General features: G+C 44.4%; 3 protein-coding genes across 3 annotated transcripts; 2 read left to right on the top strand and 1 right to left on the bottom strand.

Annotated features, from left to right (window-relative positions):
• Positions 1-14,371: 14,371 nt before the first annotated feature.
• On the top strand, positions 14,372-17,525 carry LOC138793595 (thiol S-methyltransferase TMT1A-like). The gene is made up of 2 exons (XM_069972232.1): positions 14,372-14,944; positions 17,192-17,525. The coding sequence occupies exons 1-2, from the start codon at positions 14,447-14,449 to the stop codon at positions 17,426-17,428; spliced, it is 735 nt and encodes a 244-aa protein (XP_069828333.1). The 5' UTR covers positions 14,372-14,446; the 3' UTR covers positions 17,429-17,525.
• A 2,191-nt stretch (positions 17,526-19,716) lies between these two features.
• On the top strand, positions 19,717-31,182 carry TMPRSS12 (transmembrane serine protease 12). Its single transcript, XM_069970279.1, has 6 exons — positions 19,717-19,782; positions 21,028-21,122; positions 21,504-21,699; positions 25,750-26,015; positions 28,318-28,460; positions 29,858-31,182. Exons 2-6 carry the CDS (start codon positions 21,053-21,055, stop codon positions 30,131-30,133), a joined length of 951 nt encoding a protein of 316 aa, XP_069826380.1. The 5' UTR covers positions 19,717-19,782; positions 21,028-21,052; the 3' UTR covers positions 30,134-31,182.
• A 1,979-nt stretch (positions 31,183-33,161) lies between these two features.
• Positions 33,162-52,432, bottom strand: ATF1 (activating transcription factor 1). The gene is made up of 8 exons (XM_069970280.1): positions 52,052-52,432; positions 38,739-38,840; positions 37,692-37,820; positions 35,931-36,031; positions 34,874-34,989; positions 34,547-34,726; positions 34,298-34,457; positions 33,162-34,186 (listed from the first exon to the last, which is right to left on the bottom strand). The coding sequence occupies exons 2-8, from the start codon at positions 38,832-38,834 to the stop codon at positions 34,042-34,044; spliced, it is 927 nt and encodes a 308-aa protein (XP_069826381.1). The 5' UTR covers positions 38,835-38,840; positions 52,052-52,432; the 3' UTR covers positions 33,162-34,041.
• Positions 52,433-57,039: the final 4,607 nt, after the last annotated feature.

Raw genomic sequence — 57,039 nt, 5'->3', positions numbered from 1 at the left:
CCATTACACTGACATACAGGATGCTGGGAGAGCTGTGTGACCTCCATTACACTGACATACAGGATGCTGGGAGAGCTGGGTGACCTCCATTACACTGACATACAGGATGCTGGGAGAGCTGGATGACCTCCATTACACTGACATACAGGATTAGGGGAGAGCTGGGTGACCTCTATTACACTGACATACAGGATACTGGGAGAGCTGGGTGACCTCCAGTACACTGACATACAGGATGCTGGGATAGCTGTATGACCTCCATTATACTGACATACAGGAATAGGGGAGAGCTGGGTGACCTCCATTATACTGACATACAGGATGCTGGGAAAGCTGGATGACCTCCATTATACTGACATACAGGATGCTGGGAAAGCTGGGTGACCTCCATTATACACTGACATACAGGATGCTGGGAGAGCTGTATGACCTCCATTACACTGACATACAGGATTAGGGGAGAGCTGGGTGACCTCTATTACACTGACATACAGGATACTGGGAGAGCTGGGTGACCTCCATTACACTGACATACAGGATGCTGGGAAAGCTGTATGACCTCCATTATACACTGACATACAGGAATAGGGGAGAGCTGGGTGACCTCCATTACACTGACATACAGGATACTGGAAGAGCTGGATGACCTCCATCACACTGACATACAGGATACTGGAAGAGCTGGATGACCTCCATCACACTGACATACAGGATACTGGGAGAGCTCGGTGACCTCCATTATACTGACATACAGGATGCTGGGAAAGCTGGATGACCTCCATTATACACTGACATACAGGATGCTGGGATAGCTGTATGACCTCCATTATACACTGACATACAGGAATAGGGGAGAGCTGGGTGACCTCCATTACACTGACATACAGGATGCTGGGAGAGCTGGATGACCTCCATTACACTGACATACAGGATACTGGGAGAGCTGTGTGACCTCCATTATACACTGACATACGGGATACTGGGAAAGCTGTGTGACCTCAATTACACTGGCATACAGGATACTGGGAGAGCTGTGTGACCTCCATTATACTGACATACAGGATGCTGGGAAAGCTGTGTGACCTCCATTACACTAACATACAGGATGCTGGGAAAGCTATGTGACATCCATTATACACTAACATACAGGATGCTGGGAAAGCTGGGTGACCTCCATTATACACTGACATACAGGATGCTGGGAGAGCTGTATGACCTCCATTACACTGACATACAGGATTAGGGGAGAGCTGGGTGACCTCTATTACACTGACATACAGGATACTGGGAGAGCTGGGTAACCTCCATTACACTGACATACAGGATGCTGGGAAAGCTGTATGACCTCCATTATACACTGACATACAGGAATAGGGGAGAGCTTGGTGACCTCCATTACACTGACATACAGGATACTGGAAGAGCTGGATGACCTCCATCACACTGACATACAGGATACTGGAAGAGCTGGATGACCTCCATCACACTGACATACAGGATACTGGGAGAGCTGGATGACCTCCATTATACTGACATACAGGATTCTGGGAAAGCTGGATGACCTCCATTATACACTGACATACAGGATGCTGGGATAGCTGTATGACCTCCATTATACACTGACATACAGGAATAGGGAAGAGCTGGGTGACCTCCATTACACTGACATACAGGATGCTGGGAGAGCTGGATGACCTCCATTACACTGACATACAGGATACTGGGAGAGCTGTGTGACCTCCATTATACACTGACATACGGGATACTGGGAAAGCTGTGTGACCTCAATTACACTGGCATACAGGATACTGGGAGAGCTGTGTGACCTCCATTATACTGACATACAGGATGCTGGGAAAGCTGTGTGACCTCCATTACACTAACATACAGGATGCTGGGAAAGCTATGTGACATCCATTATACACTAACATACAGGATGCTGGGAAAGCTGTATACTCTTATATAGCTGTAAAGTCTTATATACTGACATACAGGAATAGGGGAGAGCTGGGTGACCTCCATTATACTGACATACAGGAATAGGGGAGAGCTGGTGACCTCCATTATACACTGATATAGTGACATACAGGATTAGGGGAGAGCTGGGTGACCTGTCAGCTCTGGCGCGGGGGCGGGGCTTATCGCCGGGGGGGGAGGCTTTTCACGGAGGGGGGGCAGGCTTATCGGGACATATTGGCTCCCTCTGTGCAGGATCCCCCACCAGCTACTCACCTCTGTCCCTGCGGCCTCCAGCTCCTCTTCAGGTCCCTCCGTCCTCTTCTGGCTTCCGGTGCAGGCAGCCACCTGTCATACAGAGGCCTCCTGCAAAGGAAGCCGCTGTCTCTGCCCCAGCACTGTTTCCTTATGTACGCACAGCTAAAGGTCTCTCTGGCCAGGGGATCTGGAACTTAGATTCCAGATCGCCCGGCCAGCCCTGATAATGCGGGCGCTGCGGGCCGGGTACTGTCGGGCGCCGCTTGGCGCCCCCTAGCTGTGGGCCCCCCGTGCGGTGGCCCGGCTCGCCCGGCCCTAGAAACGGCCCTGTACACCACACAGGAGAACTGATACATTCTCTATACTACACCACACAGGAGAGCTGACAGATAATCTATACTACACCACACAGGAGAACTGATACATTCTCTATACTACACCACACAGGAGAACTGACACATCCTCTATACTACACCACCAGGCCCGGACTGATAATCTGGCAGGCCGGGCAAATGCCCGCTGGGCTGCTCAGATTATCAGTCGGAGGGCCGCCGACCAGCCCCCCTGCTAAGTAAACCACGAGCCACCACGCGCTCACGCCCCCCGCCCGCCGCGGCCGTAAGAACTTTGTGTGGCCGCCCTGCATTTGCTGCCGTCCTCTGCTGTTAGCTGCTTACATATTCCGTTACCAGCAGCCCGATGCAGCCCGGCCCCGGAGGCTCACAGCTCCAGCCCCGCGGCGCCTGCATCTCTCTCCTCTCCTGCTCGTCGGCAGACGTGTGACATCATCAGTTGCTGCCCGCCCAAGCAGGAGAGGAGAGAGGTGCAGGCGCCGCGGGGCTGGAGCTGTGAGCCTCCGGGGCCGGGCTGCATCGGGCTGCTGGTAACAGAATATGTAAGCAGCTAACAGCACCAGACCAGAGAGGAACAGAGAGGACCTGCTGGATCCACCAGAGGTGAGTATACTTTTGTTTTTTTGTTTTTTACATGAATGCTCCTACACAGAGGGAGCTTTACTTGGGGCCTATAACATGGAGTTATAGACCCCTCTATACTATACTATGTGGGGGCTGTACAGGGGGAAAATGCCATGTGGGGGGCTACAGAGGGATGCTTTTACTGTGTGGGGGGCTTCAGGGGGGGGGTAATATGTTGTGATTATTCTATGTGGGGGCTGGCTGCACAGGGACCTATACTATGTGGGGGGGGGGGATAATATGTGGGGGCTGGCTACACAGTGAGTGACATCCCCGTATACTGTGCATATAGTGAGTGACATCCCCGTATACTGTGCATATACTGAGTGACATCCCCGTATACTGTGCATATACTGAGTGACATCCCCGTATACTGTGCATATAGTGACATCCCTGTATACTGTGCATATACTGAGTGACATCCCTGTATACTGTGCATATGCTGAGTGACATCCCCGTATACTGTGCATATACTGAGTGACATCCCTGTATACTGTGCATATAGTGAGTGACATCCCCGTATACTGTGCATATACTGAGTGACATTCCCGTATACTGTGCATATAGTGAGTGACATCCCCGTATACTGTGCATATACTGAGTGACATCCCCGTATACTGTGCATATAGTGAGTGACATCCCTGTATACTGTGCATATACTGAGTGACATCCCCGTATACTGTGCATATACTGAGTGACATCCCTTTATACTGTGCATAAAGTGAGTGACATCCCCGTATACTGTGCATATACTGAGTGACATCCCCGTATACTGTGCATATAGTGAGTGACATCCCCGTATACTGTGCATATACTGAGTGACATCCCCGTATACTGTGCATATACTGAGTGACATCCCCGTATACTGTGCATATACTGAGTGACATCCCCGTATACTGTGCATATAGTGAGTGACATCCCTGTATACTGTGTATATAGTGAGTGACATCCCTGTATACTGTGCATATAGTGAGTGACATCCCTGTATACTGTGCATATAGTGAGTGACATCCCCGTATACTGTGCATATAGTGAGTGACATCCCTGTATACTGTGCATATACTGAGTAACATCCCTGTATACTGTGTATATAGTGGGTGACATCCCTGTATACTGTGCATATACTGACTGACATCCCTGTATACTGTGTATATAGTGGGTGACATCCCTGTATACTGTGCATATACTGACTGACATCCCTGTATACTGTGTATATAGTGAGTGACATCCCTGTATACTGTGCATATACTGAGTGACATCCCTGTATACTGTGCATATACTGAGTGACATCCCTGTATACTGTGCATATACTGAGTGACATCCCTGTATACTGTGCATATACTGAGTGACATCCCTGTATACTGTGTATATAGTGAGTGACATCCCTGTATACTGTGCATATAGTGAGTGACATCCCTGTATACTGTGCATATAGTGACATCCCTGTATACTGTGCATATAGTGAGTGACATCCCTGTATACTGTGCATATAGTGAGTGACATCCCTGTATATTGTGCATATAGTGAGTGACATCCCTGTATACTGTGCATATACTGAGTGACATCCCTGTATACTATGCATATAGTGAGTGACATCCCTGTATACTGTGCATATAGTGAGTGACATCCCTGTATACTGTGCATATACTAAGTGACATCCCTGTATACTGTGCACATACTGAGTGACATCCCTGTATACTGTGCATATACTGAGTGACATCCCTGTATACTGTGCATATAGTGACATCCCTGTATACTGTGCATATAGTGACATCCCTGTATACTGTGCAAATAGTGACATCCCTGTATACTGTGCATATAGTGACATCCCTGTATACTGTGCATATACTGAGTGACATCCCTGTATACTGTGCATATACTGAGTGACATCCCTGTATACTGTGCATATACTGAGTGACATCCCTGTATTTTGTGACTTTACTATGTGGGGGCTGGCTACACAGAGACCTATACTATTTGGGGGATACAAGAAGGGGGGAATAATATGTTGTGGCTATACTATGTGGGGGCTACAAAGGGGGATATACTATGTGGGTGCTACACAGTGGGAAGGGCTATACTATGTGGGGGGCCTATATTATGTGGGACTGCACAGGGCATCTATATTATGTGTGGGGGGCTATATGCCTGACTACTATTTGGAGGCACATATTGGGCCTGACTGCTTATGTAGGAGCACAGAGCGGGCACTGTTACTGTGTAAAGCAATGGGGAATATAAGGTTATGATGAGGTATAAGGTTAGGATGGTGCTGGAGCGTAGAGCCTAAAGTGTTTGTCTCGCAGATTCTGGGGAGAAGAGTCATGGCTGGAGAAATCTTCATGATGGGCTGAGCCAGATGGAAAGAAAAGGAAAAAACAGACAGCTTTGACTATCAAAAAGTCACTTATGATTCATGTAGAGAAGACGCCTCCTGTAAGTCACTGGATGTAACTGCACAATCATGCTTAATCACTTCACACGTAGAGGATCTGCAACAGATTTGATGCTGGGTTCTGTCATTGAGTAACAAAGCTATCTGCAGCATCAAATCCTGTGTGTGTGAACACACTCTTAAGGTCTGTAGATCCTTTGTATAGCTGCATCTCTACCTCTATTTGGTCACTGCTAGAGATGAGAGACCTTACAGTAAGTTTAGGTTCACATGAACCCAAATGCTCTGAACTTCATCTCTGGTCAATGCTGAGGTAGAATATTGCATTTTATATACTGGTGGTATAAAGGGGGTATTATTAATAGACAGTACAGCAGTATTATCCAGTCACTGTATGATGGCAGTGGTCATGGTATTATTTGTCCTGTGTATACTCATTTTATTGGTAATACTTGTGTTCACGTAGTGGATTTATTCAGTGACAGCATAGTGGTATTAGTCATGTTGTAGTGATGATGGTAGTTGATGTATTATCTGTTACTTGTATACTGTAATAATGGTAGTATCAGTCTCTTTATAATAGATTGGCCAGTAACAGTAATGATGATATTCGCTTCCTGTATACTGGTGTTTTTTGGTAACTATAATAGCTATTTAGAGATATACAGTATTATCATGCATAGAAAATTGTCTTACCAGTGCTAACATTATACAGGAAATGTGTAATAATATTTTACATATCCTAACAATTTCCCTAGGACCCTACTTATATATATTATCACTGCTGTAACCTGTTGTTGCATAATAGGTAGATAGATAGATAGTTCGATAGATAGATAGATAGATGATAGATAGATAGGAGATAGATAGATAGATAGATAGATAGATAGGAGATAGATAGATAGATAGATAGATAGATAGATAGATAGATATATGCAGAAATTCCCACAGCACTCCAATGTGGCAAATCAAACGTGATTTATTGCATGGTGGAAAACAGCACACAAAGTCAAGGCAACGTTTCAACGACCACTGACGCTTGAAAAAGACGACAGTGGTCGTTGAAACGTTGCCTTGACTTTGTGTGCTGTTTTCCACCATGCAATAAATCACGTTTGATTTGCCACATTGGAGTGCTGTGGGAATTTCTGCATATAGCTTATTGGAAGCCGTGGTCGCGGCCACCCGCTGGCACCCACCTCGAGACTGCAAGTAGTGCTGCTCCAAAATACAAGCTTTTCTAGATAGATAGATAGATAGATAGATAGATAGATAGATAGGAGATAAATAGATAGATAGATAGATAGATAGATAGATAGGAGATAGATAGTTCGATAGATAGATAGATAGGAGATAGATAGATAGATAGATAGATAGACTTGGCACCATTTCTGTCAATAAAAATGAGTTGCAATACAACACAACATGACCTAAGTGTGATATGGTATGTGGGCTGGAGGGGTGTGAGTGCCAGGGCTGATTTTCAGTCCCAGTCCGGCCCTGTACACCACACAGGAGAACTGACACATCCTCTATACTACACCACACAGGAGAGCTGACACATCCTCTATACTACACCACACAGGAGAACTGACAGAACCTCTATACTACACCACACAGGAGAACTGACACATCCTCTATACTACACCACACATGAGAACTGACAGATAATCTATACTACATCACACAGGAGAACTGACACATCCTCTATACTACACCACACAGGAGAACTGACACATCCTCTATACTACACCACACAGGAGAGCTGACACATCCTCTATACTACACCACACAGGAGAACTGACAGAACCTCTATACTACACCACACAGGAGAACTGACACATCCTCTATACTACACCACACAGGAGAACTGACAGATAATCTATACTACATCACACAGGAGAACTGACACATCCTCTATACTACACCACACAGGAGAACTGACAGATAATCTATACTACATCACACAGGAGAACTGACACATCCTCTATACTACACCACACAGGAGAACTGACACATCCTCTATACTACACCACACAGGAGAACTGACAGAACCTCTATACTACACCACACAGGAGAACTGACACATCCTCTATACTACACCACACAGGAGAACTGACAGATAATCTATACTACATCACACAGGAGAACTGACACATCCTCTATACTACACCACACAGGAGAACTGACAGATAATCTATACTACATCACACAGGAGAACTGACACATCCTCTATACTACACCACACAGGAGAACTGACACATCCTCTATACTACACCACACAGGGGAACTGACACATCCTCTATACTACACCACACAGGAGAACTGACAGATCCTCTATACTACACAACACAGTAGAACTGACACATCCTCTATAGTACACCACACAGGAGAACTGACACATCCTCTATACTACATCACACAGGAGAACTGACACATCCTCTATACTACACCACACAGGAGAGCTGACAGATCTTCTATACTAAATTACACAGGAGAGCTGACACATCCTCTATACTACACCACACAGGAGAACTGACACCTCCTCTATACTACATCACACAGGGGAACTGACACATCCTCTATACTACATCACACAGGAGAACTGACACATCCTCTATACTACACCACACAGGAGAGCTGACAGATCTTCTATACTACACAACACAGTAGAACTGACACCTCCTCTATACTACATCACACAGGGGAACTGACACATCCTCTATACTACACCACACAGGGGAACTGACACATCCTCTATACTACATCACACAAGAGAACTGACACATCCTCTATACTACACCACACAGGAGAGCTGACACATCCTCTATACTACACCACACAAGGGAACTGACACATCCTCTATACTACATCACACAAGAGAACTGACACATCCTCTATACTACACCACATAGGGGAACTGACACATCCTCTGTACTACACCACACAGGAGAGCTGACACATCCTCTATACTACACGACTCAGGAGAACTGACACATCCTCTATATTACACCACACAGGAGAACTGACACCTCCTCTATACTACATCACACAAGAGAACTGACACATCCTCTATACTACACCACACAGGAGAACTGACAGATCCTCTATACTACATTACACAGGAGAGCTGACACATCCTCTATACCAGCGTTTCCCAACCAGGGTGCGGCGGCACACTGGTGTGTCGGGAGAACCCGCCAGGGGTGCCGCGGGATCCCGGTGGGAAATGTGCGCTGTCTCTTTAAGCATTCCGAGAAGCTGCGGCCGCGCAGCTTCTCGGAATGCACGGATCACTTTCATGTTCCGCCCGCACTATGAGCGGGCGGAACATTAAAGTAAGCAGAATATATTCACTCCCATAGGCCGCCGGCACTTCATGCCAGCAGCCTATGGGCCCTATTCCACCGGACGATTATCGTTCAGATTATCGTTAAATCGTTCGAATCTAAATGATAATCGTTCGGTTGAAATGCAGTTAACGATTAACGACCAAACGAGAAATCGTTGATCGCTTTATAAGACCTGGACCTATTTTTATCGTTGCTCGTTCGCAAAACGTTCGCATTGAATAAGACATCGTTCGGTCGTTTGCAATAGATACGAACGCATTAGCGAATAAATAGCGAAGAAAAAACGATCGCAATTACGATCATAAGTAACGATTATCGTTCCATGGAAATGAGTGAACGTTTTCAGGTCTTTCGCAATAGTGGTCGTTTGAGATCGTTAATCGTTAACGATTATGCAAACGATAATCGTCCAGTGGAATAGGGCCCTATGGGAGGCCGGGACATGACCTCTCCGGCAGGCGTGATCATGTGACGTCATCACGCCTGCCGGAAGTCCCGTCCCTTCGGCTCGCAAGATGAAGCCCGAAGAAGAGGAGAGCTGCTGCCTGCAGCCACAGCGCGGATTAGGTGAGTAGGATGTTTGTTTTTTTAGGGGCAGAGCAGGGGGCATTATTAGTTCATGGGGGGCACCTCTGGGGGCATTATTAGTTCATGGAGGCACCTCTGGGGGCATAATTAGTATATGGGGGCACCTCTGGGGGAATTATTAGTATATGGGGGCACCTCTGGGGGCATTATTAGTTCATGGGGGCATTATTAGTTCATGGGGGCATCTCTGGGGGCATTATTAGTTCATGGGGGCATTATTAGCTCATGGGGGCACCTCTGGGGGCATTATTACTATATGGAGGCCACCCCTGGGGCATTATTAGTATATGGGGGCACCTCTGGGGGCATTATTAGTTCATGGGGGCACCTCTGGGGGCATTATTAGTTCATGGGGGCACCTCTGGGGGCATTATTAGTTCATGGGGCATCTCTGGGGGCATTATTAGCTCATGGGGGCACCTCTGGGGGCATTATTAGCTCATGGGGCACCTCTGGGGGCATTATTACTATATGAAGGCCACAAATAATATATCAATAAGTGTGGTATATAACACTCAGCGTTGTCTGATGCCAATTATCCTAGCACTGCTTAATACAACTCATAAAGATAGGATATGCTTAAATAAGGAGTATTTATTGTGGTAACACCTTCACCAATATTTACAAATATTTACAAATTAGTTTATAACAGTTTATGCACAATGTCGTGCCAATGTATCACAGTTCATACACAGTTGTGCCGTTCTTTCCCTGTGTCGCTGTAGTATCGTCCACGACCTATGTCGGTCTATTGGCTGTATGTCAAGGTTACAAGTAGTACCAATCAAAACAGATCTACACCGTGATGGTTACAACAGACAAACTACTGCGTCTCTGTTCGGGTTATACGTCTAGTAGTCAGTCAGAAAGATCACGTTTCGTGTAGCATAACGCCTCGCCCAACGCGTTTCAGTCACTAATAGTCGTGACCTCATCAGGGGCGCTGAGGCTAATTGCGGAATGTGACAGTATGTATATAGTTAGATACAATACATGGTACACAGATTATAAAAGGACTATGCGAAATATTTAGTATGTTTGTAAAAGGCCTTTTTAGGGCGGCCACCCCACCTAGGTATAGGGACTACATGATAGGGGCTCTAGGGCATTTTAGAATACCGTCCTTACGTGCCCCATTCCCTCCTTACCCCTCCCCTCGCGATCATATAGACCTATTATCACCTAAACACATCTATATCCCACTTGTGGAGGGGACAGTATCACGCATAGAATTTTCCTCCTTGCATCACTGCAGATAGCCTTATGACCATACTTAATATTGGCCACACGCACTATCCTTTGCCCAATCCTACCAGTATTATTGTCCAATAAGCCGATTTTCAAGCAGTACGGGATATCATTATTCCCGTTACTGGCTATGGTCTCGGACGTATGTGAGCGCTGTCAGCCGGGCACAGCACTACTCTGTTGACATACGGAGAGTGACCACTCCCCAGGGGGCGTGCACGGGGGAGTGTCAGATGCTTGGCGCGCTCCCAACGGCCCGATGACGTCAGACGCGCCGTGACCGCGCGGCCTATAAGTGGAATACACGGCTGCGAGCGCTCCCGTCTGTCTGCCACTGCAGGACCACGGGAGGACTACTCCACATGCATAGGACAGCAATGTAAGTTCCACTACGAATGTAGCGCCCATCTGAGACCTACATTACAAACATTCTCACTGCTATATATCTTTCTATTTTAGAGATATACCCAGGAACATTGTGCACTCACACTAAACGTATACAAGAGGGGACATTGTGAGTACAATTATTTTTTCTCATCCTAGAGTGGTATCGATAGATCGGTATTGATAGCCACATATTTATTTATTACAGGGTCTACTATAGCCACTGCTACCTAGGACCATCCCTCTTATTAGCTCCCGACATCGGTATAGTGAGTAGCGACATTGCTGTGCCTTGCAAACATACTAAATATTTCGCATAGTCCTTTTATAATCTGTGTACCATGTATTGTATCTAACTATATACATACTGTCACATTCCGCAATTAGCCTCAGCGCCCCTGATGAGGTCACGACTATTAGTGACTGAAACGCGTTGGGCGAGGCGTTATGCTACACGAAACGTGATCTTTCTGACTGACTACTAGACGTATAACCCGAACAGAGACGCAGTAGTTTGTCTGTTGTAACCATCACGGTGTAGATCTGTTTTGATTGGTACTACTTGTAACCTTGACATACAGCCAATAGACCGACATAGGTCGTGGACGATACTACAGCGACACAGGGAAAGAACGGCACAACTGTGTATGAACTGTGATACATTGGCACGACATTGTGCATAAACTGTTATAAACTAATTTGTAAATATTTGTAAATATTGGTGAAGGTGTTACCACAATAAATACTCCTTATTTAAGCATATCCTATCTTTATGAGTTGTATATGAAGGCCACCCCTGGGGCATTATTAGTATATGGGGGCACCTCTGGGGGCATTATTAGTTCATGGGGCACCTCTGGGGGCATTATTAGTTCATGGGGCACCTCTGGGGGCATTATTAGTTCATGGGGGCACCTCTGGGGGCATTATTACTATATGGAGGCCACCCCTGGGGCATTATAAGTATATGGGGGCACCTCTGGGGCATTATTAGTTCATGGGGGCACCTCTGGGGGCATTATTAGTTCATGGGGGCATCTCTGGGGGCATTATTAGCTCATGGGGGCACCTCTGGGGGCATTATTACTATATGGAGGCCATTCCTGGGGCATTATTAGTATATGGGGGCACCTCTGGGGGCATTATTAGTTCATGGAGGCACCTCTGGGGGCATTATTATTTCATGGGGGCACCTCTGGGGGCATTATTAGTTCATGGGGGCATCTCTGGGGGCACTATTAGCTCATGGGGGCACCTCTGGGGGCATTATTAGCTCATGGGGGCACCTCTGGGGGCATTATTACTATATGAAGGCCACCCCTGGGGCATTATTAGTATATGGGGGCACCTCTGGGGGCATTATTAGTTCATGGGGGCACCTCTGGGGGCATTATTAGTTCATGGGGCACCTCTGGGGGCATTGTTAGTTGATGGGGGCACCTCTGGGGGCATTATTACTATATGGAGGCCACCCCTGGGGCATTATTAGTATATGGGGGCACCTCTGGGGGCATTATTAGTTCATGGGGGCACCTCTGGGGGCATTATTAGTTCATGGGGCACCTCTGGGGGCATTATTAGTTCATGGGGGCACCTCTGGGGGCATTATTAGCTAATGGGGGCACCTCTGGGGGCATTATTAGCTAATGGGGCACCTCTGGGGGCATTATTACTATATGGAGGCCACCCCTGGGGCATTATTAGTTCATGGGGGCACATCTGGGGGCATTATTACTATATGGAGGCCACCCCTGGGGCATTATTAGTATATGGGGGCACCTCTGGGGGCATTATTAGTTCATGGGGGCACCTCTGGGGGCATTATTAGTTCATGGGGCACCTCTGGGGGCATTATTACTTCATGGGGGCACCTCTGGGGGCATTATTACTATATGGAGGCCACCCTTGGGGCATTATAAGTATATGGGGGCACCTCTGGGGGCATTATTAGTTCATGGGGGCACCTCTGGGGGCATTATTAGTTCATGGGGCACCTCTGGGGGCATTATTAGTTCATGGGGGCACCTCTGGGGTCATTATTAGTTAATGGGGGCACCTCTGGGGGCATTATTACTATATGGAGGCCACCCCTGGGGCATTATTAGTATATGGGGGCACCTCTGGGGGCATTATTAGTTCATGGGGGCACCTCTGGGGGCATTATTAGTTTATCACAGCAGGGGATCCTACATACAGGGGGCACAGCAGGGGATCCTACACACAGGGGGCACAGCAGGGGATCCTACATACAGGGGGCATCCCACATTCCTACTCGCTTTACTGCACATAACACCAAACAGCACAGTTACTATGGGAGCCTACAGGAGGGAGAAAGGAAAGGAAGTTGCTAGAAATGTGCGGAGCCTAAATTGTTTGTCTCGCAGGTTCTGAAGAGATGAAACGTATCTGGAAGGAATCATCATGGCGGATGGAGAGGAAAAGGGAAAGTGACTCCTCAGATCAAAGAAGACGTCACCTGTGAGTCACTGTATGACGGTTTTCTTATTTTGTAGAACATTATTTAGTAGGGGTGCCCCGAGGTAATTTTTTTTTCCAAGGTGTGCCCCAAGGTGGAAAAGGTTGGGAAGCACTGCTCTATACTACACTACACAGGAGAACTGACAGATCTTATCTTACCAAACCACACAGGAGAGCTGACAGATACTCTATACTACACCACACAGGAGAACGGACAAATCCTCTATACTACTCCACACAGGAGAACTGACAGATACTCTATACTACACCACACAGGAGAACGGACAGATAATCTATACTACACCACACAGGAGAACTGACACATCCTCTATACTACACCACACAGGAGAACTGACACATCCTCTATACTACACCACACAGGAGAACTGACACATCATCTATACTACTCCACACAGGAGAACTGACACATCTTCTGTACTACTCCACACAGGAGAGCAGGTGAAAAGTTACATCTCCCATTAGAATATCATAGGAGTTGTAGTTTTGCTGGTGATACTACAGATTGGGAAACACTGACAATCAAGCTATGCAAATTGCTTAAAATCAACATTGAAATCCCCCTTATAAATGTTGGCGTTGCCCTTTGAACTCTTTGAATCATCGGCTCTAATCTATTTTCTAGTTATGAATGATATCATACTAGTGGCTGTATCTATAGACGTCTCTGCGCTGTTGCTCTTTACCCTAGCAGCAGGAAGAGGAGGAGGCAGACAGCCTGTTCACCAGTCACACCCTCTGTTCCCTCTTCAGCAGTCACATAGAAGCTGGAGAAGCTACAGGGACAGAACATGGCTTTATACATATTATTCTTCCAGCTATGTGTTGCTATTATTACACTACCAATCCACATTCTTGCTGGGTTGGGTCTGTGGGATCCTATAGCTAAGAGGTTTATGCCTTATCTCATGGAGAGAATAACTAAGAACATCAACAAACACATGGGAGAGCACAAGAAAGAACTGTTCAGGACCTTGAGTGATTTTAAAGGCCCCTCTGGAGAGCTAAAAGTCCTGGAGCTTGGCTGTGGTACAGGCGCAAACTTCCCATTCTATCCTTCAGGATGCAAAGTGACCTGTGTGGACCCTAACCCCAACTTCAAGACTTTTCTAAGCAAGAGCCTGGCTGAGAATGATCATGTACATTTCCAGGAGTTCCTGGTTGCCCCAGGAGAGAATATGCCACAAGTAGCCACTGGTTCCATGGACGTGGTGATCTGTACCTTGGTACTTTGCTCTGTGGAAAATATTGATGACATCCTGACAGAAATACACAGGGTCCTGAGGCCTGTGAGTCTATGCTTTATCTCATACATAGCAAATAGTTTCATGATATCAGGTATATTACATTTGAGTAGCACATGAGGGTAGGTTGCTCAGAGTTTGGATTAATATGATTGTAGACACATACAAATTATATTTTGTAGAGTTTTTGCGTCTAAAAAATCTAAGTAATAACCATTATAGCTGCCAAACATGGGAGTAGGAAATGTATCACTGCTTATCTTTGCCATTCTGAAGCCTGGGAAAGCTGAGTGACAACTCCATGAAATGGGAAAGGAGATGTTGTGGCTGTATTGTTACCCAGCTTTCCAGTAAAAATCACTCAACAGTGTTTCCGCATTTTGTTATTAAATAAAAAAAATATATTACAGGATTCATGACATATATAACAGATCCATTATATTCAGTTTCTTTCCCACTCTTTAATTTGTAGGATGTCTGTTGGGTATCTTTATAGAAAATAGTTGCTATATTCTATATGGTTTAACATTCTATGCTATTTTGAACAACAAGAAACCTGGTAAAAAAGAAATAATGCATATGTGAATACAGCCTGAGATATATATATATATATATAAATATATATAGCCATTTGGGTACTAATATAAGCCCACATAAGTGGGTCATCTGAGAAACTGTACATAAATAATTAGAATAAATATAGGGACTGCTTACAACTGTTATTGGTTCTTACTAATACATAGTACACAGGCAGCAATAAATAATCATTCCCATTGACAGTAAAATAATATAAGAATGCTGGACATATAATGGGAGAATCTTCCTGTCTTTGGCCAGCTTAAGTTAAAAATTAACATAGTTCCAATGCTGCCCTCTCCTCCCTTAGTCAGTGTCTTTTAACCCAGATCTATATTAACATAAGTAATTAACATTGTTCTTGGCCTGTGACCTAGATTATATTCTGTGTATGAATCTACATAAAAGCTCCACCCCAGCAGTGCAATTGGTAGTGATTGTGTTATCTATCTATAGCAGCTAAATCCAGTAGCTCTGTGCACGCTAGAAAATTACAAATTCAATAAAAAATTTCACATAGTGTGAACATAACCTAAAGGTAAAATGTCATTGTGGTGCTTCATGCTGCTCGAACCATGGGTAGCATGAAACAGGCACTGGCACTACAACTAGCTCTGAAAATCATAGTTATGAAGACTAGCTGGGAACAGGGCATAAAGTCAAGGAGGCTACTGCAGGTTACCGCCTGTCTGTCCCAATGGGCTTGACTGGCTGGACTCTCTCTGTATACACAAATAGTGAGAGACCTGTTACTCTGCCCAGCAAGGCAGGCAGCGGCCCACATAGTGACAATCTCCTTGGGGGACATGTATGAAAAGGCGTAAATGCTTTTTTTAGGCCCAGATGGGGCAGATCGGCATAAAAATATTTGCAAATGGTATTTTTGCAAATAAAATTTTTTTGCATCTGCCCCATCTTGCCACCATTACCAGTGGGGCGGAGCGGGGGTGTTACAGGGGGTGCGGCAGCCCCATCTGCCCCATCTGTGCCACCATTACCAGTGTGGAGGAGAGGGGGCGTTACAGGGGGTGCGGCAGCCCCATCTGCCCCATCTGTGCCACCATTACCAGTGTGGAGGAGAGGGGGTGTTACAGGGGGTGCGGCAGCCCCATCTGTGCCACCATTACCAGTGTGGAGGAGAGGGGGCGTTACAGGGGGTGCGGCAGCCCCATCTGCCCCATCTGTGCCACCATTACCAGTGTGGAGGAGAGGGGGCGTTACAGGGGGGTGCGGCAGCACGCAGAGGGGGCAAGGCCTCTGAGCGCCGCATTTATCGTTTTTACAGAGGAAAAATTATACTGAAACCTATGCCAGCTCTGAGCTGGTGTAGGTTTCAAAATTTTCGCATGGACAGGCTCCGTGCGATCGGGATTTATGTAGAGGTAATGCGCCTCTACATAAATCCTCTGAGCTCCGGAGCTGCGGGGATATTTGTAAGCCCGGCGTAAAAAACGCCGGACATCATAAATGTCCCCCCTTGACTTTATGCCCCGTTCCCAGCTAGTCTATATAATTATGATTACTTTGCTGTAGCCTTTTTTATGGTTACAGTGACTCAGTGGTGTGAAGCACCTAACAGTTGTTTCCTGCAGTCAGCATATAGTTTACAAAGCAATTTGCGACAGCCAATAAGGCCTCTAAACCAAAGACTTTAGATGGTAGATGACTTTTTGTTGCAAATGTTTTGTTTCACACTTGTTTTTCTGACTTTTACAGGGAGGAGCTTATTATTTCTTTGAACATGTAGCTGCAGATCCTTCCTCTTGGAATTACTTTTTCCAAATAATTTTGGATCCAACATGGAAACATATAGGAGATGGATGCAAACTTACAAAGGAAACATGGAAATACCTGGAAAGAGCAAAGTTTTCTGATGTTAAATATAAACATGTTTTAGCACCATTTAAATGGAGTCCAGTTCGACCTCATATTTATGGTTATGCATTAAAATAAGTCAGATTAAATATCACCAGGAAAGAAGCTCTTGGGTTGTTCTAAGTATCAACATTTTAACTCCTTTTGACTCCTTTTGTCTGATAATGTATTGATACTTTGCATGTTTCTTTATTGCTGCATTGGCAGATTCAGCTAGGTTTACACCACAAATTTTATTGGACATTTGGTGAATATGCAAGGATTAAAGGGGGAGATTTATCAAACATGGTGTAAAGTGAAACTGGCCAATCAAATTCCACCTTTCATTTTCCAAAGAGTCTGTGAGTAAAGAAAGGTGGAATCTGATTGGTTGCTAGGGGCAACTGAGCCAGTTTCCCTTTACACCATGTTTGATAAATCTCCCCCAAAGTGTCCTTTTAGGATATGTGTGGCCCAAGTAAATTACTTAAAATGGTCATCCAGGATTATAGAAAAAAAAACGCTTCTTTCTTGCAAAAACAGTGTCACTCCTGTGCCCAGGTTGTGTTTGTGTTATTATAGTTCAACTCCATTCACTTCATTGAAAATGATCTGCAAAACCCCGACCCAAACTGAGGACAAGAGTGGTGGTGTTGCTGGAAGAAAGTGGAAATGTTTTTTTAAGCCTAGATAATCCCTTTAAAAAGAGAGCAGCCTGATGGGGCCATAACATAACAAAATAAGGGATCCTCACCAAGTCAAACACCGGGACTTGTCCACCTTGATGCCTGTATTTAATTACCTTCAAGATGTATTCCACTCAGGTAAAATACGTGTTGAATCTCCTCTCCTGGAAACTAATAATTTGTTGTTATTTTTTCAGTCTCCTTCCCCCCACTTCTGAGCCTTCTGCTGAAAACACAGAAAACTGTGTGAGAGTTCATTTAAACACTTGTAGGGTAGAAACCCACTTGCCGGATCCGCAGCGAGTCCCCTCGCTGCGTATTTGCAGCGAGTCTCGCTACAGATCCTGTCCCTATACTTTCAATGGCAGACAAACACGCAGCAGGGATGTACATCCCTGCTGCGAGTTTGTCCGTAGCCCGCCCCGTTAACCCCCCGGCCCCCCGGGAGCTGATACTTTACCTGATCCCGGCTCCGGCTTGCTTCGGCGGTTCCTGGTGTCTTCAGCAAGCCAGAGCGAGGACCAGGTGAAGTATATGCTCCAGCCAGCCGCCCGCAGCCCCGGCCGCCCGATCACCCTCATCCCCCCCGATCACCCCCCCTGCAGCCCCGGCCGCACCGCCCCCCTTCTATTAGATTTATTCAATATCATGTTAATAAGTATCTATGATTTTAAATGGCTTTCTACAAAATGTATTTTTTCAATAAAGATGTTTATCTTGCATTTAATTGTTGGGAATTTACTTAAATAAGAGACATATATTTTAGACATACAATTTTGTTAGAAAAATGCAAAACATGATTTTTCAACAGTTTTTTTTAGGGTCCATTTACACAGACAGATTATCTGACAGATTTTTCACGCCAAAGCCAGAAACAGACTATAAACAGAGATCAGGTCATAAAGGAAAGACTGAGATTTCTCCTCTTTTCAAATCCATTCCTGGCTTTGGCTTCAGATCTTTGGCAGATAATCTGTCAGATATTCTCTCTGTATAAATGGACCCCTATTCATAACAATCTGATTAAGCATGGTAATGCTAATTACTGTGTAACTAATGTAAAAAAAAAGTGCATAAAAACACCCTTTGTTTTTTGCAGAGGGTGAGGGGTATGGGTCCTAAAAGAATGGGGATCACATCATGAACTGCAGTGGCTTGTTGCACCAATCAAATTTGATATGTGGAAACTTTAAGCAAATTCCATACATTTGCCATACAACTATAGACTAGTATTTACATTTACCATTTAAAGTGACAGTAACGTGTAAATATATGTCATTATGCTTTGCTCAACAAGTGCTATAATAGCTACATTTCCACATTGCTAAGGGAGGAAATGACCAAACAAACACAGAAGCATAGTACTAGTGTTACCCTTGTCAACAACAAATAGAATAAACCTTGAAGCAAATGAAGTAGCATAGTTTGGGGCTCAGGCCACACACAGACCTCAGCACAAAGATAACTGACATGTAACCAATGCATGTAAGAAGGGGTCCCCTAAGGCTGGGTATACACCCCACATATGCTGTATGTCACAGGTATCCATCAGCATCCCACCGAAAACAGGATGCCCACATATACTGTGGTGTACAGCAGCAGGTGACATACATTTCTGTGGTCGCCTAGTAACATGACTTTCATTTTCAAACCAATCTGGCAAAATAAAAGCTAGCATTTGATTGGTTGCTATAGGCAACACCCATCTAGTGAGATATAATACTGGAAACAGGGATACAGAAGATGGGAATACACCAATTGGCATAGGTAGCACTGGTCACCGCGTCTGACATCGACTAGGAAGTCATAATATTTATAATGGTGATATTAACATAGGGGGTCTGAATATATTTAGCTTTTTTTATAAACAGCAACATTAAAAAAAAGGCCATCCCATTTTGGACACATCTAACTGCTCTAATATCACCTTGTGAAGGGCTCTTCCAGGTTGACATCAGTGCAGTAGGACAATGGGAAGGTGGACAGCAGCTCTGTCCTGCACTTTCATATGTGTTAAAGTGATACTCTCACCCCCTTTCTGGATAAGGACTTCTCTACACACAAGCCTAAATTCTGCCGTTTTTATACCTTAGTTTATTATAGATTTCTTGGTGCTTGGTCCTGTGAAAAATTATTTTTTATTGTTTGTGGTTTGTGCCACCTGGGCGGGGTTCACGTCTGCAGCGCCACTTAGCCCACATTGGCACCATAGGCGTGCCCCTTCTTAACGTCATTGGCCTCTAGGCCCCGTCCCCTCAACAGCCATTGAAAAGGGCCAGTCTAACAGTTTAGGCTCTACCCTCTCTAGATCGGCACACTCTAATGGCTGCAGAGGATGTGAGGCCTAGACGCTGATGACATCACAGAGGGGCGGGGCCTACTACGCCTAGGTGGCACAAACCACCAACGAAAAAAAAGCATTTTTAATTGGACCAAGCACCAAGAAATCTATAATAAAGTAAGGTATGAAAACTGCAGAATTAAGGCTTTACAGCTGTGTAGAGAAGTCCTTATACAGAAAGGGGGTGAGAGTATCACTTTAATGGAGACATTGAGGAGGTCACCCAAGCTTTACGTGCAGCCCCAAGCAAATGAATTGGCCGATATATCTCTGGGCTCATTCATTAGTAGAGATGATCAAACAGGGTCGAGGTTCAGGTTTGTAAGAACCTGAACCATCGTACGAACCTGAACCTCGGCCCTGTTCGACCATCTCTATTCATTAATTCATCACTTCAGTTTCACCTGTCAAAATTGACCAATGACTATACAAGTGTAATAGGGAAAGTGCAGCTGATGAATGGGAGCAGCAAAGGGATTGTCTCCCCCCCACGAAATTAAACTCTTGTTGGTACATTCAATAAACAAGTGCTGATATATGAGATTGGTGCTAATTTAGAGAGAACATTGGCCCACATAATAGGCCCCTTATGCCCTACATTACAATGTCAGGTCCAATCTGCTGTTGTTTTTAAAGGGTATTTCCATGATGATCATCACTTTGTGTTCTAGGACCACCTACTGCTCTGTATAGAAAATGCATGCCATCCTAAGGGGAGCATATCTGTTGTGGTTAGCAAAAGTAATACTGGGGACGGAGACAGAAGGTAAGGGTGGAAATATTCACCAGCACCTGCAAGAATTCATTAACATGATCGGCTTTGTAACTTGCACATATTGTATCATAGTTGCCATGTATCAGTGAGATGTTAGGTTTTAAATATATAGTTTTTATTCACTGCACAGTGATCTGCTTTGGCCCTTATTGTGGGGCATGGAATGACTAACGATTTTATAAGAGTTACTTTGTGGTTTGGTGAATGTTATATTTTATGCTGACTAACACCCATTTTGTATATACTGTCTCTCACTGGTGTCAGCGCAGGGAAAGTTCACATCAAGTGAAATGGAATCTCATGAGAACTGCAAAGTAAAGTAAAGCCAATGTATTAATTTGTTCATACTTTGATCATTTCCTATTCTTTTAGTTTGCGGGCAACGTCCACTTGTAGATACACTTGGATCCCGCATTATAGGTGGCCATGATGCACTGCCAGGAGCCTGGCCATGGCAGGCTAGCCTTCAGTATTTCCGTTTTGGATATGGCTACAAACACTCATGTGGTGGAACCCTTATACACAAGAGATGGGTGATGACTGCTGCTCATTGCTTCAAGGAAAAACGGTGTGTTTTATTACACTGATTAGAGGTACAAAGCTGATTGTAACACTTTATGGGCTTGAATTTGTTAGAGATGAAAAGCGCTCTCCCATTAAAACTTACTTGTCCCCTAAACACAGAATAGAGGACGAGTAAGAAATTGCAGGGGGTCTGACCTTTGTACTCCCGCCGATCTTCAGATCGGCCCAAGCTCCTTTGTTCCTTCTCCATTCACTCTCTATGGAGACACCGGAGAGTACAGCACTCAGCTCTTTCCGGTGGCTCCATAGAGAGACAAGTACAGCATCCTTTTATAAGAAAAGTCCCATGAAATTAAAAACAGCGTGCCCGGGGACCGCCAGGAATTCCAGGATTCAGCCTAGGTAGAAAGAGTTTTATTAAATTTTGAATTTTCTTAGAACAACTGATAAATACACGATAAACACTGGGCGTACAAATTTAGCCCATTACAGCATAATGAAACAATATTTCAAATAAAATACATAAAACTCCAAACAATTTGTGTCTCTCATAATGTCAACAAACACAATAACTTTTATCACCCATTTGCTATCAATAGCCCAACACCAAAACTGAAGGGCAGCCATCTACAAAACCACCGCCCTTCACCTTACAAACTAAAGCTTCTAGTTCCAACTACAGAGTGGAACCGAAGCAAAAGGGAAGAAGAGAGAAGAAGAAAAGAAAGAAAGAGAGAGAGAGAAAAAAAGTTGAATGCTGTACTTTTTCAGATGGAAGTCGAGTGCCTCCATGGCTAAGGCATGGGGTATGCTAGTATATAGCGATACCACGTCCACGCCCAGCCAATGCAAGCCATCGTTCCACCTGAAATTGGCAAAAGATTTCAAAACAGCTCCTGTTTCCTTGAGGTACCCCGAAACCCACTGCACAAGCGGCTAAAGAACATCATCCAGCCACGAGCACAGACGTCCCCTAGGGAACCCTTACCAGAGACAATGGGTCTCATGGGGGGCGGGTGTACTCCCTTGTGTGTCTTGGGAAGTCCGTACATGACAGGGGTGACCGGATTCGTGGGGCAAAGATATTCTACTTCCCTGTTATTAAGGATTCCCAAAGCTTAACCTTCTCGGCAAGACTCTGTTCAGTTCCTCGCTGAACTTCTTTACTGGATTGCCAGCAAGGGGTTAATATGTAGAAGTGTCAGTAAGCATATCCTTCATTTGTTGGCGGTACATCTCAACGTCCATAACAACAACAAGGCCACCATTATCAGAGTTTTTAATAACAGTTTTTTAATTTTCAAAACAATGTTTCGATATCTTTTGCCAACTTCAGGTGGAGCGATAGCTTTCATTGGCTGAAAAAGTACAGCCCCTATGATGAAAACTTCTGTATCTTTGTGAAATGTGCTGCATGGTAGCTCATGAGACAGAATTATTTCATTTGCTGTGACACCTTCTACTTACAACTGGCGGGCGTTTCCATGGGGGCAAAATATTTACCCTCCATGGCCAACCTGGCCATGGCTTATTGGGAAGAGTCCTTTCTATACACACACAAAACAATCCTTATGTGGAGTGTATACAGAGGTATGGCAGATACATTGATGACTTGCTGATAGTCTGGAGTGGTCCTGTATCTGTCACACCACTATTTCTGGAATATGCCAATTCCAACTCATGGGGTCTAAAATTCATGTGTACCAGTCATGAGAATGAAATCATCTTCCTAGACCTAAAGTTGAAAGGTATCCCCAATGAAATTGCATCACCAAGACCCACAGAAAGCCCATTTCTGGCAATGTCACCCTCCATGCCAGTAGCTGCCATCCGTCTCATACGGTCAAGTTCATCCCTGTGGGGGAAAAGGTCCGTATGAGAAGAAATTGCATTACGCAAGAATTGTTCAATAGGGAGTGTGACATTAGCCAAGAAAGGTTCCAGGCTACCCAAAATGGATGATTGATAGGGCCAGGGCAAAGGCAGATGCCAGAAACAGGGGAGACCTAATCTGGGAAAAAGGATTTAAAAAACAAAATCATGAAATGAACAAACCTACTCTGGTAACTAAATATAGCCCGCAATTACGTAAGATCAAACTGATTGTTTTGGATAATTTGTATATACTGCAGGGTGACCCGATACTGAGTAATATCCTTAAAGACGGCTGCAACATTGTGCCTAAACGTGCACAAACTCTAGGGGACAATCTTTCCCCTCGATCCCGAACAAGAGTAAGTCTCCAGTGACCTTGCTGACGCAGAAGGGATTCTACTAATGTGGCAAATCTAGTGTTTGTCACTACACGACACAGAGCAAGTACTACACTGACAGAAAACACAGAAAAAGGTATGAGAATAGGAGCTTCCTTAACTGCAATAGTACAAACGTGGTTTTTGTCATATACTACAGCGCTTGTGATGTCATGTATGTGGGCTGCACTACCGGACAGTTCAGGGTGCGCATATTGGAGCATATATATGACATCAACCACAGCAGTACTAGAAATCTATCAGGAGCCTCACACTACTTTGTAGAAAAACATTAGGGCAAAGTTGACTTCTTTAGAATTTTCGCTATAGAAAAAGTATTGCCATCAGTCAGAGGTGGGGATAGAATGTGCAGACTCCAGGAAAGAGAAGCATTTTGGATTTTCCAACTGGAGAGCTATTTCCCCAATGGGTTAAACCAACGCCGTGAATTATTGTTATATTATTAAGGGTACAAACCCACTTGACGTATTTGCTGCGTGAATCAGTCTTAAAAATAAGCAGGCAAAACGCAGGTTGGCTTTATACGATTGTTCTGCGTTAAAATACGCAATTGCGTATTTTTGAAGCTTGAAGCTTGTTGTTAGCAAAGCATCAGTTGTTAACAACCTGTGTGAAAAATGCATGTAGCTTCATGCTTCAAAAATACGCAATTGCGTATTTTAACGCAGAACAATCGTATAAAGCCAACCTGCGTTTTGCCTGCTTATTTTTAAGACTGATTCACGCAGCAAATACGTCAAGTGGGTTTGTACCCTAAAAGTGTAAGTGCATTTGATACATTGTATTTCCATTTCCCCATTTTGAATATTATATGTCTCTATGTATTATTTTTAACACAACTGGGTGCCATTTATCTGTTTGTAGCTGTATATAATCAGGACTAGATAACGTTATAATGACAAGGAGGGAGGGGCTTCCTGTTTAAATGTTAGTAGCTTTATTTGTTATAATTAAGGGCGCGCATGCACCAGAAACGCGTAGACATCTATGTGAAGATTGATGATGTTTGTGATTTTATGGGCCACCTAATAAAATAAGAAGTTTTGTTTCACCTGCACTTACTGGTCAGGTGTAATCTATTGGACGTTTGCAAGACTGGTTAGAGTGGTGGACTGTGCGCAGAAGTGCCTGGATCTGGTGAGCTCGCTACAACTATATTCTACTACACTACATACCCTGCTCCCCCAGCTGCAACGTCACTGCACAGCTGATTGATTGCCCGCTCAGCCAGTCAGTAACTAATTGGCTGAGCGGGCAATCGATCAGTCAGGTATGTGACGTTGCAGCTGGAGAAGCTGCAGGAGGCTGGCGGCTAGTAGCAAAACCCAGGAGCGTTGCTACAGGGCACAAGGATAGGTATTTAAACTTTATTCTGTCACCCCAATCTGCCCCCTGCACCTTTTTGTCATTTTTTAGTTTCATAGGACTTCTCCTTTAACATATACTTTGTTTTAAGGGTGGCAGATTTTGTTGCTGAAACTTTTGCTACTGAAAATCAGTCTCATTTATCTGATTTATATATGGGTTTCTGCAACCTGTATTTATCTGAATGGTACATTTACATTATGCCTTTTTGTAGTTTTTATTTTTTTACATTGATTTTTGTTATAACAGTGATCAAAATCCTGACATATTTGGTGACATCACATGAACACTCACAGAAGATAGTATATGTGTATGTGTTCCCTAAATATTTATTGGGGAGCGCAAATGAAAAGATTTCCAATGTAATGTTTTTTAGATGTTTCCTATACAGTGGTGACTTCATGCTTGAGCTTTTTGCCCTGCGCTACTAATACCTGAATCCTTATTTCTCACAGAAATCCCAGATACTGGCGAGCTGTTTTTGGAGTTATTGATATTCTAAATCCAGAAAACACAAAGCAAATATGTGAAATCAAAAAAATTATCATTCACAGAAACTTTGACCAACAAACTATGAATAATGATCTTGCTTTGTTGGAATTAGTGAACCCAGTTACATATACAGATTATATCCTACCAGTCTGCTTGGCAACACAGGAACTTCAGGTAGACCCATTGTCACAATGCTTTATAAGCGGATGGGGGACAACTTCTGCTGGAGGTAATTGCTGGATTAGTTTATGTAATTAGATGGATATTAGGTTTCTAGGTCAACATCACAGACATCATTTTGCCTTTTTAATGCTTTTTTGCATAATTTTAAAAATATCTTATTATGCAATATATAATCTGTGCTGTGTCCCTAAATTCTACATGGGATTCTACAAGGGCGCATGGCCCTTGGTATATTTACCTATTGATGTTACTGTAAAACATAACAGTTGTTCTACGGACTAAAAGTGGCTTAACCACTGCCTGCACTATGACTCAATTGTACAATAGGGGTAGCAGGTATTTCCATTTATAGGGGAGACACCAGCCCTCCTGATCCATCTGCTTAGTAAGTATATGTAGTAATACATAAAAAAGAGCAATAGCAAACTTTGGGGTTAGTAAACCTTTTTATATAAAAAGTAATCATTTCGCTATGAGGGCTCATAATAAACGTTTACAGGTAAATTCAGACTTCTGATTGTCAGAGCAAAGAGCCACTGGCTCCCCGCCCTGCCTTTGGTAACAAGAAGCCACTCTCTTGCCCAGCACATCAGCCCTTAAGTTGGGGGGGTTTGTATTTTTCGTGCTGATGGTGTGGTCTACATATGTAAGGGAGTGGTGAGGAGTGTGGGCAAAACCGGCAAAATTAATTGAAATAAATGATGATGGATGCTACTTTTCACTTTATGATCTGCCCATAAATGTGGATAAACTGTAGCAAATTGTAGATAGGTTGTAGCAAAATATACTCGAGTTGTTAGCTTGTGTAGATTGTGGCACACAGACATTAAAAATGCCCTAAATTTATTAAAAAACCTACTATATATGGTAGAATGTGATGAATTTCTTTGCTCTTGGTTATTTTGTAAGGCTGCCACTAGAGGGCAGCATGATACTTCATTGTTTTAGTTTCTAAAAAATTGCTGACATCCCAGGACGGAATGTGATCCTATCCTTGGCTCTAAAGGCACAGATCACATATGAAGATGTATAAGATTTGTGTGAAACTGGCCTAATACATGGAGTGATAATCTGCCAAATCGTCTTATCGCTCTGTGTAATAAAGACAGCGATCAGCAGAAGAAACGATCATCTACATATCGTTGTCATTTAACGTTTAGAAATGATCGGCTGCACAACGCTATGTGTAATAGTGATGCACGGCCAACGGCCGATGCTAGGTAACATGGCCCTTACCCGCTTGTTATATATATATTTCTTCTTTAGGTCTCCCCAACCAGAAGTGATGACGTCCGTATGAACTAACCCAGTGACTGGCCTCTGTGGTCTCTCAAAGTAACTACTGCATGTAATCTACAATGTGGAGGAGAACACCTAGAGAGCTCAGTCATGCAATGCTAAAACAGATCTGTAGTACAGAGTGCAAAAAGAAAGGGGATGGCAGGCAGTTTAGTGAAAATAGTTGGTGTCACATGGGTACTAGGAGCCAAAAGTAATGTGGACATGTAAAACAATACAAATCCTTGAAATCACAGAACGTAAGCAGCACACAAAAGATATGTCCAAGGGAAGGATTCTGTGAACAGAGCCTTGTCTGCAGAGGTGGATGTGACGGGATTTCATTTCATTCACAGTTCTGTCCAAAAGGGAACGTGCCCTATTAGGGAACATCGCCCCCAATAGAAATGTATACCTTCTCAATCACATGAAGGCTGGGATGACACTGTGTTTGTGATTACATTTAATGTATACATATTAAAGTCTTCAAAGGCATAAAACATATGTTAAAAGACGCTAAAAGCTAACTATGCCATATATGCACATTATAGAAAAAAAATGTTTTATGGTGCGTTCACACCTACAGGATCTGCAGCTGATTTTCTGCAGCAGATTTCATTTAAATAACTGAACACAGCATCAAATCTGCTGCAGATCTGCTGCAGATCCTGTAGGTGTGAACGCATCCTAACAGTGTATCCTCTTATTTCTGTAATCGACTACAGCAGTGCTAAAGAGAATGAAATGGAAACATAAAACACAATGTGAACTCAGCCTAACATCTGTTGTTGCCTTAGCAATAACATACAGTAAGGGAAGCAATACACTTGAAGAAAGCCGCTCTACTACTACACAACGTTAGTAAGCCTGGCAGTTTTTAAAAGGCTTGTTCAGAATTTACAAAAACGGCACCCTGTTTCTCATTGGTTATGCTTGGTATTGCAGCCCATTGGCTTTCAAGTAAATAGGACTAAACTGCAATACCCCAATGGACAGATGTGGTTCTCTTTTTAGTAAAAATGTATATTATTGATTGTAACCTAAGCGCTAAACAGACTCTTATTTTGCAGGTGAAACAGCTAATATTTTGCAGGAGGCAGAAATAGATCGGATTCCTACATCGCTCTGTAACAGTAGCGGATGGTATAATGGGCTTCTTACTGGCAATATGATTTGTGCTGGCTTCGAGGATGGAGGAATTGACACTTGTCAGGTAAGAAGAATGTTGTAGGTCAGATACCAGACAGACAAGTGTGTATAGTCTAAAACAATAAGACATTTGCATTTGATGATGTGGGGCAGCTTAAGAAAAAAAGAAAATGTGAGTTATAAATGTAATTTTTTCAGGAACAGCAGCAACGCTTTAGATACACAGGAGGTTCTAGAAATTTCCTGCCCATATAATGTTTAAATCTATTCTAAACTTAAACTAATGGGCCTCTTGACCCCTGCAGAGCACACAGACGGAGTAAGCTGTGGCTAGCTATGGCCCAGACAGCGCCCAGATGACTAATTCTGGCCTTACCTCCTGCAGCATGCTGGAACACAACAGTGCTACCAGCATTATAAGGCTATGTTCACACAATGTAAGTTCAGTGGGAATCACAGCCGTTGTTACACTGGCCGTGATTCCCACGGAACTTACATAGTGCTGCCTTTTGAGGGAATCCTGGCCGAACTGTATACACATAGTATACACTCCGTCCGTGATCCCTAGCGGCGCCGTAAAAAACTGACAATGCACACAGTGGAGCGAGCATCTCTGGCTGCAAGCTCCATTGTGTACAGTGGGGAGTTCTGATGCGGGCATGCACGGATGTGCAGTCATCAGAACTTTGCAGAGCACATTGTTGGCTTGTGTGGCTCCGGCCGCCATCCACACAAGCCAACAATGTGCTTCCGGCACCTTACACTTTTGGGCACTAGTTATATCGGCTTCTTTAGTATACCCAGTTGACAAAGGTCATCCGACCGAAACGTCCTTGATTGGGTATATTAAATGTTTGAAATATCACTGTGATGAATTTTGAGAATAACTTGAAGCATAAAACATATGGAAAAATAAATAAAAGATGGCACTGTTAAGCAATTAACTTCTGGAGTCGAGTGCGGTTGATATATTTTCTACTTATGGTCTATTACACAACCAGCACCAAAGAGAACTGAGCGGACGGGCATATTATATAAGGTACTACAGTACTGGCTGGGATGTTCTTTTCAGAGTTTAGCCAGTCTCATACGTAGTGTGAACATAGCCTAATAGTGATTGGTTTTCTTTAAGTAACTCCAAAACTAGCTGATACTGTATTATAGGTAAGATACTTTATTTTGGAACAGTTCTAATAACATTGCAAAGAAAGTGTGTTCTATGTTAAAGTTAATAAAACTTACTCCATGTAGAAATAAAAGTTATGTTTCTGTATTTTCAAAACCTGGCTTTCGGTCTGTAAATGAGAACACTTGATATATATATATATATATATCTAGGGACTGCTACCTCAGTGGATCTGGTCTAGATTATGCTTTGTGACTGGTCACTTGCACATGTGAAAAGTCTCCTGGACGTTTAGTAGCTAGTCATCTAACCATCTTTATGCTGTGATTCCCTAGGGAGATAGTGGAGGACCTTTTGTCTGTTATATAGCAGAACACACAAGCTTCTACCAGATTGGCATCACAAGCTTTGGCTATGGCTGTGCCGAAGCCCAGCATCCTGGAGTCTATACACGAGTAGAAAATTATAACAACTGGATGGTAATGCAAATGGAAAATGTCGCAAACCATATAGGTGGTGGGATCCACAATACAACAGGTTTCGCCAGTGCCGTGATGATTTGCATTGTAAATGTAATTGGAACATTAGCAGTTTTATTAACATTTATGTAAAATAAACAACCACAGGGGTAAAAAAATCGACATGGCACCAAGCTGTAAGGGTCATAGACCTTATACTCCCAACAGGACAAGGTTTTATTTTATCTCTAGCTACACACAGCAGGAACAAAAATTCCCCTAGTGTCTTGTAAAGCAACTAGGCTGCAGTGATGGCTGCTTTATAGTAGTGTTGTATCATACAGCATAATTCACTACAGTTGCTGCTTTACAGTAGTGTTGTATCATACAGCATAATTCACTACAGTGCTTGCTTTGGGACATTACGGCTTATTTGCAAAATCTATAACAAAGCCTGCCAGAAGATAGCTGCTGAACTGGGGTGCTGATAACCAGCAAGGTATTTGGTTGTACTTATGTTGCAGACTTTTTAACTGTTTCATAATATAATGAAAATCAGTCCGCTCTATATCATGCTTAGAAGTGTCAGGTGGCTGTGCTGAGCCACAGGATGCACACATAACACCCCCCCCACACACACACACACACACACCCTTCCCTACTTTATTAACATACAGGGCTCAGCTTCCCGCACTGAGCCCTGTAATTCAATAAGTCATGGTAGGGAAGGGTGGGGAGGTGGGGAGCATAAGACTATGGTGTGCATGCTTAGGCTCAGCAACTCCTTGTCACTTGAGCTCTAGAGCATGATATAGAGCAGAGAGATTAACTTTAAAGGGAGAAGTCCGGTGAATTTTTGTTGCCCCTCCGGACTTCTCCTTTAATCCAATGGCTGTGCCCAAAGTAAAATGGTTTCTCCTCCAAAAGATAAGAGGAAAATGAAGATTCATACCTATTACAAGAGGAAGGCTATAACAGTTCTAGTTGCTGGAGAAATATGCCTGAACAGAACACATTATACCTGCATTAGATTTTATTATTAAAGTGCTGAGATACATAGACACCGCAGAAATATTTAAGTTCTTATTTCACAATTTTTTTGTTTTTATCAAGTTTTACACATGAAAGAATAACAAAAATGTATCATAAGTTTAAACTATAATTTTATGAATTCACTTGTTTTTAGGATGTTTGTACATGACTGCACAGCAGACTATTATTTTTTGCCTAGTTGTCGTCTGCTTTAATGTCAATAAAGTTTATTAAAACCAACACTTGCAAATAATTACACCCTGTACTGACTCCATCATCGAGAAAGATAATGGGGACTGTAACTATTCCGTGTTTTTACAACAAATCCAGAAGAAGTTTGCACAGACTCTTCTATGTATGTGAACATACAGTTTGTCCCATGCCGCTGCAAACCCCAAAGTCTTCTCAGCAGACTGTATACTAGGAGAACAAGGAGCAGACTAGGAGAACAAAGTGCTTGTTTTAAACAGCTCTATTTAAAAATTTCTGTGGACCTAAGTGCCACTCAGACCTCATTCACATAAGCAAATTCAAATACCACTAAAAGTATCAACTTACATGGTCTGTCTCTATTAACAGACACAAGAGGGAACATAGGAAGCAGGAGCCCAGGCTGTGTACCTGCCAACAGTAAGGTGTCACTCACACGCTTCTTGATTTACAGACCCTACAAAGCGTCATATCAATATTATGCTGGGAGAGCTGACAGTGTTCAAATCTTTGTGGGACTTCAATGAAACAGCCATGCCAGGAGGTCTGTTGTTCTACTACATAGCTTCACGCTCTGTAGGGTCTGTAAATGACAAGTGTGTGAATGACCCCTGAGTCTGTTCGCCTTCTCTAGAAGATCTAAAAAGGTAAATTTAAGGCTTCCCTCTCCCTTGCTCTGCTTCTGTTGGTTCTTTCACTTCTGCTCACACAGCAACTAAGAAAAGGAAGCAACTTGGTATACTACTGGCAAACAGGTCAGAGAATGAGAAAGCTGTGCACTCAGGAGTTTTTAACAGAAATGAGAGCGCTCACATTGCCACCACTTACCCAGATACAGTAATGGATCAAAATGAAAATATGTGGTACTTTTTACTATGGGGTACCAAAATGGCTAACATAACACATACCTACTTATATGTCCTAAAGCATGGGTATCAAAGTCAATTTACCCGGGGGCCCGCTGGAGGTAGAGTCTGGGTGAGGCTGGGCCGCATCAGGTTTTCCACAAGAAGAGGACTGGGGGGTGACACAGGGGACTGGGGGGAGCTGGAGGGTAACACAGGGGATTGGGGGGAGCAGGGGGGTGACACAGGGGACTGGGGGTCTCTGAGAGTGGACTGGGGGTGACACAGGGGACTGGGGGTGACACGGGACTGGGGGGAGCTGGGCACACCCCCCTCCTCCTCCTCTCACCCCCGGCGCTCTCCTCTCTGTCGCACATGCAGCTCCTTGATCTCTGGAGGAGGAGGCCGCGGGGACTACAGGGTGAGGTGATCGCATCGCTGCAAGTCCTGGGGCTGTAAAGCAGGATTGGGGTCTGCACTGCATCCCCCCATCCTGCTGAACAGCCCCAGGACTTGCAGCGATGCGATCACCTTGCAGTCCCTGCGGCCTCCTCCAGAGACCGGGGAGCTGCATGTGCGTCAGGGACGCTAGGGGGCACCGGCTCTGCTAGGCGGCTGTAGGCCCCTGCACCGCTCACCTGCCCCGCACCGCACACCTCCCCTCCCACCACCACCACCGCCGCCCACCTCTCCGTCTTCTTCGGGAGGCCGGCCGAACAGCTGCAGCCGTCCCTGATGCTGGCCCCCCTCTGCCGCGTCATCAGCTGCTCAGCCGCGATTGGCTGAGCATAAAGTTAAGCTCAGCCAATCGCGGCTGAGCAGCTGATGAGGGCCGCATTTACAGGAAAGCTACCATTGAGGTGGGGGCCGCAAACTAGTGTCCCGAGGGCCGCAGTTGGCCGGCGAGTTTGAGACCCCGTCCTAAAGCATATCAAATCTAAGTGTGAATAACTGCTATAAGTTACACTTGTGTGAATGAGGTCGGACTGTGATTTGGAGGGTAAATAGCCTTTACACGAGTCTATTTCATGTACCCTATTTTTCCCCAAATAAATGCATGATATACAACTAACAGACATACACACAGACATAAGTAAATAATCACACATCATTTATTTATAGAAATGTGAATCACACCTAATAGCCAAAGATCAGAACACATTTCATAACCTTGTCTTTTTTCCAGGCCAACTCCATAACCAACCTTCAGTAAACTGGACCAGTTCTTAGCATGTTCTGGCTATAACATTAGGAATAAAAGTCAGAAATTCCCCTTTAAACCCTGATGGATATATTATAAAGTAACCACCACAAACATAATTATACTATTACCTGCTGAAATAAGCATTTTTCTGTAAAAATTATACCTTTTCTGAGCAAAGTAAGCCTTAATCTGTAATTGGAAGTAAATGAAAGGAGGTCAAATATGTACATACAAATTACATAAAAAATATACCTGGAATTAAAAAAAAAAAAAAAAAATAAAAAAAATAAAAAAAAAAGGCAAAAAAAGTTACATATGAAAATAAGTTTCACTGTGAAATCTCTGTTCTTTTAAGAACATTAAAGAATTGTGTTATTACCAGTAGACCCTGGCAGAACCATGGCTTTCAAAACCTAGGACTCAAAGTCCCAACATTATATGCCAGTAACTGGCTCAGACGTTTTTAGTCAATTGTTTAGAGAGCCACAGACTGGCCAAGCCTGAAAGCTAATGTCATCCTTCGTAATGACTGTTATTCTATAGAACCATTGCAATACCGGAATATTCTGCCTACACAAACATTCATCAGATGCTCAAACATTTTACATATAGCGGCATGTTGTATGTCATTATCTATTTAATAGAGTGTGAAAACTAGGTAAAAAAAGGCGTCATCTGTGGCCTCTTGTAAAATTTAGAAAATTTTGGTATAAAAGGAAAAAAAAAAAAAGAAATTCTCTAAAATGTGTGTACAGATAAGAAAAACGGATTTACACTGCTTTATGGCAGTATAGGTCTTTTAAAGTCTTTAACTCTTCAATTAATGTTTTGTTCTGATTTTCCAGAACTGCGACTCTGTTTTCCAAGCATTTAACGTACTCTTTCTTCTTTCTTCTGCATTCTCTGGCAGCCTCCCTAAAAGTAATAGATAAATGTTACAATAAAACCCACCACTGACTACCACTGCTAGTTATATAACACATTTTCCCTTTGTTATTCGTTTAGCATTAGCATAGATTTTCTTACCTGTTTTTCATTAATCTTATTTCACGCTTCAGTTGGGGGTCATCTGACTTTGTTGGGGGACAAGTCAGCGTAACAGGCGAAGTCATAACAACGGTCTGTGGTAGCGAGGTGGTGGTTGAAGTGGTACGGATCTGATAAGTCTGCATATCTCCTGAAGCAGCTGAAAACCATAGGGAATTACAATTATGCCATACAGACCATTAAATCATAATTCAGCTGAAACGTGAAACTAAATCGCCAAGTACTTACTCTGTACAACCACTTGGTTGCTGGGTACAAGAATCTGCTGGCCATCTGATGTCTGTGCATACTGAAGTATAGTTGTGCCTGACTGGTTGCTACTAGCATTAGCCATTGCTAGTGTCTGTAACCCTTGTATTCCATCTGCACCAGCAGCAAGCTGGAAGGTTCCATTAGGACCAATAGTTACTAGAAAGAGAAAAGTAAATATATATATATAAATTATACTGCATACCAAACTGAAGGATTAATAAAATCACTTCCCTACAAGAATATCATTAGAGAGCATATAAAAATACAAATTAAGTTTCAGATTGATCCCCATATGGGACTCACCATACTGTCCAGTGCTGGTCTGGTATATGGTGGTGGTTGTAGGTGTAGCAGATACCCCAGCACCATCTTCACTTCGCTTTCCAGTGTCTTCAGAAGAGAGATCTTTTAAGATTTGCCTTAAAAATATAACAGTAACTTTACAACTATAGATAATGAAATTCAATACAAATAATGTAAGGCGCTAATAATAAGGCTCTTTTTAGATCTGTATTGTGACTTCCATTCATAGTGGTGATACATACACCTCAGTCTGCCTCCTCCATAATAGTACGCTGCATCCAGTAAATAGGTGTAGTAGAGGAGGCAGTGATGTGCCAAATGGACCACAGCACAGTTTTAGTTAAAAGGGGTTATCCAGCGCTACAAAAACATGGCCACTTTTCCACCTCTCCTGTCTCCAGATTGTGTGGGGTTTCAAACTCAGTTCCATTGAAGTAAATGGAGCTTAATTGCAAACCGCACCTGAACTGGAGACAAGAGTAGGGGGAAAAGGGGCCATGTTTTTGTAGCGCTGGATAACCCCTGTAACCTGTTGTTCACAGTAAGTACAGTAGACCCTAAACTTACAAAATTAATTGGTTCCAGAACGACCATTGAATGTTGAAAATATTGTATGTTGAGACCAACACTGGATAACAACACCACACATGGAAAACTGCCAGGTGGTCCTAAAGCCCTTAAAATGTCATCCCAAATTAAGAAAAAAAATCAAGATTCAAAGAAATACGTATAAGATTTAAATAAATAAAGCAGATAACTAATATGGATAAAGCAAGTTCTTACATAGAACAGTTCAAAAGAGGACTAGTACTGGAAATTGTAAATTACTTTCTATGTAGAAATTAGTGTTTTCAGGGTCCTGTACAGTTCACAGAGGGTCCCAGAAAAATAAAATGAAGCCAACGTCACCTGGTGCCCAAAGGGGCAATTCAACCTGGCACATTGTATGTTAAAAATATTGTAACCTGAGGCCATTGTAAGATGAGGGACCACTGTACAATGGACACATCTATTTTCTACAAGGTGAGGACAAGAGGCCCTACCTACTTTTACTTACCTATAGGAAGGTCGACGAGCTAAGATGCCACGTGCCTTTCTGGAGGAATCAATGCTATCAGAGGAATCCTGTGAGTCATCACTATCTGATAATGATGATGCCTGCAATAAAAAAGTGAATCAGTTATTTACAATATGGTATATAACAGGTAAACAATGGTAAAGCATTCGATAAATGGTGTCTGAAACCAACAAATTTAATGGCCCTGGACAATCATTCTCCCCAGTGAGAACAAGGCAAGTGTGCACGTATGGAGGATATGGAGGGGAGAGCGATCAGCCAACAAGTATCTGCCATCTAATGTCTATGGTGATCTAAGAAGGGAACTGTCAGCAGGAAAACAGGGGTGTAAATTAGCCCATGTGTACATAGAGATAGTCATCATTCTAGGCATAACTTTTTTTTCTTAAATGTCCATAGTTCTTTGTGGAGATATACACCTTTTTGTTAAAGGGGTATTCCACTTAAACATAATTTTTGATATGATGTTGCCCATAGTGAGACTAACAATTCATTCCATACTTGTTATCTATTCAGTCTCCTTCCCCCAGTTCTGATTCCCTGCTTTCTGCTGAAAACGCAAAAATCTGTGTGTGAGGCTCTCTGTCTACCCCTCCTCCCTTCTGAGACAGATGATGTAAACAAGTCCCAGGCGAGTTATCTACAACATTGTAGCTTCTTTATAATGCTGGGAGGGTTAGTCTGAGGTAAAGTTGTTAATAAACTCACTGTGATTAAACCTCCCAGGATAACAGAAGCTACAATGTGGCAGATAAAGCCTGCCAGAAAAGGTCTACATCAGCCGTCTCAGAAGGGTAGGGGGAGGAGGGGGGACACAGAAAAGCTTACACAGATTTGTGTGTCTTCAGCAGAAAGCAGCAGCTGAGAACTGGGGGGGAAGGAGACTGTATGGAATAAATTGTTACTCTCACTATGGGCAGCACATATGAAAAGTTATGTTTGAGTGGAATACCCCTTTAATATGTAAATAAGGCTAAAGTGCCTTGGGGCTGTTCCCCAGCACAATAAAATCCTAGGTAAGTCCACCTCATGTTCTCATTCACCGCCTCTGTACCCTGCTTGTTACCACTTAACCGATTGGCTGGACTTATCTTGGTTTTTACCATGGCTGCAGAACACTTCCTGAGCACTTAAGCCCTATTTGCATATTAAAGATTGAGAAACAAAGAAGGGGGGGGTATGCTTGCAAGACGGACAGTTTTATCTAGTCATGTGCTTATTTGCATCCACTTTCCGTCTAACAGGTCCACTATAGGGGTTTTAGGGGTTATCCAGCGAAAATCTTTTTCTTTTAAATCTACTGGTTTCAGAAAGTTATATAGATTTGTAATTTACTTCTATTAAAAAATCTCGAGTCTTCCCATACTTGTCAGCTGCTGTACGTCCTACATATGTCCTGCTCTGGACAGTTCCTGTCCCAGACAGAAATGTCAGCAGAAAGCCCTGTGTCAGAGTTAAAAGAAAACAACATTTCCTGCAGGACATACAGCAGCTAATAAGTATGGGAAGACTTGAGATTTTTAAATAGAAGTAAAATTACAAATCTATGTAACTTTCTGAAACCAGCTGATTTGAGAGAGATGAGCATGCTTAAGTCCGCTTGTTCTGCAATTGATTACCTGTGGACTCAAACATGCTCCAGTGGCGCTCATCTCTAGTCCTGACATTAAGAGAGTCCTTTCCATAAGCTTAAAATCTGCTTGGCAATATCTATTTTATAAAAGTGAATATTTGATTTACCTGTGATGCTGCAACTTGAGGAGAGTGTATCACAGAGGACTGAGCAGTCTGAATAACACCTTGTACCTGGACCTGTTGATCCCCAGGTAGTACAACAGTCAAGGGAGTAGTTGTACCTCTTAGTGCCATCTGACAAAGAAAATGATACAATATGACACATTAGATAATGTCTCATTGGGTAGCAACACAAACACCAAAACTCAAAGGAGAAACTGAGGTTTTCTTAACAATTCCAACTTGTAGTGACCTACACGGAGCGATAATTCGCCCAATCGCACGATTAACGATTTTGAATGAACAATTTTTTTTTAGAACGATCGGCGTTTAGACGGAACGATACATCGTACGGAATTTTCTTTTTGCGATCGCTTAAGCCTATCTCACACATAGGGGAAATCGTTGAAAGACTGTTTACACTGAACGATCTGCGAATGTTTTGCGAACGATCAACGACGATTTGAGAACTTGTTGAAAGATCAAAATGAACGATTTTTCGCTCGTCGCTTGATCGTTCGCTGCGTTTACACGTAAGATTATCGTTCCAATTCGACCGTTATTGTGCAAATTCGAACGATACATCGTTCCGTGTAAAACCACCATTAGGCAAAAATTGAGCAAACAAAAGTGCTTAATAATTGACCCCTGCACAGATGATAAATCCCCCTATAGTTTTTTCCAGTTAAGCCATCATTTGCAGCTATGATAAATAAGGGCCAAGGTCAATCACTGCAGGCGGCGGCATAAATCTGGACTCTTCATAATTGTCACATGGAGGATTGTATGTTGCTGCTCCAGAGTTCAATCAGGTAAAAATCTTTGTCTCTGTACCTGGCAATAACACTGCCAATGCCACCTATCAACACTGTCATATTAGATAACGTCTCATCTAATAGCAACACAAACACCTAAACAAAAAGGAGAAACTGAGTATAGGTAGACCCACCACCTCCAATGTCACCAGAACAGCAGCCATGTAACAAGTATCTACATTACAGGGCCAAATATCTTGCTCCTAAGTATTTCAGGTGCAAGAAAAAGTTACCTTACCTGTTGAGCAAGATGAGATGCCTGGAAAGCTGAAGCTGGGAAAGAAATAGTCTGTACAGTGTCTGAATTGTCGGCTTTCTTAGAAATGTCGTCCATGCTAAACTGTAGAAGAAAGGAGACATTTTATGCTCATTCATCAAAAGCTACTAGCAACACATTTACTATTATTCTACACAAGCTAATAGAATAAAGAATGACCGACTCCATTCGAAAGCTACGCTTCAGAATTCATGCCATTGTGCCTGGCATTGAAAGAATACACTGATAACTTTACTTAAAAGGGCATTCCACATATGCCCCAGCAACAGGATAGGGCATAAGGGTCAGATAGGGGGGGTCTTTCAGCTTCGATCACACAATATGAAGGATGGAGACAGGAGTCTTGTATTGCAATAAAGCAGTAATGGTGTGTTTACAGGCAGATTTATCTGACAGATTTTGGAAGCCAAAACCAGGAGTGGATTTGAAAAAAGGAGAAATCTCAGTCTTTCCTTAATGACAAGTTCCATGTTTATGGTCTGTTCCTGGCATTGGCTTCAAAAATCTGTCAGATAAATCTGCCTGTGTAAACGCACCATCAGTTGTGCATGCACACCACCACTCCATTCATTCCAAAACAAGACTTGGGTCACCATTCTCAAGATAGTCTGATCCTGTGGATAAGGGATACATGTTTTAACTTGAAATATCCTTTTATGAAATAATTTTTTAAACTTAGCATGTTCTAGCGACATTTCAAAAATTTGCTTAGAGGGGTCTGGGTGCTAAGACCCCCAAATGATCACTAAAATGCATGGGAGGACATCCTCAGCTGAGCGCTCGGCTAACAGACACCCTCAGGGAGCAGGGCGAGCAGTATATGGACAGTATATAGGGAACCAGTACACTGCTCACACTGAGGATCGCACTCTCTGGGCACTGCACTTACCCAAGCACTTCTTGCCCTTTGTTTTAAGCAATCGGTGGGGGTCTCAGCACCCATTCCCCCATTAATTAAACTTCTGACATGTCACTTTGTAGGCAGGTGTAATGATGCAATAACTTTGATGCAATAGAAAATACATCCATTCACGGCTAACAGGAACACAGCTCTTAAGCAATAGTTGCTCAATAGGTTGGAGCTGCATTATAATAAGTGTCTGTACTAGCAATAAAAGCTGATGTTACAGCGACACATATAATTACCAAAGTCCATAATATATACTTACATTCAATGTTACAGTAAGGCCAAAAGCACAAAAATTACAAACTCCGACTTTACACTAAACATTAAAGGTTTGATTCTTTTCAACCAAAAGGAGGGGAGTGGGAAGTGAAAGCAGAGAAGCTGTCCAAACCACATAAGCCCTTCATATAGTTCCCAGAAACAGATGTTATTCTGTAGGAAAGTTCTTTGTAATCCATGTGGGATAAAATGTGTATAAATCTGTAAGGCTACCAGATGAATGGTTTAGCTAGGACAGATATATAATCTCCATTATGGCTGGCACACATCCTATACCCAGCCCTGCAGGGCACAAACATCTCATTTGCTCTCACATGTAACTACAAATTGGACACATTTGTCAGTGCTGAAAACTACTACCTAGGAGCCATCTAATCCGAAAAATAAAAACCAAATGAAATAGTTACCAAACTTAATGGGAGCCTGTCATCAAGACAATGCTATCTAATACACTGGCATATTGTTATAGAGCAGGAAGAGCTGAGCAGATTGATATGTATAGGAAAAGATTCGGTATAACTTGTAACATGTTGATTGAAATCCCTCATCATTCTGTGTAAGGAGTCCAGTGGGCGGTGTCACTCAATGGACTCTTTAGTATGGAAACATCACAGATTTCAATCAATAAATTACAAATTATACTAAATCTTTTCCCATAAAGATATATATCAATCTGCTCAGCATATTCTGCTCTATAATATGATGCCGATAGCCTAGGTAGCATTTTTATGGCAACTGGTTCCCTTTAATGTACTGCGGATTCGCTACCCATTGACTTTCCACTGAATGGAAAATAAAACACATGCAGGAACCCAGCAAAAAGTAAGTAGGGAGCTGAAAAATGTGGAGCCAAAGATGTTTGTCAGACAGGTTCTGGAGAGACGAGTTGTGGCTAAAAGAAACAGACTGGGCCAGAGGGAGAAGAGAAGGATCTAGATCTGGGGTGTCAAACTCGTGGCCCTCCAGCTGTTGCAAAAATACAGTTTTCATCATGCCTGGACAGCCAAAGCTTCAGCTCAACAGATCTATATGATCTGTAGTGATAGCGGTCATGGTGTAGTGGTATTATTTGAGCATTGTGTAAAGATATCATTGGTAATCTCTCTCTGTACCAGATTGCTACAGGCTGCTTAAGGCAGCCTGTAGCAATAGCAGAGCCACAGCAGGGGCCTCAGTCTGCCTCGACAATGGATCGGTTTTACAGTTTTACAGAGTCAGTGAGACATCACAGGAGACAAAGTGCATCATGGGAAAGCCCAAACCAGGAAGTGAAGAAAAAATGAAGAAACCAACTGGGGCTTCAGAAACTTGCAAACAGAGGGAAATTCAAGCGGAGATAGACTTCAGGAGGGATGGTAAATGTAAAAAATATGTTTTCTTTTTTAAACAGCGCAGGGGTACCCCTTTAAGGCCCTATTACACAGGTCGACAGTAAAAAGCAAACGAGCGCTGTCAGCGCTCGTTTGCTCCTCGTTCCCCGCTCGCTGCTGCTGCAACTCCACGCGGCAGCAGCGAGTGGGTGAGCCCGGGGAGGGCTGGGGGAGCTGCCCAGGTGATCACTGATCATTTGGGCAGCCCATAGGATATAGCAGCAATCTGAATAGGGCCTTTAGTCTCCCTTTATTGTTTAGTGGTGATATAACTGCAGCTCAGCTCCTGTTCAAGTGAATAGCTGAGCAGTACGGGAGTGGGCACCCTGCCAATCAGTGACTGCATCAAACACATGGCATGTACACCCCTTAAACTTGTTACAGTTAAATCAATGGATAAAAATACTGCAGAATTAACACAGCAAATACAGTATATGGCTGCGTTCACACTACGTATATTTCAGTCAGTATTGCAACCAAAACCAGGAGTGGATTAAAAACATAGAAAGGATCTGTTCACACAATGTTGAAATTGAGTGGATGGCCGCCATATAACAGTAAATAACTGCCATTATTTGAATACAACAGCCATTTTTCTAAAATAACAGCAAATATTAAAAGGGAACCATTCACCCCGTGGCCCCGGCAGAAACTGACATACAGTGACATAAAGGTCAATATACTTACCACATCGCTCCCGGTCCCGTCCCGGATCCCGTTGTTGCCACAGAGAAATCTCTGATTCTTCTTCTCGCGCCCATTATGGTAATGAGCACCGCCGGGCCCGAAGTCCAGCCTTCTCCTCGCTTCAGACGCTTGATTGACGCCGGGTCTGCTTCCTCCTCGCCTTCTTTCTTCTCGCCGGATCCCGCGCAGGCGCCGTGACAGTCGTTTTTGGCGCATGCGCAGTTCACAATTGAAGCCGCTCCGCAGCTTCACCGTTTACTGCGTGTGCGCCGATTGTCTCGAGCACGTATCCTGTTTACCGCGCAGGCGCTGAAGAGGTGACGAGACCATCGCAACGGCGCCTGTGCGGGAATTCGTCAGAAGACTGAAGACGTCAATCAAGTTCCAGGAGGCGTGGATGGGCGGCGACGAGAAGAGGACCTCATGGATAAGTTGGACTCGTCCATCGTTTCCTATGGACGTTGGACTCATCTCAGCTCATTACCATAATGGGCGCGAGAAGAGGAATCAGCGATTTCTCCGTGTCAACAATGAGATCCGGGACGGGACCAGGAGCGATGTGGTAAGTATATTGACCTTTATGTCAGTTTCTGCCGGGGGCCACGCGGTGAATGGTTCCCTTTAAATGGCGGCCATCCACTCAATTTCAACAGTGTGTAAACAGATCCTTTCTGTGTTTTTAATCCACTCCTGGTTTTGGTTGCAATACTGACTGAAATATACTGACTGAATTATACAAATACTGACTGAAATATACGTAGTGTGAACACAGCCTATCAGAGTAAGGAGGTACTGTAGAGTAAAAATAATGTAGGTACTGTTGCCTATCACTAATCCGCTCCAGCTGGGATCCCTAGCGCAGCTGCGAGAAACTGACATGTCAGTTTTCTGTGGCAGCTATTCATTGAATAGCGACCGCAGAAAACCCTGTCATTGCACACTGTGTATCCATATTGTGCAGTGTAGAGTTCTGATGCGGGCACGCAGGGATGCAGTGCTAAAGATCATCCGGCTGGTACCGCAGTATCAGTTGGCCGGGTCACGGAACGGCCGGACTCATACTGTGTATGAACATGGCCTATAAGTGCACACTGGGCCGCCTTACCCCCTCACCCAAAATCGATATGCTGCAGTGGGCAGGGCAAGAAGCATGTGGTGGTTTAGCAGACACAGCTACAGTGTGACGCATCCTGCTTACTGGGTTGTGATACAAGTTATCAAATATCTCGTTGACGTTTGCAGATGCCTGCATAATGGTAACCATTTAGATGCCATCTTGGATGAAACAAGACTACTAAGGCCTTTTTGCAAAATAACAGAAGTGAAGACCTGTTTGTTACTGTGCACAGATCTGAAATGGATGATTACTAGGAAACATTGCATTCTGGGAAATGTAACCTATCATTGATCCCCACAGACGTCCAGAAGTAAGACATTGTGCTCTCTGGTGCCACTTAGTGAATGCTACATCCTATAGCTGGCACCAGACAGCAAGCACCCTTCCTCCTAGAGGACAGCTACATTGCAGATATTGCTGGAATAAGTTCCAGATCACTGCTGTCCATTGGAAGAGATCAGGAGTATACCATGTTAGCCTTCACAAGTGGTGACAGTGACAAACAGGTTGGTAAAATGTCAGTCCACTCAGATGTCCAAGCAAACATGCAGTGAATGTCCCTGCAGGTGTGAAGGCGGCACAGAGCTCAGAGGAGACCCTGACTTAATTAGAAGCTATGGGGAGCGTAGACCACCAGTCCAGGGCAGCACCACATCAGGTGGAGGGGGGGGGGAGCTCCACCTCTGATGCTGCAAATGCTGCTGCTTGTCCGCTGCCTCCACCTTCCGTGCAGCCTGTAAAATCTCCCAATTGTGCCGTGTAGAGGAGAATGTTTGTTGTATGGAGGTTTAGTATACATGACTGCCACCATATAACGCTGTCATCTGTGATATCAGTCTGCCAGCACATAAATAAGATTACTGACGTCACTGTGTCTCACCATAACACGTATGGGACAGGTGCTCAAAATAATACAGCAAACTTGTATCAGCTACAAACACTGCATTGCTGCCAACTCCGTCATCTCTGGGGTTCTAACATTAGATGGGCCCTAGACAGTGCATTTACACCCGGGAACCATGACAGCAGGCAGCATTGCGCCGTATTTACACATGTACGTCCATACAGTATATAGGCATACTCACATTACACTGGATTTTGCCGTTTGCTACTTTTTTTAGTGTGGCAAAATAGACACAAGACAATGAGAAAGGTCTCATGAGAGAAGTATTGTAAATGTACAACACCACCACATTGATCTCCATAAACACACATTACAAATCCCCTGCGGCCCTGCTATATATATCTGTGGAAGTCTCCTGCTAATAGCCAGCACAACCCTAGGGGCTCTGCCGATTACGCAATTCTCCAATATGTGCTCGATACACTTTAGTTAGCTGGAGCATAAGCTTACTTCTTCATCTGATGAAATTTGTCAAGGGTTCTGGTCTCTCTTGTTTCAAATATTAATTGTAAAATGTCGGTTCCACAAAGAGCGTCATGGCAGAGACGGAGAAATCACTGTAGAGCAACAAGGCCTCCCCTTATTCTGAGAGGAAACACACAATATGGTAACAGTAGTGCAGCACTACAGCAGGAACGTATACTTAGAGGTGCCTGAAAGTCTCTCAGTTTGTTCTAGTCGTCCCACCTGTGTACATCACCAGACCAATGCGGCTCTCAGGGGGCCCCAACTACTGCCATCTTCTCTTAGAATACAGATATAAATCAGCTATCCCACAGAAAAGAGTGCGTGCGTGTGTATATGTAAATTATAAGGTTTTTTTGTGATGTACATAAGTCAATCATCCACTATGCAGCCAGGCTGTACAATGTGACTGTGCCGTACGTAGTGACTGGACCTGATATCACTTTCCTGCAGTATCAGCAGAAGCCATGGAAACACTCTGACATCATATACCTGGCATTGTGTGGGCCAGAGGGGACAGGACAGATGCCATCTTTGTCACTCCTCCTCTTTCTATGGATGACTGGTAATGATCTATTGAGAAGCTGGAAGTTCCCCGCAGTGACAGATGTATTTTCCAGCAGATCAGTTAGCTCTATATGATCTCCATAATTGGCTCTTCTGTTCATCAGGTCTCAGGGCATGGACACTGGCAGTGGCGTAGCTAGGATTCACGGGGCCCCAAACCAAACATTTTTAAGAGGCCACCCTCCCCTACAGACAACACAAAGCACATATATATCTGCTTTACTGCTGGTGCACTGATAACCCATGACCTCTGCAAGGAGCTCTGCACATTTTCCTTTCCTACTTGATTGCGTAGCTGGAGAACAGAAGTCAGAGGTTATCAGTGCAGTGAAGCAGAGATCTCGGTCTTCTGTTTGTTAACCCTTTTTTGTGTTGTAGCATGTAAATAAACATTGGGTTACTTACAAATTGCAGAACATAAAGGGTTAAAGGAGAAGTCCAGCGAAAATTTTTATTAAAGTATTGTATTGCCCCCGAAAAGTTATACAAATCACCAATATACACTTATTACGGGAAATGCTTATAAAGTGCTTTTTTCCCTGCACTTACTACTGCATCAAGGCTTCACTTCCTGGATAAAATGGTGATGTCACAAACCGACTCCCAGAGCTGTGCGGGCTGTGGCTGCTGGAGAGGATGATGGCAGGGGGACACTGAGGGACACAGGGCACTGGAGGGACATGGAGCATCCCTCTGCCATCATCCTCTCCAGCAGCCACAGCCCGCACAGCTCTGGGAGTCGGGTTGTGACATCACCATTTTATCCAGGAAGTGAAGCCTTGATGCAGTAGTAAGTGCAGGGAAAAAAGCACTTTAGGTGCATTTCCCGTAATAAGTGTATATTGGTGGTTTGTATAACTTTTGGGGGACAATACAATATTTTAATAATAAAATGTTGCCAGACTTCTCTTTTAAGCAGAAGGACACACGCTCTTACCTTCTCCCCTGGGCCCCCCTCCTGCATGGGCCCTATAGCAACTGCCTATCCTGTCTCTATGGCAGCTACACCACTGGCGATCATAGAGGTTTTTTTTTTCTTGCTTCCCATTGTTGGAGCTAGCTAGCTGCTACTCCCCTCAACTGTGCGTCATCTGACGGCAAGATTGGACATTTTACCAGGTGGAAGAAGCGCCACGTCTAGTGTGACTACACTACAAGTGTGGGTCCAGGATAACTCATTCTAGTCCCAATATATTTGGGACTATAGTACACAACCAGAAATATATTAATATTTTATGCTTAGTAAAACATAAATGGGTTAATGTCACCAACACCAGGGAAGTAAACAAGGAAACTACATGTCAGTATGAAAGAAGCTCCGGTGAGTGTGTACATGTATTGCCGCATCCGCACCATTATTCCAGCTCTAGGAAGGCAATAACACCACTGCAACAAAACCTAGGGATCCATCTGCGGCACAGAGCCATCTCTGCACAGCCGCGCTATCATTTACTACAAGTCTCCCTAGACTGCACAGTACATACCAGTATACATAACCAAAGATGGCCATACTCTATAGACAGCAAACGTTTCTATCCCACCTGACTCCCCTATATAATGCACGCTCAGCTGTCCATGCATGTGTGCTTAGTGGTAAGTAAGCTGCTGCCACACACCTCTGGGGGAAGAAAAGGATTTGCCATGCTGGAATTTATCATGCCTGAACCTCCTTTCCTTCATACACATTAAATGGTTAGCCAGTCCGGCCACAACCAGTAGGTTTGACCACCATTCATCTAATGTGTATAGCTCATTGGTAACACCTACCTTCAGGTCACTGGGCTCCGTCTGCAGCCTGACTAGGGATGGTCCGAACCTGCTTCGGTTCGGGTTTGTACGAACCCAAACTCTCGGAAATTATTCCCGCTGTCTGCCCGCTCTGTGAAGAGGGTGGATACAGCGGAAGGACCGCCTGGAAAACTGGGATACAGCCATAGCCATAGGCTGTATCCCAGTTTTCCAGGCGGTCCTCCCGCTGTATCCACCTGCTGCACGGAGCGGGCAGACAGCGGGAATCTGATGCCGAGCGTTCGGGTTCATACGAACCCGAACCTCGGCAGGTATGGACCATCCCTACCTTCCACATATGCCCCCCAACCCCAGCGACTGCCTCAGGCCCTAAATTCTTAAGGCCCTATCAGACGAAACGATTATCAGCCATACTTGGCTGATTACTGGCCAATAATCGTTTAGTATAATATGACATGTTAAAAGACCAAGATCAGTCAACGTGCATTATGTCAGGTGATCGTGGTCTTTCAACATGTTGAAACAGCACAATCAAGTCAGTGCTGCTCATGCAATAACAACACAACTCCACTGACTTCAATGGGCTGTCCAAATGATCTAAGGATTGTCCGGGCAGCCCCTACCACTGCTCTCCGCTCTCTGTCTGTGGGTGTAATAGCACAAGCAGCGAGCTGGCAATGTGGGGGAAGCGAGCGCTGACCTGACAGGTCGGTGCTCGTATTCCCCCATTACCGTGCCATGTAATACAGCCTTTACTTGCTTTCTTCTCTGCTCCAGTCAAGCAGATAGACTAAGACCGACAGCGGTTGAGCCGCACAGCTGGGCCTGGTCTTTATTATGGCAGTAACATCTTAACCTTCATTCTCACAAATGGGGGTCTGACATCCTTATCTGAACAGCAAAGGAGACTGTCAACTACAACAGAGTCTCTGGGGGCTACTCCTTTAAAGGAGAAGTCCGGCCAAAATTAATTTTTGATATGTTGTTACTTATGAAAAGTTATACAAATTTCTAATGTACATTAATTATGGGAAATGCACATATAGAGCTATTTCCCTTAATTTAGTAGATCAGGAAGTGTTAGAAATATCTCTGAAGAAGTGACGTCACGACCCAGGGTGTAATTCCTATGGAGTGTCCAGCAGGGGGCGCTCTCTATATAGAAGTCTATGGGACTTTATTGTTTCTATTGGTTTCTATGTAATGTAATGTAATGTAGTGTACAGTGCTTTATTGAATGAATACATCTATGGAATACTTTGGGGAGCAAGTGTCCTTGCTCCCCAAAGTATTGCATAAATGTATTCATTCAATACATTCAATACACAGTAAGCCCGCCGATCCGCCGAATTTCCGCCGATCCGCCACACGCTGATCCGCCGCATTCCCGCCGATCCGGACCATATACATTGAACTACAGCTCCCATCATCTGCTTATAGTATGAACAGGTGATGGGAGCTGTAGCTGGGTAATGGATATGACATGCCGCCGGGCGCAGGGGGAGCCGCTCAGTACACAGGAGCGCTCCCCCCTCCTCCTCCTCCTTCCGTGATAACTTCCGCCTATACCAATGCTGACTCCCTGCCTGGCCGCCGCTCTCCGCTCTCCCCCCCCATACATACCGGCTCCCGATGCATCCTGGTGTCCGCGCTGATGCCGGGAGCCGGTATATGTGAGCGGAGAGCGGCGGCCAGGCAGGGAGTCAGCATTGGTATAGGCGGAAGTTATCACGGAAGGAGGAGGGGGGAGAGCTGCTGTGTACTGAGCGGCTCCCCCCTGCGCCCGGCGGCATGTGATATCCCTTACCCAACTACAGCTCCCATCACCTGTTCATACTAGAAGCAGATGATGGGAGCTGTAGTTCAATGTATATGGTCCGGATCGGCGGGAATGCGGCGGATCAGCGTGTGGCGGATCGGCGGGAATGCGGCGGATCGGCGGGCTTACTGTGTATTGAATGTATTGAATGAATACATTTATGCAATACTTTGGGGAGCAAGGACACTTGCTCCCCAAAGTATTCCATAGATGTATTCATTCAATAAAGCACTGTACACTACATTACATTACATTACATAGAAACCCATAGAAACAATAAAGTCCCATAGACTTCTATATAGAGAGCGCCCCCTGCTGGACACTCCATAGGAATTACACCCTGGGTCGTGACGTCACTTCTTCAGAGATATTTCTAACACTTCCTGATCTACTAAATTAAGGGAAATAGCAGTATATGTGCATTTCCCATAATTAATGTACATTAGAAATTTGTATAACTTTTCATAAGTAACAACATATCAAAAATTAATTTTGGCCGGACTTCTCCTTTAAAGCTTCTGAAAAAATTATCCCCTAACCATGGAAAAGGAAGTAACTTGCTGATCATGGGAGGTACACGTGACCTGCCGTCCAGTTGTAATGGAAGGGTCCCTGCACTCAAAACTGTGGGGGATCCAGTGGACGGATAGCCACTTTCATCTAATCATTTTCTTACCTTGATCCTCAGCGCCATTTTCAGTAAATGTGTATTTAAATTCCCTCAGTGCACCGATCCACCGGGTCAGCCCATCTCACCTAATGAATATTGGGGCAGTGCCCTGCAATGATGTCACTGCAGCATGCCAAATATTCATTAGGAGAGGCTGACATACCCTCTTTCACTTCATAACAGGGTATAAAGCAAATAAGTCCGATTCTGGGCCACCCGGGGGGTGTAGCACACTGTGGAATACTCCGCCTGGCTGTATCTAATGACTGCAGTGAGTCTCAGCAGTGAGACCCAATGCGATCAGTAACGTTTTGACATGTCTGGTGATATGTGAAAAGATAGTATAAGTGACAATAACACTTCAAATACTTTTAAGTAAGCACTGTCACTTTCAAATAATTAAAAAAAAAAAAAAAACTTGACTATCATTAGCTGATGGCTTCTTCTTGCTAAGTGCTTCTCCCTGACTTTTCTGTCTTGCTGCAGGAGATGGCACCTTTCACACATCAATATAATACTGTCTGCAATTATGGATCCATAACTGCACACAGTATAGTACCCACTGGTTTTAATGGACCCTTCTACGGACCTGTAGTTGCTACAGATCCATAAAAGCCCCGAGAAGGGGGCGTAGTTGCAGCACGGATCCATCTATTTCAATCAATGGGTTCACACAAATGCAGACAGAGATGGATACACATATGAATCTGGTCTGTAGCTGCAGAGGTCGGCAACTAAGTACTGGATTACTCATGTGTGACTAGGGCCTTAGTAGGTGGAGGACCCCCTGTCAGAGATTGCAGCCAGACAGAGAATTAGACCCCTTGCTTGTCCCCTGACTCTATCTACTGATGGGGGGGGGGGGGGGGGGAGGGGGGAGACCTTTACCAATCAATCAACACTTTTGGCATGTCTCTAGGCCATGACAAAAGTTAAATATATATATTTTTGAGATTCCCCTGCTTTGGAAGTGTAAATGTTCCTATCAGATTCTCCATTCTATTTCAAAGTACATCTGTAAAGCCATACACATACCAACACAGAGCAATACCAATCCATTACATGTTGTGTTTTGTGCAGGTTTCACCATTTTCCTTGTAAGTCAATGGGTAATGGATTCTGCTGTATGGTGCAGTATACCTTATATACATTACACAGTGCGATCCAGGCTGCACAGACAAGCACCTGATCTCTGCAGCATATACAGCAGAGCCCCAGAGAAACGGCTAACACCCATCATCATCTGCTGAGGCCCCCATACACATTACAGAGTCGGCTGATGACGTATGTGTATGGGGACCCCTGACGTGTAGAAGACGGCAGGAGGGAAAAGAATCAGACATGGTGAATTGTATCTGCTGTTTCCAGGGAGATAAGCTACAGCTGGAGATGTCTGGCATCAGCATTCTCCACAAAGAGATCACAGCAGGGCAGCCATGTGTATGTAGGGGTCTGCAGAAAGGTATACAGCCAGGCTGGGGTGTGCTGTATCATTGCAGGCTCCCATAGTCAGGACAGGGTCTCTCCAGCTGTGGCTGAAGCACAACTCCCATCATCCGTGCACTGCTGGAGAGACAGGTATACAGGCAGGCTGGGCTATGCAGTATGGCTGAAGCACAACTCCCATCATCCGTGCACTGCTGGAGAGACAGGTATACAGGCAGGCTGGGCTATGCAGTATGGCTGAAGCACAACTCCCATCATCCGTGCACTGCTGGAGAGACAGGTATACAGGCAGGCTGGGCTACGCAGTATGGCTGAAGCACAACTCCCATCATCCGTGCACTGCTGGAGAGACAGGTATACAGGCAGGCTGGGCTACGCAGTATGGCTGAAGCACAACTCCCATCATCCGTGCACTGCTGGAGAGACAGGTATACAGGCAGGCTGGGCTATGTAGTATGGCTGAAGCACAACTCCCATCATCCATGCACTGCTGGTGAGACAGGTATACAGGCAGGCTGGGCTATGCAGTATGGCTGAAGCACAACTCCCATCATCCATGCACTGCTGGAGAGACAGGTATACAGGCAGGCTGGGCTACGCAGTATGGCTGAAGCACAACTCCCATCATCCGTGCACTGCTGGAGAGACAGGTATACAGGCAGGCTGGGCTACGCAGTATGGCTGAAGCACAACTCCCATCATCCGTGCACTGCTGGAGACACAGGTATACAGGCAGGCTGGGATACGCAGTATGGCTGAAGCACAACTCCCATCATCCGTGCACTGCTGGAGACACAGGTATACAGGCAGGCTGGGCTACGCAGTATGGCTGAAGCACAACTCCCATCATGCTGGGGGATAAGACCTCTGAGCTGTGCAATGAATGGAGGAGAGGAGGGGGAGCATGTGCTTATCCTCAGGACCTCTAGGGGGCGCTGGCAGTCAGCCCCCACTGATCAGGAAGCAGCAGGCAATCCCTTACAATGATGAGGGGGAAACCCTGGTGTTGTTTTGCACTTTAATCATCTGGGGGCTGTAGCTACAGGAAGGTGGAGGCATTAGGACGCAGCCCCCCATAGCTGACCCGGGGAGGAGGGGGCTGTATTATGTGAGGGGGGTCTGCGGCTGCACGTGCCCGGCCATCTATACGGGGCGCGGGGGCACCATCATCCTGCGGGGCACAGGAGCGGGGAGCGGGGCGGCAGCTCCGGCCTCCGGTTCCCGTAGCACAGCCAGGTGCTCTCCCCCGCTCTCCGCTCCTCCTCCGCCCAGGCTGCTGTTTTGCTTTAATTACCTGCGTCCTCTGAACTCACAGCTCAGGGATCCGCTCCAGCCAATCACCGGGGTGAACGTCTCGGGTCCCCAGGGGAGCCGCCTCCTCTTCGGATCCCGTCACAGGAAGAACCTCACAAAGTCGCGCAGACGGAACCGAGAAATCGCCAAACCCAGCGGGGCCGAGGCCAGGCAGGACACAGCGCCCTCATCCGCGCAGTGGCTAACACCTTGTACGTCGTCCTGTAGGCCTCTGCTTGACGTCAGCGTAGCCCGTGACGTCACTACCATGGTGACGTGCTATTAGGGGAAAGGCGGGAGGTAATTCCTCTTCCGCTTGGGAGCCCGGATGAATGGCCCGCAGGGGGTGGAGGGAGAGCGCTCTGTGCTAGGTTACGTTATGTTACTGTACGCTGACTAGACTTTCCCCCCTGCTTATTGTGACATTGGTACGCTCCCAGGTATGGCTCACAGTCAGCGGTGATCTCATTGTTCTGGAGGGAGGGGGAGCCACGGCCAGATATAGACAAGCATCAGGGAACTGCCTCTTCCAGTCAGGCTGACATCACACGCTGTATGCATCACATTACGTGACACTCGGTCATGGTGACTCATCGCGTGACCGCAGCGCCTCTGCCTGTGTGTGTACTGGACTGGAGGATGTCAGCCATTGTGCTGCCCTGCCCGCTGCCGTCTGTGTATATCAGCCCTTCTAGTACAGTGCTGCAGTCTGTATATATTAGCCCTTCTAGTACAGTGCTGCCGTCTGTGTATATTAGCCCTTCTAGTACAGTGCTGCAGTCTGTGTATATCAGCCCTTATAGTACAGTGCTGCAGTCTGTATATACCAGCCCTTATAGTACAGTGCTGCAGTCTGTGTATATCAGCCCTTATAGTACAGTGCTGCAGTCTGTGTATATCAGCCCTTATAGTACAGTGCTGCAGTCTGTGTATATCAGCCCTTATAGTACAGTGCTGCAGTCTGTATATATCAGCCCTTATAGTACAGTGCTGCAGTCTGTATATATTAGCCCTTATAGTACAGTGCTGCAGTCTGTATATATCAGCCCTTATAGTACAGTGCTGCAGTCTGTGTATATCAGCCCTTATAGTACAGTGCTGCAGTCTGTGTATATCAGCCCTTATAGTACAGTGCTGCAGTCTGTGTATATCAGCCCTTATAGTACAGTGCTGCAGTCTGTGTATATCAGCCCTTATAGTACAGTGCTGCAGTCTGTATATATTAGCCCTTATAGTACAGTGTTGCAGTCTGTATATATCAGCCCTTATAGTACAGTGCTGCAGTCTGTATATATCATCCCTTATAGTACAGTGCTGCAGTCTGTGTATACCAGCCCTTCTACTACAGTGCTGCAGTCTGTATATATTAGCCCTTATAGTACAGTGCTGCAGTCTGTATATATCAGCCCTTCTAGTACAGTGCTGCAGTCTGTATATATCAGCCCTTATAGTACAGTGCTGCAGTCTGTGTATATCACCCCCTATAGTACAGTGCTACAGTCTGTGTATATCAGCCCTTATACTACAGTGCTGCAGTCTGTGTATATCAGCCCTTATAGTACAGTGCTGCAGTCTGTATATATCAGCCCTTATAGTACAGTGCTGCAGTCTGTGTATATCACCCCCTATAGTACAGTGCTGCAGTCTGTGTATATCAGCCCTTATAGTACAGTGCTGCAGTCTGTATATCAGCCCTTATAGTAGAGTGCTGCAGTCTGTGTATATCAGCCCTTATAGTACAGTGCTGCAGTCTGTGTATATCAGCCCTTATAGTACAGTGCTGCAGTCTGTGTATATCACCCCCTATAGTACAGTGCTGCAGTCTGTGTATATCACCCCCTATAGTACAGTGCTGCAGTCTGTGTATATCAGCCCTTATAGTACAGTGCTGCAGTCTGTATATCAGCCCTTATAGTAGATTGCTGCAGTCTGTGTATATTAGCCCTTATAGTACAGTGCTGCAGTCTGTATATCAGCCCTTATAGTACAGTGCTGCAGTCTGTGTATATCAGCCCTTATAGTACAGTGCTGCAGTCTGTGTATATCAGCCCTTATAGTACAGTGCTGCAGTCTATGTATATCAGCCCTTATAGTACAGTGCTGCAGTCTGTGTATATCACGCCCTATAGTACAGTGCTGCAGTCTGTGTATATCAGCCCTTATAGTACAGTGCTGCAGTCTGTATATACCAGCCCTTATAGTACAGTGCTGCAGTCTGTGTATATCAGCCCTTATAGTACAGTGCTGCAGTCTGTGTATATCACCCCCTATAGTACAGTGCTACAGTCTGTGTATATCAGCCCTTATACTACAGTGCTGCAGTCTGTGTATATCAGCCCTTATAGTACAGTGCTGCAGTCTGTATATATCAGCCCTTATAGTACAGTGCTGCAGTCTGTGTATATCACCCCCTATAGTACAGTGCTGCAGTCTGTGTATATCAACCCTTATAGTACAGTGCTGCAGTCTGTATATCAGCCCTTATAGTAGAGTGCTGCAGTCTGTATATCAGCCCTTATAGTAGAGTGCTGCAGTCTGTGTATATCAGCCCTTATAGTACAGTGCTGCAGTCTGTGTATATCAGCCCTTATAGTACAGTGCTGCAGTCTGTGTATATCACCCCCTATAGTACAGTGCTGCAGTCTGTGTATATCACCCCCTATAGTACAGTGCTGCAGTCTGTGTATATCAGCCCTTATAGTACAGTGCTGCAGTCTGTATATCAGCCCTTATAGTAGATTGCTGCAGTCTGTGTATATTAGCCCTTATAGTACAGTGCTGCAGTCTGTATATCAGCCCTTATAGTACAGTGCTGCAGTCTGTGTATATCAGCCCTTATAGTACAGTGCTGCAGTCTGTGTATATCAGCCCTTATAGTACAGTGCTGCAGTCTATGTATATCAGCCCTTATAGTACAGTGCTGCAGTCTGTGTATATCACGCCCTATAGTACAGTGCTGCAGTCTGTGTATATCAGCCCTTATAGTACAGTGCTGCAGTCTGTATATACCAGCCCTTATAGTACAGTGCTGCAGTCTGTGTATATCAGCCCTTATAGTACAGTGCTGCAGTCTGTGTATATCACCCCCTATAGTACAGTGCTACAGTCTGTGTATATCAGCCCTTATACTACAGTGCTGCAGTCTGTGTATATCAGCCCTTATAGTACAGTGCTGCAGTCTGTATATATCAGCCCTTATAGTACAGTGCTGCAGTCTGTGTATATCACCCCTATAGTACAGTGCTGCAGTCTGTGTATATCACCCTTATAGTACAGTGCTGCAGTCTGTATATCAGCCCTTATAGTAGAGTGCTGCAGTCTGTATATCAGCCCTTATAGTAGAGTGCTGCAGTCTGTGTATATCAGCCCTTATAGTACAGTGCTGCAGTCTGTGTATATCAGCCCTTATAGTACAGTGCTGCAGTCTGTGTATATCACCCCCTATAGTACAGTGCTGCAGTCTGTGTATATCACCCCTATAGTACAGTGCTGCAGTCTGTGTATATCAGCCCTTATAGTACAGTGCTGCAGTCTGTATATCAGCCCTTTATAGTAGCAGTGCTGCAGTCTGGTATATTAGCCCTTATAGTACAGTGCTGCAGTCTGTATATCAGCCCTTATAGTACAGTGCTGCAGTCTGTGTATATCAGCCCTTATAGTACAGTGCTGCAGTCTGTGTATATCAGCCCTTATAGTACAGTGCTGCAGTCTGTGTATATCAGCCCTTATAGTACAGTGCTGCAGTCTGTATATCAGCCCTTATAGTACAGTGCTGCAGTCTGTATATATTAGCCCTTATAGTACAGTGGCTGCAGTATGTGATATCAGCCCTTATAGTACAGTGCTGCAGTCTGTGTATATCAGCCCTTTATAGTACAGTGCTGCAGTCTGTGTATATCAGCCCTTTTAGTATAGTGCTTCAGTCTGTGTATATCAGCCCTTATAGTACAGTGCTGCAGAGTCTGTGTATATCAGCCCTTATAGTACAGTGCTGCAGTCTGTTATATACCAGCCCTTATAGTACAGTGCTGCGTCTGTGTATATCAGCCCTTATAGTACAGTGCTGCAGTCTGTATATACCAGCCCTTATAGTACAGTGCTGCAGTCTGTGTATATCAGCCCTTATAGTACAGTGCTGCAGTCTGTGTATATCAGCCCTTATAGTACAGTGCTGCAGTCTGTGTATATCAGCCCTTATAGTACAGTGCTGCAGTCTGTATATACCAGCCCTTATAGTACAGTGCTGCAGTCTGTGTATATCAGCCCTTATAGTACAGTGCTGCAGTCTGTGTATATCACCCCTATAGTACAGTGCTGCAGTCTGTGTATATCAGCCCTTATAGTACAGTGCTGCAGTCTGTATATACCAGCCCTTATAGTACAGTGCTGCAGTCTGTGTATATCAGCCCTTATAGTACAGTGCTGCAGTCTGTGTATATCACCCCTATAGTACAGTGCTACAGTCTGTGTATATCAGCCCTTATACTACAGTGCTGCAGTCTGTGTATATCAGCCCGTATAGTACAGTGCTGCAGTCTGTATATATCAGCCATTATAGTACAGTGCTGCAGTCCTGTGTATATCAGCCCTTATAGTACAGTGCTGCAGTCTGTATATCAGCCCTTATAGTAGAGTGCTGCAGTCTGTGTATATTAGCCCTTATAGTACAGTGCTGCAGTCTGTATATCAGCCCTTATAGTACAGTGCTGCAGTCTGTATATATCAGCCATTATAGTACAGTGCTGCAGTCTGTGTATATCAGCCCTTATAGTAGAGTGCTGCAGTCTGTGTATATCAGCCCTTATACTACAGTGCTGCAGTCTGTGTATATCAGCCCGTATAGTACAGTGCTGCAGTCTGTATATATCAGCCATTATAGTACAGTGCTGCAGTCTGTGTATATCAGCCCTTATAGTACAGTGCTGCAGTCTGTATATCAGCCCTTATAGTAGAGTGCTGCAGTCTGTGTATATTAGCCCTTATAGTACA

Source organism: Dendropsophus ebraccatus, chromosome 5, assembly GCF_027789765.1.
Source record: "Dendropsophus ebraccatus isolate aDenEbr1 chromosome 5, aDenEbr1.pat, whole genome shotgun sequence".
In the NCBI taxonomy this organism is placed as follows: domain Eukaryota; kingdom Metazoa; phylum Chordata; class Amphibia; order Anura; family Hylidae; genus Dendropsophus; species Dendropsophus ebraccatus.
The sequence above is the reverse complement of the archived record's forward strand: the minus strand, read 5'-3'. Positions and strand labels throughout refer to the sequence as shown.

Bases quoted from the DNA above. Each gene is read 5' to 3' on its own strand.
- ATF1 (XM_069970280.1), bottom strand. From the start codon at position 38,834: ATGGACGACATTTCTAAGAAAGCCGACAATTCAGACACTGTACAGACT. The intron at 34,727-34,873 runs GTGAGTCCCATA...TTCTCTTTCTAG, and splicing joins GACCAGCACTGGACAGTATG to TAACTATTGGTCCTAATGGA. The intron at 34,458-34,546 runs GTAAGTACTTGG...TATGGTTTTCAG, and splicing joins CAACCAAGTGGTTGTACAGA to CTGCTTCAGGAGATATGCAG.
- LOC138793595 (XM_069972232.1), top strand. From the start codon at position 14,447: ATGGCTTTATACATATTATTCTTCCAGCTATGTGTTGCTATTATTACA. The intron at 14,945-17,191 runs GTGAGTCTATGC...TGACTTTTACAG, and splicing joins TACACAGGGTCCTGAGGCCT to GGAGGAGCTTATTATTTCTT.
- TMPRSS12 (XM_069970279.1), top strand. From the start codon at position 21,053: ATGCATGCCATCCTAAGGGGAGCATATCTGTTGTGGTTAGCAAAAGTA. The intron at 21,700-25,749 runs GTGTGTTTTATT...TATTTCTCACAG, and splicing joins CATTGCTTCAAGGAAAAACG to AAATCCCAGATACTGGCGAG. The intron at 28,461-29,857 runs GTAAGAAGAATG...GTGATTCCCTAG, and splicing joins GAGGAATTGACACTTGTCAG to GGAGATAGTGGAGGACCTTT.